The sequence below is a fragment of the Apium graveolens genome, chromosome 10, assembly GCF_009905375.1.
Source record: "Apium graveolens cultivar Ventura chromosome 10, ASM990537v1, whole genome shotgun sequence".
In the NCBI taxonomy this organism is placed as follows: Eukaryota; Viridiplantae; Streptophyta; class Magnoliopsida; order Apiales; family Apiaceae; genus Apium; species Apium graveolens.
In genome coordinates, this window is record NC_133656.1 from 158,826,185 (window position 1) to 158,898,273 (window position 72,089).

A 72,089-nucleotide genomic window follows, 5' to 3' on the forward strand; every position below is an offset into this window, starting at 1 on the left:
TGCAACTCAAATAGATCAGAGGGTCGAGAAATATAACGACTCGTGTAATCTTTTTGAATTATTTAATTGTGCAATTATGGAAATTATTAAATAAATAAAATATATGTATTGGTTTTGACCGCTATGTGTTGTTTGATTATTATCCATATGTGATTTATAGTGTACCGGGTTGTCCGCGCGATTAATTATGGGATCATATTGAATTATTTTCACTTTCAAAAGTGGATTTAGTGCAAATTTATTTGCATAAATATTGAGAATATTTCTAAAATTGTTTTTATGATTTTACAATTACAATAATTATTTTTAGGATTTTATAAAATTGAGAAATCAATATTTCATTAATTATTTATCTTTAAATGATTTTCTGAGTATGTTTAATGGTAAAATCCATATTTAATTCTAAAATTCTTCAAAAATTATGAAACTCATATTTATTTAAGTTTGGAATATTCTGAAAATTTTAAAATTATTTTGAAAATTTTCGGGATTAATTTCACCCGTGCGTTGTTTCGCTTATTCGTTAAAAGCGGATATAAATTGTGTTCCAGAAATTATTTTAAAATCACAAAATTTATGTTTTTATAAATCTCGGGATATTTATAACATTTTAAAACTAGTTTCATGATTTTTTTGAATTTATTTTAAGTGCAGCTCAGTTCGTTAATTGAGAAATGCGGATACGAGTTGCATTTCAAAAATATTTTAAAAATTATGAAAGTTTTATTTTATTAGTTTCGGGATTTTTAGAAAATTTTAAGACTATTCTCGTAAAATTCTGAATTCGTTTTAAGGGCAATTTAATTCGTTATATTGCAAATTTCGAATTAAAAATTGGACTTCAGGGAAGAACAAGACACGTGTCTCATTTTTGTTCACCCTGTGATACGTGGCAATTATTGGATGCAGAATAATAAACAGCAAAACAGAATTTTTGTTCTAATCTCTTCTCATTCTCTCGGCACTTTCTCTGGCCGTCTCTCCCACTCCCTCTACGCGCATGGTTTTCTCCCTGTTCAACAGAGAGATCTTCCCTCTCTTATCTTTTCTTCTTTTCTGACCCTTTCCTGATTCTGCTTGGTTCCGCCGCTGTTCTTTTTCTTTTCGGTAAGCACCGCGGCTGTTCTGGTATCGCCGCCGCCTGGCTTGTTTTCGGCGAGGTTGGATATGGTGGCGCGTGTTATGTATATATATATATATTTATTTATGCAGTTGTGGGTGTTCTTTTTCTGCGTTTCAGTCCAAGTTATTTTATTTTCCGGCTTGTTGTTGTCCCGGCTTATTTTCCGATTTTCAGTGTTATGTTTTTGTGTGGTTGGTAGTTAAATGCGTGCTGCACACGCGCCTGTGCGTGTGTCTCATATATTTCGTTTCGATTTGAACATTTCTGACTTAGAATAATCTCTTATTTTCAGTGCAGGAAATTTCTGATTAATATCCCTGATATAATTAAATGCTTGTACGGGAGATTATTATTATATCGGTGGAGTTCGCGTTGGAAACCCGAATTAAACGGGTACCCGCGGATTTTACCGCCGTCCGCGATGAATTTCGACGAGCGGACGGTGGACGGTGATGAATTTATTCTGAGTCCTAATAGGAATAAAAATATAAAATGCGAATAAGAGTAATAGTTAAATAATATCAGTGATTGTGATTTGGGTTGTCATTGTAGTTGTTGTGGATTGATTTGACGTCGATATTGTATTCGACGGGTAGTCCGATAAACGAAGGAAACGCTATCCGGTTTTCGGAAAACTGAATTACGCAAATACAGAAACGTATCCGATGAATATAGGGACGTCGAGAGACTATATATATATGTGCGTGTTTTATACGAAACTTGATTGTATGACATGATGAAATATTTTTCTAAATCGATAACCTTGATTTCGTAAAATAAAGAGTATAGGTATTTTCCGAAAACGAACAATGAACCAATTTTCGAGAATGTGAACCCTAAGTGATACGTGTATTATTATATGAAGTTTGTTACGAGTCGGATTTTGTTAACGTTTGGGTAGATTGTTAGCGAGGATATGTCAAGCATAATCGAATGTCTAAGTTATGATGTTTCGACCTTGTAGGTTTTAGTCGGAATGCCCGAGAATTGGAATTGGACGAAAAATAGTTGGTGGTGAATCGAAAAGCTCAGTAAGGTCCCAATCAAGGGACTTAAGTATTGAGGTCGAATCCAGAGTGATATAGTGGTTGAACGTAAAAGCCTAAACGGCAGAGTTGGTCCAAAATTGATCAGTAATAGTTATAAAGCCTTGTAAGGCAAGTATTTCTGAACTTTTCTTCAAGATATATTACCAATGTTTTCGAACTGTTTCATAACATGTCGCTATTATTCAAAATAACTCCTGTTTTATATTGCAAGTGCTTTAAACTATTAAACCTTGAACCCTGATTTTCTTGATCTTGAGCCGTAAGCCTTATTCCTTGTAAACCATCCTTTGTTGATCCTCAGATGCCAAATCACACAACTATGATACTACTCCCCAAATGTATAACTACCAAACACCAAACACTGAAACAAAATTGTTTAAAAACAACATAAACTTTTATACTCCAACCGTTCTTTAAAACATCAAAGAACTATACCTTGAAAAACCATTATTTGTCTAATACCTGATCCTTTTATAGGCTGAAAACCGTTTCCCATACATACCTTGATATACCCTAATGATACTCATAAATCGCATTACGCTTTTGTACAAATGCTTTATCAATGTTAATTATGATCTTTCTTATCGGAATACATTGTTTATTATATTGAATTATTTTAGAATTGGATAGTTTTCTTTATGTGGACCAGATTCGTGGTCAGACCAGATTCATGATCGAATTAGGCCAATGTGTGCCTTGGATCCAGTAATTAGAGTAGTGTTGTGTGCTTTGCTCGGGGTTAGTGCGTGACTGATCAGCAGCCTAACCTTGGTTTTAAAACTTAAAAATGAATATCCAATTCTAATGATTAGTTAAAAAGAAACTTGATTCATCTGAATCATTTCACTTGATCATTGTTTAACCTCAGTTATCATTATTATGTCTTGCTGAGCTAGTTAGCTCACTCTTGCGAATCTTTTTATGTATTCTACAGTTAAAAGAGATACGGTTGATAGCGAGGTTTCTCAGTTCAATGTACGAGCTAGGATTCCAGATTGAGTTGGATTGAGTTAGCAGAAACTTGTGGCGGTAGTGAGATAGTAAGATTGTAAGAATAATTTTATTATCAGTTATAAGTTAAATTAGTTGGGATTTAGTACATTGTAATAAAAATTAAGGTTGTGGCTTGTTTTTATACTTAAACCTGTTGCGATCCATGGTTACATAGAGCAGGGTCATTGCAATTAATTTTTCATATACAGGTTGATATATTGTGTATGTGTTGTGGACCCCAAACTTCTGACCCGGGTTTGGAGGGCGCCGCAGGTTGGTATCTGAGCTACAGGTTATAAGTCACTGAAACAAGCCTAGATTGTCGGGATTGGGTAGAGGGTTATGATTAGGATTAGGAAATAGAAAGCTAAGACGTCGTAAGGATGAGTGCGACTACGTAGTAGGTCTCCGGCACGGTTCGTGTTGTAATTCGAGGTTCTTAGCTTGCGATGTGATTTCCAGACAACGGCAATGGCAGATCCTGATTTCCCTATATCATCTGATCGTTTGGAGCTTCTCGTTCAAGGATCGTCATCTTCTTTCAGATTGGACTTGCACCTTGTTCCTCCACCAGCATTAATGGTACTACCTTCTGTTATAACGGTTGCACTTCTTCAAGCTATTCTATGCTATTTTTTTCGTCTCTTGATATGAGACTACCTATTTAAAAAAAAAGACTTCCATTTGTTTATTCTTATTTTACTGGACATTCGGCTGTGAGCGTATCTCTTTAGTTTACCCTACATCCTGTTCTATACCCCCAGTTTAGAACTTGTCCTATGAAGCGATTGTACCTACGAGGATGGATTCGAGAGCTACAGTAAATGGTGAGCGCTTGAGTTATAAATAAAGGTGAGACGAAGTTTAGAGAGGAGATTTAAGTGTTTTAGAGGATAGCTGTTATCGGGTTAAAAGAAGCCCTTAGTGACTAAGCCACCCGTGAATAATTATGGGATAAATTTTGAAAGAGTAAGAGAGAAAAGTATAAACCTGGGATTTTTGTGAAATTAAATGATGATGATATGATAAATGCGATATATAAAGTAGTAATGTGATGTGATACGAGCAAACTTTGTTCTATGAAATAGATTTATTGACTATTGGATAGCCTGATTTACTTAACTACTGCAACGGTAATGTCGGGAGTATTACCAGTATGGAAGCTTTGATGTGAAGCTACGAATGAGATAACATGCAACGACAATTGAAGTTTTTTGTCGATTAAGGAAGGCAAATGGACACGATAAAGGAGAAAAGGTAGATTGGAGTGGACGGACTTTTATGTAATTATTTCTTTAATATGGTACCTTGTTATAGTCGAAAGGATAACAACCAACTCATATAGTAAGGACAACCAGGTTTGTGATTTTCCAAAATTTTTAAACAAATCTTCGAAAAAGATTTTCCTTTACAAATTTCTAAAAGCCTTTTTGAATAAAATGATTTTTAAACATTGGTTGTCAAGTTACTACCTGAGTTTCTTGTTTGTTAGAAAGCCCGGATTACCTGGAATGATGCTGTTTCAGACTTAGTATTGCTAATTCCGAGAACGAAGTAACCTATGATTATGAAGAAGTTGATTATTCCTAACAGTAAAGTGCAAGTATTGTTTGATAAAATTTACAATATAATCAGCGTACGGAGTAACTATACATTCAATTACTAGGACTATCAGAGTTCGAAGAATTTATTGATTCAACAGAAGCCAGAGCGTGATCGAAGAAGATTGGAAAAATTTCCAGACCTCTCTAAAAGCAGAGTATTATTAACAAAAGGATCGTTATGTCGAATGGTACGTGGTTATTCTAAATTAAAAGAGGAATCTCGAAGTTATTAGGTAGGAACGCCATTATAATCGAATTGTTAAAGTATTATACGTGTAAGTGCGATGTTAAAGACGCAAAACTTAGCAAGTAAGAATTCATTATAATGCTTGGTTGCGAAGACATTTCAGCGGACTTTCTAAAGTTGTTATATGACGCAATTGGGATATGATCGAACGAGCTCGAAAGATGAATACAAATGAAATGTGAATGGTAACCAGTGGTATCGTTCTTGTCTTCAATATTACCGCGTATATTCCTTTTTAATTCCTAAAAATATATGAACTTCTTTTCTTAATTCTTTATGATGATATCAAAAGGAAGATATTCCATTCCTTTCAAATTTATTTGCTTCCCTCAAGTTTTGCTTTCTGATTGGGACAAACAGTGTTATGGTTAGACACTTTGTCAGAATGACGAAGAGTCGGGTGGGACGCCACCTAATCATGTGCTGTATGCCATATGGTACGAAAGACTGGCCATCTTAAGTACCAATGTGGTTGTCTCATTCATATTCAAATCCTTACTTCTTCTTTCTTTTCAACCCTAATTTCTGTGAATTTTGAATCCTTCTAGTCGTTTCATTGTACTGTTGTTCTTTGCAAGAGGTTTTCAAGTAGAAATCAACGTATCCTGAGTCAAGCGGACGAAGTTCCATCTACCTCTTATGCATGGAAAGGAAACACGGGCACATGACGAGGATTGCAAATCACTAGCTCCAGTGAAGGATCCACTAAGAGTCAAGGGAATCTACTCCAATAAGGAATACGTCTCCAAGAACGATAGTTTATGAATTGTCTGTGAAATATGTTATTCAGAATACGTATGCGGTGACGTGAATGATTATGGTGAATACCTTAAGCGTTAGAGTATTAAAAGATGTGAGAGAAACTTAATTATTTATCTCTCAAAGTTTTGTTGATAAGATGAATTACCCTGTTGAATTGATAAGATTGTGATTAAAGGACTAGCAAGTCAAGAACGTGTAGTTGTTAAATAAGTGAGTACCAATGGTGAAATTGAGATTCCTGGCAATAAATTGTGTAGAATTGATATCCTGGAAGATAAGAGGATTTGATATTATTCTAAGAAATGGATTGACTACTAAAGCATGATGTCCAGACAGACCATCGTGACGAAAAGATAATTCTGAGGATGCCAAATGAGAAGGTGAGGAGGTTCAGAAGATGAAAGAAGGTAACGAATTTGTTAATGATGATTACGGTGATCAAGATATGAGCATTATGGTGATTATGGAATATATAAAAGTCGGAAGTAAACAAAGTTTGAAGATTTTATAGTAATTAAGGAGTTTCAAGATATGTTTTTGGATGAGTTATCAACATTTTCTTCGGATATAGAAATTGAGTTCGTGACTGACTTAGCACCTGAAATGAAGCCAGTGTCCAAGGCCCCGCACAGAATGACGCCAGTTAAAGTGAAGGAGTTAGCAAAGTAAATGCAAGAAATGCTAGAAGAAGAAGCGATTAGACCTAGTGTACCCCATAAGGTGCACCGGTATTAAATGTTAATAAGAAAGATGGAAGTATGTGATTATGCGTCGACTAGCGAGAGCTCAACAAGTTTACTATCAAAAGCAAGTATCTGTTACCTCGACCCAATGATTTGTTTGATCAAAACGAAAGAAGCAAAGTACTTTTATGAGATTGATTTAAGACTTGGTATCTCACCAATTAAAGATTAAACCTATGGATATATCAAAGATAATTTTTAGAACTAAGTACTGTTCTCGTATCGTCAATTGGATTAACCAATATACTAGTAATATTTGAACTGGATGGACAGCACCTTTAAGGAATATCCGAATAAGCTATAGTTGTGATGCTTAAAGTTAACGGAGGACCATACAAAACATTTAATGATGACTGGGAAGTTGGAGAAGAAAGAAGTTGTATGACATATAGTTCTTAGCATAAATAGTCAATGTAGAGAAGATCAAAAGAGATTCAACAGAAGTTAAAATTACTATGAATGAAAAGAGACCAGAAACACCAACAAAAGTACGAAGTTTTATCATGGGTCGGTTACTATTGGAAATTTGTGCAAGATTTCTTGAAAGTTGCAATATCTTGGACGAAGCTAACCAGGAAAAACAAGAAGTTTTGTGAAATGGAGAAGGGTGAAGGGAAAGTTTTGCGGAGTTAAGTGAAAGAATGGTTTCAACACCTGTTTTATCAATTTAAAAGTATCAAGGAGGTTTGGTAGTTATAGTGATGCTTCTCATTAGGAAATAAGATGTGTGTTGATGCAGCACAATAGAGTTATTGTATATGCGTCCAGACAACCGAAACCTTATGAGCAGAAGTATCCTACCCATAATTTGGGATTAACAGTAATAATATTCTTTTGAAAGATTTGGGAAACATGATATGTATGGAGAAAGGTGTAAGATCTATACGGGCCATAAGAGGTTGAAGTATGTATTCACGAGGAAAAACAAAGATAGAGGAAAGCAATAACGAACATAGAAACTATACCGGAAGAATTTTCTATGGAATTTTAGAAGTTGGAATTGGGAGTCAGAGTTTATAATCCAAACAGGAGCAAGGATGGATAGTATGACCTTTCAGTCGAAGTTGTTAAGAGAAATATAAGGAGATGTGAAAAGAAGATAATGGATCACGATCTTAGCAGTAGTGAGAGGAAATTTATGCGCCCAGGAGAACGATCATGATATCCCCAGGTTCTCTTCCAGTACTTGGAAGTTACAAGTAGAAGAATTAAGAAATGAGATGCCGCAGGGAATTCATAGTATAAAGTATATACTCTATTGAAGAGATGCCAAAATATATGGAAATAAAAGAAAAACAACGATAACCAGGTATAAGAAGGATATTTCAAAATGGATTACAAAGTGTTGGACACGTCAAAGAATTAAGGTGAACTATTGGAGGCCTAATGGATAAGGCAGACCCAGGGAATGGTTTTACAAGAAGTGAATCGTGAAAGGTACCAGTGATGTTCATGGAGAAAAGGAATGAAATTATAAGAGTATGTACTGATTATCAGGAGTTTAACAAAACAATGAATAAGAAGAAGTGAGACCCTATAAAGAATTGATTACTTATGAGACCTAATTTAAGAAGTGTGTTATGTATTGAGAATTAACTTAAGATCTGACCTGAGAAAATATCAGAGATTACGATTAAAGTGAGTTCAGAGCATTGCAAGCTCTGATGATATTATATGAAATGACAAGTGTATCAAGTGGCTATAAGGAATTAAGGAATGTGGTGTATAAGGGGTATTTGGATAAGTAAACTGTATTTATTGATAACATCCTCAGCTACTCAAGGAATAAGAGAGTCTGCGTGGGATGCCCAAGGATTTTTCTCTAAAGATCAGAAGGAAAACAACTATACGTTGAGTCTTCAAGAATGAAAGTTTGACTAGGGTTAACAAAAGATTCTGAATTAATCCATTAACAACTACCTAAGCAAAGCTGTATGGTAACAGATGCATTATGCCGACAGAGAAGATTGGATGTAATTAAGACCACCGAGGAATTAATAGACGAATGGGAAAGAGTGGAATCTGAAGTTTAAATACTTAAAGGTGATAATATGTGAATATATACGACTACTTTTCAGCCTTAACTGATGAAAAAGATAAGAGATGCTTAAACATTTAGAAACCAAGTGGAAAATGAGCACCGTCTAACATCCTTATGCGGAGAGTCAAAGTACGGAAATGATTTAGGAAATATAAGATACGTTGAGAGGTGAAGTTTTAAGAAAACACTGAAATGATCATTTATCAGCGATGTCAGCTTTGGAATACCACTTTACCAAGCTTTATGTGAACGCAAGTGTAGGTCCCCATTTTTATCGAGATAAAGTGGGAGAAAGAAAATGATTAAATTCTAAGTTAATCTAGCACACCAAGAGCGTAACGATATTGATTGAAGTAGCTCAGAGTAAACAAAGAAAGAAGCGGAATTGTATCGAGGGAGAATATGAATATAGAAATAGGACCAGTAGTATTAGTAAAAATGTCGTCTTGAAAAAAAAAAGATTGGATAAGTGGAGTAAAAGGGACAAGTTAAGTCCTAAATTTAGTAAACCACTCGAGGTATTGATAAATATAGATAAAGTTGTTCAAGTTGATATTACCGTTATAGCAGTATGTACATATAATGTGTTCTGTGTGTCAATGTTTAGACGATAAGTATCTGATTCGAATTAAGTGATTGATCAGGAGCCAATGGGCTCTTGTCCAAGTTTGTTTTGCATATAGCGATCGATCCAAATTCTTGATCATTAAAGACTAGTCATTGGAAATGAGTGTATATCTATAGTAAGTACGTTTGAGATCTTCGAGTAGAAGAGTTTACTTGGAAAATAGAGTCAGATATGCTTGACTAATATCCTCACTTATTTAGTTAAACCAGATTCTGAGGACAAAATCTTTTTAAGGGGGAAGGATATAACGACTCGTGTAATCTTTTTGAATTATGTAATTGTGTAATTATGGAAATTATTAAATAAATAAAATATATGTGTTGGTTTTGACCGCTATGTGTTATTTGATTATTATCCATATGCGATTTATAGTGTACCGGGTTGTCCGCGCGATTAATTATGGGATCATATTGAATTGTTTTCACTTTCAAAAGTGGATTTAGTGCAAATTTATTTGCATAAATATTGGGAATATTTCTAAAATTGTTTTTATGATTTTATAATTACAACAATTATTTTTAGGATTTTATAAAATTGAGAAATCAATATTTCATTAATTATTTATCTTTAAATGATTTTCTGAGTATGTTTAATGGTAAAATCCATATTTAATTCTAAAATTCTTCAAAAATTATGAAACTCATATTTATTAAAGTTCGGAATATTTTGAGAATTTTAAAATTATTTTGGAAATTTTCGGGATTAATTTCACCCGTGCGTTGTTTCGCTTATTCGTTAAAAGCGGATATAAATTGCGTTCCAGAAATTATTTTAAAATCACAAAATTTATGTTTTTATAAACCTCGGGATATTTATAACATTTTAAGACTAGTTTCGCGATTTTCTGAATTTATTTTAAGTGCAGCTCGGTTCGTTAATTGAGAAATGCGGATACGAGTTGCATTTCAAAAATATTTTAAAAATTATGAAAGTTTTATTTTATTAGTTTCAGGATTTTTAGAAAATTTTAAGACTATTCTCGTAAAATTCTGAATTCGTTTCAAGGGCAATTTAATTCGTTATATTGCAAATTTTGAATTAAAAATTGGACTTCAGGGAAGAACATGACACGTGTCTCATTTTTGTTCACCCTGTGATACGTGGAAATTGTTGGATGCAGAATAATAAACAGCAAAACAGAATTTTTGTTCTAATCTCTTCTCATTCTCTCGGCACTTTCTCTGGCCGTCTCTCCCACTCCCTCTACGCGCATGGTTTTCTCCCTGTTCAACAGAGAGATCTTCCCTCTCTTATCTTTTCTTCTTTTCTGACCCTTTCCTGATTCTGCTTGGTTCCGCCGCTGTTCCTTTTCTTTTCGGTAAGCACCGCGGCTGTTCTGGTATCGCCGCCGCCTGCCTTGTTTTCGGCGAGGTTGGATATGGTGGCGCGTGTTATGTATATATATATATATATATATATATATTTATTTATGCAGTTGTGGGTGTTCTTTTTCTGCGTTTCAGTCCAAGTTATTTTATTTTCCGGCTTGTTGTTGTCCCGGCTTATTTTCCGATTTTCAGTGTTATGTTTTTGTCTGGTTGGTAGTTAAATGCGTGCTGCACACGCGCCTGTGCGTGTGTCTCATATATTTCGTTTCGATTTGAACATTTCTGACGTAGATTAATCTCTTATTTTCAGTGCAGGAAATTTCTGATTAATATCCCTGATATAATTAAATGCTTGTACGGGAGATTATTATTATATCGGTGGAGTTCGCGTTGGAAACCCGAATTAAACGGGTACCCGCGGATTTTACCGCCGTCCGCGATGAATTTCGACGAGCGGACGGTGGACGGTGATGAATTTATTCTGAGTCCTAATAGGAATAAAAATATAAAATGCGAATAAGAGTAATAGTTAAATAATATTGGTGATTGTGATTTGGGTTGTCATTGTAGTTGTTGTGGATTGATTTGACGTCGATATTGTGTTCGACGGGTAGTCCGATAAACGAAGGAAACGCTATCCGGTTTTCGGAAAACTGAATTACGCAAATACAGAAACGTATCCGATGAATATGGGGACGTCGAGAGACTATATATATATGTGCGTGTTTTATACGAAACTTGATTGTATGACGTGATGAAATATTTTTCTAAATCGATAACCTTGATTTCGTAAAATAAAGAGTATAGGTATTTTCCGAAAACGAACACTGAACCGATTTTCGAGAATGTGAACCCTAAGTGATACGTGTATTATTATATGAAGTATGTTACGAGTCGGATTTTGTTAACGTTTGGGTAGATTGTTAGCGAGGATATGTCAAGCATAATCGAATGTCTAAGTTAGGATGTTTCGACCTTGTAGGTTTTAGTCGGAATGCCCGAGAATTGGAATTGGACGAAAGATAGTTGGTGGTGAATCGAAAAGCTCAGTAAGGTCCCAATCAAGGGACTTAAGTATTGAGGTCGAATCCAGAGTGATATAGTGGTTGAACGTAAAAGCCTAAACAGCAGAGTTGGTCCAGAATTGATCAGTAATAGTTATAAAGCCTTGTAAGGCAAGTATTTCTGAACTTTTCTTCAAGATATATTACCAATGTTTTCGAACTGTTTCATAACATGTCGCTATTATTCAAAATAACTCCTATTTTATATTGCAAGTGCTTTAAACTATTAAACCTTGAACCCTGATTTTCTTGATCTTGAGCCGTAAGCCTTATTCCTTGTAAACCATCCTTTGTTGATCCTCAGATACCAAATCACACAACTATGATACTACTCCCCAAACATATAACTACCAAACACCAAACACTGAAACAAAATTGTTTAAAAATAACATAAACTTTTATACTCCAAGCGTTTTTTAAAACATCAAAGAACTATACCTTGAAAAATCATTATTTGTCTAATACCTGATCCTTTTACAGGCTGAAAACCGTTTCCCATACATACCTTGATATACCCTGATGATACTCATAAATCACATTACGCTTTTGTACAAATGCTTTATCAATGTTAATTATGATCTTGCTTATTGAAATACATTGTTTATTATATTGAATTATTTTAGAATTGGATAGTTTTCTTTATGTGGACCAGATTCGTGGTCTGACCAGATTCATGATCGAATTAGGCCAATGTGTGCCTTGGATCCAGTAATTAGAGTAGTGCTGTGTGCTTTGCTCGGGGTTAGTGCGTGACTGATCAGCAGCCTAACCTTGGTTTTAAAACTTAAAAATGAATATCCAATTCTAATGATTAGTTAAAAAGAAACTTGATTCATCTGAATCATTTTCACTTGATCATTGTTTAACCTCAGTTATCATTATTATGACTTGCTGAGCTAGTTAGCTCACTCTTGCGAATCTTTTTATGTATTCTACAGTTAAAAGAGATACGGTTGATAGCGAGGTTTCTCTGTTCAATGTACGAGCTAGGATTCCAGATTGAGTTGGATCGAGCTAGCAGAAACTTGTGGCGGTAGTGAGATAGTAAGATTGTAAGAATAATTTTATTATCAGTTGTAAGTTAAATTAGTTGGGATTTAGTACGTTGTAATAAAAATTAAGGTTGTGGCTTGTTTTTATACTTAAACCTGTTGCGATCCATGGTTACATAGAGCAGGGTCATTGCAATTAATTTTTCATATACAGGTTGATATATTGTGTATGTGTTGTGGACCCCAAACTTCTGACCCGGGTTTGGAGGGCGCCACAAGAAAGAGTCCCATCGACAAAGCTAAGCTTACCTTTGGCTTTTAATGCCATGGAAATACCTCTTTGTCGGGAAGTATAATTTTCTCCTTGAAGCAACGGTTGATAAAAAATAGTGGCTAGGCTATTTGATGGATGTATGAGGTACATATCAATTTTCTTAAAATTGCTCTGGACTGAGTTGCTCTGCATTGACATGTCCGCAACAGTGTCATTGGGATTTCGAGGAGAAGTAGGTTGAGAATTGGCCATGATGATGATAGAGACTAGCACAGGAGCTCTGATACCATGTAGCAAATAGACAATTTTATGAATGTAGGTGTAAAACTTAAGTATTGTATTGATACAAGTTGAATATATTGATGTGAATTGTACAAATTACAGCTGGGAATTTATAGGAGTAAAATGATAATAAAATAAGTGATAAAGATAAGGTTTAACTAAGTGATAAACTAAATGATACGTTTATACAAATAACTAATATCTAGCTACAGGAATTTGGTGATAAGGTTCTTGGAATGTAGGACATGAACTCTTTCAATCTGTTCTGTTGTTATTGACTGGGTCGTGTCCTGAGTTGTTGCTGTATACTTGGATAATACATGTAATAGTAGGGATTGTAATTATATTTACAGATTTGGTATTAAAATTTTACATCGCAAAATGTCATATAACAAGATTATTTGCCTATGACACCCTCAGTTTATACCCATCGATTTATATAGGTGGTATTAGTAACTTACAACAATATTGTCATGTTCTCATATGAATCGCAATTTTGCAGCTTATTTAAAAATTTACATAAAAAGCCATTTGTCTAATTTTCTTATAACTTAAAAGTTAAAACCAACAAATACACAGAGTAAAACCAAAATAAATTGTTAAAATAAAGAACAAAAGAGTTTTACATATAATTTTATTGAGGTATAATTGGTTGGTGAATTAAAATTAATTCTAAATCTTTTATGGCACGAACAAAACAATGTCTTAAAAATTAATTTTCGAGATTTGCCATCAAGCTCCCGATAAGCACTTGTCAATGCAATCATCTGCAACACATTGTCCCATGGTTCTTGCATCTGCACCAAACAGATCTCAACTCAATTTACGTATATATTAATACCAAAATATTTAATATATAACAATTGATCAATTAATTACCGCCAATATATTTCGAACAGGTAGATTGGGCACAAGTAGAGGCACAGTTTTTAACAAGAGGCGAATCTGCGTTTGGAGAGCCACTGCAATTTAGTAGACATGCAACCATACAAAGAGGCATAAACTCTTCACTCGGTGCACATGTTAGAGCACATGTAGCTATGCATCCTAATGAAATCTTCTTACCATAATTATTATTGTTCTGGATTGTTGTTGCTCCGATAGTAATCTGAATCACCATGATAGTTGCAATGATATTGATTTTTGTCATTTTTATTCTCTCTGGTAAATATGTTTATAAATAATATTATGAGTTTGGGTTATTTGTAAGATGCCTATTAATTGGATTATTCGAAAAGACAATCCATCCATCTCAATAAATTCTGTATATAATTAAGAAGATATCCACTACCATGATTACAAATCTAAACAAATATTATTCACATTTAAATCAATATTTGATTCTTACTAATATACCAGACCAGTCCAAATGTTAGATGGTTAAGAGTTATGTCCTCTACACAAGTACTAAAAGCATGCCTAAAATTAGAGGAAACTTGTCTTTATATTTAAAAACAAAAATATTCAATATCATATATAAAAATAATTGTTTGAGAGATTTTTTATTATTAAAAATGATATATTATTTAAAACTTCAAAATTTATATATTAATATAAGTATAATGATATAATACTTTCCAGAGATCAATGTAAATTATAATTATAGTTGTGATAAAATTTTTATGCAAGAAATGTTAGAAAGTTTAGATATTTTACATGGATTTTGTTTTGTTTTATGTATTTAAGGCTATTAATTGAGATTTTCGTAAACCTTTTAAATTATTAAGATTTACCAAATTATAATTTTAGAAAGTCAAATAATATTAGTGATAATCTTGAGAATCTAAAATTATCTATAAAAATTTAAAACTACCGGATTTTGATTTTATCAAATCCATTAAAGTTCCAAGTTAATTAACATTTTTTGGATTTTGTATAGGATGGAGATTTTTTAATATTTCTATATGATTTTAAATATCTCATTAAATTTATGTGAATTTCTTAAATTTGTAAAAAGCCAACATTTATGAGGTTTGGCCAACGAGATTTTTTCATCAAATCCAGAAGGCGTAAATATTTTTTTAGTAAAATTATTATGTAGCCCATAATTTATAATATTAAATGTTTGAAGTATATTTTTGTGTAAATAATATATTACAATTTTGAAATAACTATAATAAGTAGTAATATTACTTATGAAACAACGATAGATTTTATTAATACAAACTTGAATCATACATCAGTGTCTCCAACACTAAGGATGAATGAGACGAAAAAACCTTGGACCTATTCACCATACAAGTCACCCTAATTTATATATTGGCTACTTTATTGGCATGCTTCCTAACAAAAGAAATTGAAAATCTGGCTTAGAGCATAGAGTGTCTAGGCATTCTTGCAGCACAAATTCAACCTCCAGATAATAAACAACCTCATGTTTTAAGGCATTCACAACTAATAACGAATCATTTTTTATCACCATATTGGAGAAGCTCAATGACTGCAACCATGATAAAGCCTCACAAATTCCCCCTACCTCTGCTTCGAAGGCATTAACCTCCCCTGCACTTCTAATAATTTTTTCCGTAATGAATTTAACTTCATGATCGCGTAATACCATAACCACAACAAATAATATTGACCCCGATAACACTGACACATCAACATTAAGCATGAATTGCCCCTCTACCGGAGCTTTCCACTTCACCTCAGTAGTACAATCAACCTGCAAAGTGCCATGGTGTGGTCCCAATGATTTCTTCCTCATTAAACTCCATTCTTCCACCTGATTTGCACTACCCTTCACAGTAACAACTAGAGTTAGACTTTTATGTTCCCACACTTTATGGTTCCTTGCATACCAAATGCCCCAAATGAAAATTGTTATTTTAACAATAGTTTCCTTCTACTCTTGTGTGAGTTTCTGCATAAGCCAATCAGTGGCTAACTCCACAACAGATATTTCATGAACCAACCTAGTATGTTCCCAACATTTTTGTGCAAAATTGCAGTTGGAGAAAATTTGTAGCATATGCTCCACATCAGAGTTACACACGTGCAAATAATAGTAGTCTGAACCCTTTACCTCTTAACAAATTCTTGATGGGTAAATGATTCCTGTAAAAGTGCCGTGAAAAGTTTTTCACCTTATGGGGAATGTTAGCTTTCCAGAATCTACTCCAACCTGGAAGCTGAGTACTAATGGACCTGCTGTACTCATGGCCGACCCTGAGTTTTGAGATGTCCTATGCCATCTCATAAAATTTGCCCCACCATTTTCTTGAAACACACTACTACATAATTGGTATTCAGCAATATCCAAAAAAAATTTACAAAATGCTGAAAAATGTAGCCATAAAGTATAAGGCAACAATTTAGTCAATTTTGAGGGTGTTCAAAATTTTCATGTGGCCTTTGATGTTATGCCAACACATTTTAGAAAATTATGCCAACATCCATATTATGTTGCCTTAAGATCCTATGACGACATTTTTTACTCAATAGCAGCACCAACACTGGTGTTGATTTTAACTTTATGGCAACACCCTCTAGTGAATAGCAACACAATATTGATGTTGCCATAATTTTTATTACAACATCTTTCTCCCTCATAGTAATACCAATTGAATAACATTTTCATTTTTTCCAACACCTTGTTATGTTATAGCAACACCAGTTAATTTATTTTTTTCAACACCTTATCAGACTAATGCAACATTTCTAGTGGAAATATTTGAGCAGCTTGTTATCTAATAAAACATCCCAATACTAATAAAATTAATCCAAATAATACATAAATTGATGCAACTCAATTAACTTAAAGAATTTTAATATCAATAATTGAATAAAGAACTTCCAAGTCATACCTCTATAAACTTTCAAGTTATACTAATTTCAACTACTCCGACCTAAACTTTCTACTTAAATAAAATTACATGCTTTAGAAACTAACTTTTACAATTGATCTTCAGCTCTAAAAAGGGGAGTAAAGTTCTGGAGGAAGATCACCAACCGAACGAGTAGACGACATTCCTTCAACCTCTTTCTCAAAAACAGCCATGTCTAAATCCCAAACCAAAATATTAATTCACACAAAAATTTTAAAGTTAGAGGAGTAATTAGACAAGATTAATAAAAGCAATGATAATAATCATCTTCATTATTATAAAATGAGAATGCTAATAATCATATCTCCAATTTTACATATTTAGTGTTTACCATCAACCCCCTAATAATGGAACTCCCTATGCTACTTAATAATTCTAGATGGCTCAACGATTAGTATTTGAAAAACAGGTTTAGAATTCTGACCACCAAAATCATCTTTTTTGGGACCATTATCTGTATCATATACTTTGATGCAAAGTATTGCCAGTTCTGGATAAGACATTGGGAAATCAAATTCTTCATTCAACACGGCGTCCAGCTGTCATACTTAACTATTTTTTGTACTTTCTTATATCAGCAGACACTCCAACTATACTCACCTGTTATGTGAATAATAAAATCAGCATCAATATATATCACTGAGTTTAATTTCCCGTCATTATTGATTAGCATTTCATGATAATATTTCATAGGCCAATTCCTCGAACAAGAATTGAAACTTTTCTTGGGGTTATATTTAGTCTGATGCCATAAGTGGACGCCAATGTTATTTCCTAATAATTTGAAAAAGAATTTTTTATGTAATGGTGGTAGTAATACAACTAGTAGTAGTCGTATATTTCATTTATTCTTGTAATCTCTTCCAGATAGTTGAGGCATCGGGTGTATACATAAATTTATGAGTTTATAGATGAACTATCGAAAAATACCATATGCAGATTTAAATTTTGTAGATAGAAAATTGCTTTGACTAGAAATCTATGATACTCAAAGAAAAGAACCTTTTAACCGAAGGGTATGAGTATCCCACATGCCCACTTTACCACAATGTTCTTAGGACTCTCTACAGCCACGCCAAAAAAGTAAAAGAATTACCTTAGTGTAAAAATCTAGTGGTGAATATGAATAAAAATCAGTTTTCTTGAAATCCAAATGCCAACTGTCACCAATATATACTTTCACCTACCATGTTTCACTGAAAAATGTCTATTGGTTGTTCAAATGATATCACAACCGATGTTTAATAATTTGTGTGCTTACCTTCATAGTTTTCTTTACTGGAATATTTTCTTTGGGACCAAGTACATGATCACCTGGACTAGACTTTTGTAAGAATTTAGGCTTTTTAACATAGCCCCACCCTCCGTTGGCTCTGAACATTTCATGCATCAACCAGAGATATTTACCATATCCCTGCATTTTTTTTTAATTTAATGAAACAACACAATATATTATTATGAAAAAGCACTAAAAATAAATAAAAAGCAATATAGAAGTACCAAAACAAATTTGTATATTTAATTATGCATTTTTGGGATGATACATCAATTTCTCAAAGCAAATACATGAATTAATGTACACAACGTATGAATTCTGAGAGAAACATACATCTATTACTCACGTAATGAACTACATTTAAAAAAGAACAAAAAACAAACATGCATATTAAATGCAACCATCTGAGCTCCATGCATCCAGCCTCTTCACGAATTGTAATTTGACGAGTTGGACCAAATACTATTATGGTATATTCTCAATATGTTCTTTTGAGTGAACCTAGTTATCAAATAAGAACAAACCATCAATAAAATGCTGTAAAATCTAAACCAGAAGCAAATGCTATATTATTATCACTGTAGATTAAATGAAAACTTGAATTATGATCCTAGAAGTACCTCACAACATCCACTCAAACTAGGGCGTCTAACTTTGTTAGCTTCAATTTTTAAAGCTTTGTGTTAGGTAATGAATACAACACCGGGGGTGAATGTGTTTTTGGATTTTTTTAAGCTTTTTAAACTATTTTTGATATGGTAAACAAAGCAATTTAACTTGTAGAGATATAGCATTTAAAACAGAATTAATAAACATACACATAAACACAGTATCTTCAAAACTCACTTAATTTTATATTAAAATCAAGTATGTCCTGCTACAAATTTCTGGGTTCTTTATTGATAAAGAACTCAGCTTCTTTCTTGAGAGAGTTACTAGAAATAACTATTCTAGAATTGTTTTATTACAACTTAAAACAAAGCATCCAGTATTTACTTTATATATAAGTAAATACGGGTTTTACACAGCACGCAATAGCATATACTAAACCCTACTTTAAGTTAACTAAAGCTTTCCAATTTTGGCTTAGTGTATCTTTGCAAATCGTGCATGTCTATGATTTTCCTTTATCAGTTAATCTTGGCCTTTGATCTTGTACTCTTCAAGATGCTTTTGTAGACTTTTCAAATCAGTGATTGATTTGTTTGTTGATTAATAATCTTGGATCTTTAACTAGTTTGCATTCTGTACTTGAGGTTTATATCGAGATCTCCAGTTTGAACTATAGAGAACTTGACATCTCGATAAGTATAATGGCTTATCGAGATCTCTTATTTCTTTATAATTGTTTTAACTTATCGATGTCTCTGAGTTCTCTATAAGAGAACTTGGCTTGTTGAGAAATCTGAATTTCTGCATGTTGAAAAGACTTGTCGATATCTCTAAAATCTCTATAGGTATATTGACTTATCGATATCTCTGAAATCTCTAATGAGAGTTTGACTTGTAGATATCTCCAATCTTCACATCTTCAATTTGACTTGTCGATATCTCTGAATTCTTTATTACAGAAATGGCTTGTCGATATCTTCAATCTTCATATCTTCATTTGACTTTTCGATATCTATGAGACTTCTCTATAAGCTATCTGTGACTTGTAGATTTCTTGATTTAGAATGTTTTTCTCAAAACAGATTTATTCAACTCTAAGATTCTTCACACTTTCTCTGACGCATGATCTTCATGATCTTTTTCTAGAGTTTATTCTTAGGCTTAATACTGTTTACATAAAAATACTCCAGTCTAATCTATTGACACTTTTACAGACTCAAGTAATACAATACAAAATGCAAACTTAGATTATCATACAACTTACTTAGGGCTGTCAATTTGACTTAGTCTTGTTATAGTACATGCATGTCTTGCACAATACTTTGTTTAGACCTCCTTTTGATTTTACAACATATATGGCAATAAGACTCTTGTAATCAGGTTACACATTGATCTTTTGGTCAGGCGGCTCATCAAAATTTATAGCACTCTGACTGTGGATGTCGATGTCAAAGCTATTTTAGGCAGAAAATCATGTATGTCATTAGGAAAGTTAGAATTAATTTATGAGATTATATGAAGAATTAGGAAGACTTTATGCCTGTCACATACACCTTATCATTATCTTCCTGATCATCTGTATCGTATATTGGCTCATCATTTCATGGACGGTCTTCATAGTCTTTTTTACTCGACATGTTATTTTGGATGTTCTCAGTTTTATCTTTAAGGTACTCCTTTGGAGGTTTGGTCGATATAATTACACGATATTTCAATTAATATGGCGATGACAACTATTTTATATCATCTAAATCAGAGCAATATAGCACGTCTCCAGATGTCTCGGTGAAAATTGAAAAACAAAGATAAAATTACTGACCTTTTAGATTAAAAATATCACAAAATCTTGTGAAAAAGATGAAACGAATAGAAAATTCATTACACGTACACAAATCTTCACTGTTAAACTTCATACTCAAAAAATAGAGCCTAGCTAGCTATATAATCAATTACAATTAAGACGAAAAATTAAAAACCTTAAATCCAAAAATCTATTAAATAATATGCATTTTGAATGAGTTCAAAATGTTTGTAAACAAATTAAACCCCCAAGTCAGGGTTTGTAAATAAGTTCTAAAAACCCCCACAAAAATTAGAGTTCGAAAACAAATTCAAAAATTTCCCAAATATCAAGACTTGTAAACAAATATTAAAGAACCCCCGAAAATTAGGGTTTTTGACCCCCATATTAACAAATTATAAACAACTTTGAAAAGAGAGAAATGACTTTGGAGCTTTAAAACAAACCGAGATAATGAATCGGAGCAGAGCTTTTGTGAATAAGCCACGAGCGATTGAGTTTTGAAAAGAGATGAGCAGCGGCAGTGGCGAGAGAATGAAGAAGTGAAGCATTTTTGTTGGTGTAGAGAGGAGGGTGGTTATATTTTAATTTGTGTTTTTAACTAAAAGAGCTATTTAATTGAACTACTTGAGCCGGTTTTTTAATTTACTTGAGCGGGATTTTCCCCCGGCTTTATTTTTATTTTTTTTCACCTGCTTAAAGCAACAACAATATCGGTGTTGGCATAGTAGATCTAAAGCAACATTTATAGTAATATTTCGTTATGATATTATTATACATCATCTTTTTCAATTTTATGCCACATAAGGCAACATTTTTCATGGTAACACCATTTTTAAATGTTGGTAAAGACCACTTGTGTCGTAGTGAACAATTTTGAAATAACTATTTTAGGTTTTTGAACACGAGGCATTTTACGATTAAGCCAATTCATTTGGGATCGTGCAAGGGGCGAAGGTCACAAGTTGAGATCATAGTATTTTGATCTGTTTGAACTTCCGACTCTCGTGAGTCTCTTTGTAGGATACTTGACCAAACCCGTTAGCTTATAAGTAAGTATCTCGAAATTCGAAACTCCCTTTAATCCCGTAAGTATAGGAATTTAGGATAAGTCATTAGGATCAGCCGTTAAGAATATTGTTCCAATAGATAACTATTTCTTCCGAAATATTTTTTTGAACAAAAGTGAGTAATAATTAAATCACACACAACAAAAGGGCATAACTTTTGGTTTTTTCATGTTAGCGAGTTCAAATATGATTTTTTTGACTAGAGAAGTATGTTATTATTTATGGCAGAATAGAAAAACAAAACAATATGATCAAATAAGCCCTCATTACATAATAATCATAATAAACAGATGTTAACTCACAACTTAAAATTTACTTTCCTTACATTTTTATAGCAAATTCTTTAATTAAGCCTTTAAAATAAGAATTTGTTAACATTTCTTTCTCGATAATTACATAATCAGCATATTTAATATTTAATTTGATAATACTAGAACAAAGATATGACATAATTAATTTCAACTTCAAAAGCTCCGTTAACGTTATTTTTTCATTTCTAAGTTATTACTTAGTGTTTTATTATATATATATATATATATTTTTTTTTTTTTTTCTTGAACGATGGATGCCCCGTACGATGATTTTTATTGCTTGCCCTCAGGGCTCGTGATTGTGCCATTGTTGATAACCGGACTTGACAATATATTTTCCATCAATAGAGTGTACCCAAGCAATAAGATCATTGACTTGATTTGATGGGATAGGTTTTGCTAAGATTGCCTTAGCATTATCATTCTGAAACAAGTTATTCACTTTTTGTATATCTCATAATTTGTCACCAGGAATTAAAAGATTGTTTGCCTTTACAATGACAGCTCTCTCGATATAGTTACGCTCTACTTTGTAATCAGCTTTACCCTTGAGCCAAGCGTCCTCAAACACTTCTATATTTTCACCATTGCCTAACACCCAGCGATAACCATCTCCCAGGCTTTTCTTAGCTGCTATATACTAGACCAAACAAAGGCGTAGCCACCTCCAAGTGCAACTTCAGAGAATGTGGTATTTGGGAAATATCTGGCCTAAAAAACACTCTTACCAATAGTGAAGTAAGATTATTAACGAAGCTCCTCCCAATCCTCCTTTACTTTTCGTCATACTCGTGTTTTCCCACGACAATCATCGAATACCCTTTTTTGTATGCGTCTCTGAACCCCATCAAAAGTTGTTCATCATTCTTTCCATTTCCTAACAAAGCATTTTAGGCAAAAGGAAGCACGACATACTAAACGAAGGAATTGCATATGCAACATTTTTTAATAGGACTACTTTACCCGCCCGGGATAGACTTTTAGCACTCCATCCTTTTATTCTTTTTCAGATAAGTTCCACTAGGAAATCAAAGAATGATAAATCGATCTACCAATCAGCGACGGAAACCCCAAGTAGTGCCCAATACCTGGATCATTTTGGACCCTTGGCAAATCTTTAATTTCTTGTTGTTTATCCCTTCGGACGTTAGCACTAAAGAAGATGCCAGATTTTTAAAGACTATTAGCTTGCCCAGATGATGCCTCATAGTTCTGCATAATGTTTTTAATTTCCTCTATTGATGCTTTATAGAAAAAAACTATCATCGGTAAATAGCAAATTATTGTTGAGTGATAATATTACTTAACAAATAATAATTATATATTTTATTAAATAGAGAATCAAGTAATATCAAAAGCCAAATGATTTGGCGCTTTTAGGTCATAAATCTCCTCGACAATTTTTCTCGAGCCTAATTTTGTACATATACCTGATCTGTATGATGTTAGACAAAATAAGATTCTATAAGTACTAGTACAACTTTTAATATATGTAAACGACAAAGCAATACAATTCTAACCAAACAAACACGTATGAGTTTGAAATGAACAAGTCACCGATACCCTCGTCTTTTGATGGGTTATTAGCAAAAAATTACACATTATACGTGTTACACAATAACATTTCACAAATTTTTTGACTTAAGTTTTGTTTGAGACTGTTGTTAAAAATTATTGTGATGTTAAAAAAAGTACTGGTGAAAAAAGTACTGTTGGAAAAATCAAATGACTGTTTGATAATATTTTTCATATGTATATGTTTTGATGTAAAAAATAATAAAAAATAATGTCTTTGATGAGATTTGATGGTGAAATCAGCATATGCTTCCTGCAAAAAACATGCGGGCGGAGTTTTAGTTTCTCTAACAGCAGTTTTTACACCAAAAATACTTTTCAGAAAGGTTGTTTTTTTTTAATTTTACCAAACAGTTTTTAGCTATTTTTTAGCAAAAAAGTGTTGTGTCTGTCTATAAACAGCAAAACTAAACACACCCTTATTTGGAGTACTAACAAATAATAAACACCCATAGTCACAGTTTCCCAAAAAATTATAATTATTTCCTTAATTGCTAGCTAATTATACAGCACTTATTGATTTCGTGGAGAAGCTGGCCTCTTCTATTTCTATTTAATTTTTATTTTATCGTGCATTAATCATTTAAACTTTTAGAGTCATGACACTAAAGCAAATTGTCAACTATTAAAATTTTAAAGTGATATTTAGGCAATGGGATATTGGAGCTCTCTTAAAAATATTGAAAGTCAGAGTGTATGACCGAGGACCATGAATTAAAATGAAAATATAATATAATTCAGAGTAAATTGCACTATGATGGCCATAAAAATAATTTTTTTGCACTTTGTTGACGATTGTTACAAATTCTACACTTTGGTGGCTGCAACTTATAATATTTAAACAGATAAATAATTTCTGTCACTGATTGATCACATGGAGATGAGAGGTTGGAGATGAGCCGAGAACCAAGAATAAACCACCGGAAATGGGCAACCCAGATTTTGGAAGGCGAGCTCAAGAACTCCGGCCAACACCTACCGCCTAATAATGCATTAAATCATCCTGGTTTTCAACATTTTCAAGCCGAACGTGACCAAATCGACCTCATAACTACGATGGTAACAACAAAAACAATAACAACCTTCACCATCTCCAAACTCCATTAATTCCGTGAATCACCGACGATAATATTTTTTGATGGTCGCCACTCCCCACACCTTCCCCATCTCCTTCTTTCCATCTCATCTCTTCTCTCCCGTCTCTCTCTCTCCTTAAATCTCCCTCTATTGCGTCTTTTTTCCCCACAATCGTCATCTTCTCCCTCATGATCTCCCTCTCTCTCACTCCCTTCTATCTCTTTTTATCACCAAAACGATCGTCTCTTCAAACTCAATCATTTCCCTTTCTCCTCTTCTCACCCCTTCCCCCGTTTCGTTCCTCCACCTTCAACCTATCGGCCAAACTGTAGAAAACCAGCAGCTGTTTATGTTTATGTGTCTATATATATAAGTATATCAGTGACACAGCTATCTGCGACAAAAACTAATGGTGTATATATTAAATAATGTATACCACTAATGATAAAATGAATGATTACAAGTAAATATAAAGCAGCTAGTGTGCAACGTGCATAAACAACTAAACCTATAAAATAGCAACTACTCTTGGTTTTTCTCCGGTACTTCTGTTTATTAGTGAGACCACGACTTATTCTCTACTGAATGCATGACCTAGTCATACATGTACAAGCTGATCTAAAACAAATAAAATAAAACTTTAACACAATAAAACAAGTTTAGATTAATTTTCCAACAATCTCCCCCTTAATCTAAACTTGTCTCAGGCAATCCTCCCAGCCCATATGGCTTTTAAACTGAGCCCGTATGGCTAATAAACTGAGCCCGTATGGCTAATAAATTGTTGAGCCCGTATGGCTAATAAACTGAGCCCGTATGGCTAATAAACTGAGCCCATATGGCTAATATTTTCCCGTCTAACACTCTTCCTGCTCGTCTGCCCTTCAACTTATTTGCCCTTCTGGCACGTTCACCTCCAAGAAGTGTTCCATCTCGTTCTGCATGACATCCTGCCAATGTATCTCATTTTCTGCTTTCTGCAGGCTTCTCCGGCACCGTCTCATCTTTCTCGGCAGCCACATACTACACATGCATCCCATACTACACATGCAACTTTGCCACCATCCTTGTGCAACGCCTACCTCAAGCAAAACAGAAACTGCATTCTCTTTCTCTTTCAGACTCCGACAAGGCATCATATCGGGTATGGCTGTTTTTTTTCCACATTTAACACCAGCTGGTCACCATTAAGAACCTTAAGCTCGGATACCAAATGTAGAAAACCAGCAGTTGTTTATGTTTATGTGTCTATATATATAAGTATATCAGTGACACAGCTTCATGTGACAAAAACTCATTGTGTATATATTAATTAATGTATACCACTAATAATAAAAGGAATGATTACAAGTAAATATAAAGCAGTTAGTGTGCAACGTGCATAAACAACTAAACCTATAAAATAGCAATTACTTCGGGTTTTTCTCTGGTACTTCTGTTTATTAGTGAGACCACGACTTATTCTCTACTGAATGCATGACCTCTGATCTAAAACAAATAAAATAAAACTTTAACACAATAAAACAAGTTTAGATTAATTTTCCAACACAAACTACCTAAATGGTCGTCCAATTTCCAGTCGATTTCCACCCACCAAACCACATTCGCTTCAACTTATAAGCCTGTAATAATTTATTGAGAAATATTTACCGACCTAATTTATAAATCGAATGTAAGGCTCATAAGCTGATAAGTTGAATGTTAGCAGCGACTGGCGTATTTTTTCTCAACTTATTTTATTTTTTATGTTTTTATTAATTTTAGTTTTAAAAAATATGTTTTTAAATGTTAATATAATTGAAAATTGACGAATTAATATAATTATATTAAAAAATTATAAATTTTAGTTCATTTAAGTAAAACAAGTTCCGACTTATAAGTAAATTTTCCAAATACTTATATAATTTATAAAAATTAATTTACTTATAAGTTAACTATTCATTTTAAGTGAAATTACTTATTTAAAGATTTTTGAGACGGACAATATATTCGCACAATGTCTACACATTTTTTTTCCTAAAAGAGAACTTTTGTTTCCTTTCGAATACTATATTACTCTGAAATTCAACGTCAACTGTTTTTTTTTGCCGTCGTTAAACATTTAAATATTTGCTTCGGAGGACCGGTATCCTACAGATTGGGAAAGACTTGTGAGTCGGTCTGAGCTTTGAAGTCGTCGTTGCCTGCGTCAAAACTTTTTAACAGAAAAAAACAAGAAGATAATTAATTAGAAAGAAACCAGCAAAAACTTTCTTATTTAGACTTTGAATAGTCTGATATATAGTATGCGGCCAATCAGACCCGAATAATACAAGAAAAATGCACTGCATGTGATTTACGTAGTTCATATTGGCAGTTCAAGTTCTTTGGCTATAAAAACCAACACTTCACATAATTACTAAACACCACACAAACAAGCCAGTACACTTGAGTTACCGGTAAAGAGCTTCAATTTTTAAACATCATCTTATTTCTTTCCAACAATTGATTAACGAAAGATGATAACTTCATTGGCCTTTTCAATTCTGTTTCTTATCCTAGGAGTTGCGTTTTGGTGGATACTCGATACCAGGCAGCGTAGATTGCTGCCACCAGGGCCAAGAGGATTACCGATTGTTGGTAGCCTCTTGAATTTGGGTAGCCTTCCGCACCGTACCTTCCATGAGTTATCCAACAAGTATGGTCCTATAATGTCTTTAAGGATGGGTTCGGTGCCAGCTATTGTTGTCTCGTCTCCTGAGGCTGCTCAACTTTTCCTTAAAACTCACGACAGTGTTTTTGCAGTACGGCCACAAATGGAGGCTGTTACACATATGTCGTATGGTAACAATGGCATTAGCTTCACCAATGGCACGTATTGGAGGCTTGTGAGAAAGTTCGTTGTACAAGAGCTTTTAGCTCCAGCTAAAGTTAATTCTTTCCGAGGGATGAGACGAGAGGAGGTTGGCTTAGTTGTTGAGGAGATTAAGAAAGCTGCTGCTGCTGGTGAAGTGGTGAATGTTAGTGCTAACCTGGGGGATTTGATTGAGAACATGACATTTAGGTTCCTTTTGGGACGAAGCAAAGATGATCGATTTGATCTCAAGGGTATCATGACCGAAGCCTTCACTTTGGCCGGACAATTTAATCTTGCAGACTTTGTCCCTTCCCTAAAGCCACTTGATATTCAGGTAAATCCTAGTAATGATTTTCATATATCAATGAACTTATTTCTCACTTAGTTTATATATTTCCTATGATCTCTGTCATCTTTTTTTAGTGTCTTTATTCTTTCTAGTGTTAACACTATATAAACATTGCCTGCTATATACAGGGATTGACGCGAAGGTACAAGGAAACAAGCAAGAAACTTGATGCAATGTTGGAGCTAATTATTGACGAGCATGAGCAAAATTTGAATAATGGGAATAATCGAGACATTGTCGATGAAATGATATCACTATCTAGAAACAACTCTTCTGTCAACCATCAAGAGCTAGCTAAACTGATTGACAAGGCCAGTATTAAGTCCATCATGGTCGATATCATTACAGCATCAATCGACACCTCATTTACATCAATTGAATGGATATTAACAGAACTAATGAGACATCCAAGCGCAATGAAAAAGTGTCAGGAAGAGCTAACTTCCGTTGTTGGACTTGACAGAATGGTGGAGGAGACGGATCTACCCAAACTAGAATATCTTTACATGGTTGTCAAAGAAGGGTTAAGGCTACACCCTATTGTACCATTACTCGGTCCCCATGAATCCAAGGAGGATATCGTGATTAAAGGATATCATATCCCTAAGAAATCACGAATAATCGTGAATGCATGGGCTATAGGACGAGATTCTAAGGTGTGGGGGGATAAGGCCCTAGAATTCATCCCCGAGAGGTTTGCTGAGAGTAAAATAGACCTTCGCGGACGTGATTTTGAGCTCTTACCATTTGGTTCGGGTAGAAGAGGGTGTCCTGGTATGCAATTAGGATTGCTCAGTGTTGAACTAGTGTTGGCTCACTTGCTACATTGTTTTGACTGGGAGTTGCCTGCTGGAAAATCAGCCAAGGACTTGGATATGACTGAGCAATTTGGACTTACAATTCCAAGAATTGAACAATTGCTCTTGGTGCCTAAGATTCGTACATGAGTAAGTTGTTTTCCAAGTTGTTTTCCTTTACTAGTTAAACACGTTCACACTTATTTCACAAGTTTGGAACCATCCACGTCCGGAATATAGGGATAGAAAAGTGTATGCGTTAACTTTATGAGCAAAGTTAAATTATGAATATTAATTTAAAAGCAAAAGTATCATCATTTTTATGTAATAAAAATTAATCTCTGTATCTATTCGATCTGGTTAAAAAGAGTCTCTTCGTGATCAATTGTAATATTCTTAAATTCTTTGTTTTCTTAATGAGAATGATTGGCATCCAAAACTAGGGCTGTCAAATAGATAATTCGGATATGGATAATCCGAAAATCCATATCCGTATTCGTATTCGAATCCGAAAATATTTAATAAATTATATCCGGATCCGACGGATACTATCCGGATACGGATAATATCCGGATCCGAATCCGATTTTTAATCAGATTTTTTATTTTTTATTAAAAATTAAAAAAATGAAAAAAATTAGAAAAAATATAGTAAAAATTAAAAATTCATTTTAAAAAGTTAAAATAAGAGATAAAGTGATTTAATCATATTTTAATTTTTCAAAAAAATAATTTTTTATTTATCTTTTCAATATAATCGTTATCTTTAAATTGTTGAACTCAAATGATTTTTTTTCTCCATGTCTATAAAATTTTATAAACATAATATATCTGTATATATGTGTATATATATACACATAAATATACTATAAATTTAATAAAATATATTTTTAAATTATTTAAATATTTATATATAAAATATATTTATTCGGATACGAATATGCCTATATCCGTATCCGTATCCACAATCGTCGGATTCGAATACGGATAATATCCGTTTTATTTCGGATACGAATGCGGATTTTTCGGACAAATATCGGATTTTTCGAATTTTTTTGACAACCCTATCCAAAATAATAGCGTCATTGATGTTACTAATTCTTAATTAATGTATAATTGCACAATACGCACACATGAAAGAAGATAATACAGTTAAATCTCGATAGAGTAATAATCGATAATATAATAATGTTATTAAAATAATAAAAAAAATTCAGGTGCCAACATCAGGCCGGTCCCTGATACCAAGCAACAAAATCCAACGCACGAGATTCATTATTCGAGGACAATTTTTTTTAAAACACTATAGAATAACATAGAAATGAAAAAAAAGAGCTTTTAAAGTTGGAGTTGATTAGGCAATATCTATGTTCTAGAATATCACACAAATAATTGAATGGACTGATTATGTAATTTATCGAGAAAAATGTTAACAAACTCTTGTTTAAAGGCTTGATTAAAATTTTTGCCAACAAATTGTGAATACAATCTGCGATTAATACATATAAATCAAATAAGTGTGTGCGTAAGTAAACGAAATCAAACAGAGAAAGGAAGAATATAATCAAATGGAAATCCTCGAGTCCAGTTGAAACTGTCTCCTTAAAGCTATTTCGCATCTCACCGTATGTGCGAGTCGATAGCCTCCCAGGATAAAACGAGATATCAGTATAATCGATAGATCGAATATACTCTCAGCGAACTTGAACTAAGCCCGAGAACTATCACCGGAGTATTGGAAAATTTAAGACTAAAGACCGAGAATGAAAGAGAGGACTCTTATTCCCTTGACTTAATAAAACTGATGCCCTAAGACTCTATTTATAAAGAGAGGCTTGAAAGGACTTGTTTTTCTTTTCGATGTGGTACATGATATTTATAAGAAAAACTAAGGAATAAGTTTGTGCTACTCTCGATGTGGTACAAAACCACTTTTCATATTAAAAGGTAAAACTTTGGAACATCAGTTCTCATTCACCTTTTACTCATTTTGAGCGTGTAAATATGCGTTGGAATCCCCTCGAAGAGGAGAATACGTTCCAATAAATACACACCACTAACACATAATGTGTCTCACTCATATGGAGTCTCAAAATGATTCACAACTTAGTCTAAAATACTAAGTTTGCCCAACAATCCCCCACAAATGAGATTGATGGTCCAGTAGCACGCACCACATAGACAAACAGACGCGGAGCTTGACTTGGTGATAGTTCCGGCGGTCAGATATAGCATACGATAGGTAGAGAATGCTCCTTGAACCTTCGCTCGAATAAGTATATCGACTTTACTGGTAGATAGTATGACGCGATGTCCTTGAACTGTTCGACCGTTTGTGTAAACGATGACATACTCATCATTATATCTTTCCTGACTCATTCAGTTCTCATGATTATGTCCATTTTGGCCATGGAACATCGTCCTGGTTCTGCAGGAGTTTTTTAAAGAATTGTGCCTCGCAATTCTCCTTTGAAGCGGCCCCACTTCTCTCCCACATAGGTGATCTTTATCTTATAGAGTAACCCGCGTTTACTCAATTGAATTCCATGCGTTCACTCCTGAACTCCATGTATTCATCAAAGATCATTAAAAGCTCAAAGCTTAACCTCGTACCTTACGGGTCTCACTGTTTCCTAATCATAGGAACAGGCCAGGGGTTACCCCCACAGTGATTTGGTCATCATGATTTAGTTGTCCCATTGAACCAAGTTCTTGGGATCTCCAGTCAGCAATGGTTGGGTGTCCACCATGATGTCGTTAAGCAATAGGCTTAAGGCCCATCCCTCTCGATGATTTCTCAACCACTTCTTTTGATAACCCTTTGGTTAGTGGATCCGTGATATTAATCTTTTGACGGTATATAGTCAATAGTGATAATTCCGGTTGAGATAAATTGTCTAATGGAACTGTGTCGTCGTCGTATATGACGAGACTTTCCATTATACATCGTGCTCTGCGCTCTGCCAATAGCGGATTGACTATCACAATGAATCCCTATTGCAGTTACAGGCTTTGGCCATCTTGGAATATCCTCCAGAAACTGACGTAGATATTCAGCCTCTTCGGCGCATTTATCTAGTGCCACAAACTCAGCTTCCATCGTGAAATGAGTTATCACCGTTTGTTTTGAGGATTTCCATGATATCCTTCTAATACTGCTGGGTATCTGCCATAGTGCAGTCCATAGTCTCGAGTTCCCCTCAAGTACCTTAGTACCCTTATGATCGCTTTCCAGTGATCAGCTCCCGGATTACTCGTAAACCTACTCAACTTGCTAATTGAGTATGCAATGTCTGGTCTTGTACAGCTCATGAGGTACATCAGACTACCAATTATCCTCGAGTATTCCAATTGGGAAACAGCTACACCTTTGTTCTTGGATAGGTGCAAAGTCATATCCACAGGTGTCCTAGCTTTCTCAAAGTCATCCTTAAGAAACTTCTCAAGGATCTTGTCAATATAATGTGGTTGACTTAATGCGAGACCCTCTGATGTTCTAGAAATTTGAATTCCCAGAATTACATTTGCTAGTCCCATGTCTTTCATGTCGAATCTTGATTTCAACATGTCCTTGGTAGATTTGATCACTTTATCATTGCTTCCGGAAATAAGTAGATCATCTACATATAGCGTCATCATGACATAGCCACTCTCGTTATCCTTGTAATAGGCACAGCTATCACATTCATTGATTTTGAAGCCATTAGCCAGCACGACCTCGTCAAATTTTTCATGCCATTTCATAGGCGCTTGCTTCAAACCATACAATGATTTCACCAATCTACAAACTTTCCTTTCTTGTCCTGGGACAACAAACCCTTCGGGTTGTTCCATATAGATTTCCTCATCTATGTCCCCATTTAGGAAGGTTGTTTTCACATCCATTTGATGTACAGTTAGATTACACATTGCAGCAATAGTAAACATCATCCTTATGGACGTTATTCTCGTTACAGGAGAATATGTATCAAAATAATCAAGGCCTTTTTGTTGCTTGTATCCTTTAATCACAAGTCTGGCCTTATACTTATCAATAGTGCCATCAGTTTTCAACTTCTTCTTGAAAACCCACTTGCTACCTAATGGTTTGCAACCAGTTGGCAAGTCCACTAGTTCCCAAGTATGATTCTGCATAATTAAATCTACTTCATTCTTGATGGCCTCTTTCCACATAGGTCCATCAGGTGAGGTAACCGCCTCCTTATAGGTTTTTGGGTCACCTTCTTCGAGCAAATAGGTCATAAAATCAGACCCAAAAGATTTCTCCGTTCGTTGTCTTTTGCTCCTTCTCACTACCCCCATATTTTCGTCTTCACTTTCGTCACTCTCATTATCGTCATCTACAGACTCATGAGATCGTTTAGACGTCGTAGGTTGTTGGTTTCCTGGATTACAGGGAAACATCGTCTCAAAGAATGAGGCATTCTTTGATTCCATAATGGTATTCTTTTGAATATCAGGAATCTTGGATTCATGAACAAGAAACCGATATGCAGTACTATGTGGAGGATATCCGATGAAAATACAATCCACAGTCTTAGGACCTATCTTCACCTTCTTCGGTGTAGGGATCAGTACATTTGCAAGGCACCCCCACACTTTCAGGTGTTGGTAACTTGGTTTCTTTTTCTTCCACATTTCATAAGGACTTACATCCTTATTCTTGCGCATCGTAATATTTAAAATATTATTTGCGCTTAAGATGGCTTCTCCCCACATCGATTGTGGAAGCCCAGAGCTTAATAACATCGCATTCATCATTTCTTTCAGAGTGCGATTCTTCCTTTCAGCCACACCATTTGACTGAGTGGAGTATGGTGCAGTGACCTCATGGATTATACCATGTTGTGAACAGAATTCTCCAAATGGTTCAACATATTCACCTCCACGATCACTTCGTATCGTTTTGATTTTCTCAGTCTGTTGCGTCTCAACTTCTTCTTTATAGATTTTAAATTTATCTCTAACTTCGTCTTTGCTTTTCAACAAATATACATAGCAGTATTTTGTACAATCATCAATGAATGTAATAAAATACTTGTTTCCTCCTCTTGTTGGAGCGAATTTTAAATCACATATGTCGCTATGTATTAGGTCTAGCACTTTGGTGTTCCTTTCCACACATTTAAATGATGATCTCGTTAATTTTGCCTCAACACAAGTCTCACACTTATGTTTTGAATCGATAGTAAGTTTAGGTATGTATTCTTTTGCACTTAAACGTCGTAAAGTGTCATAATTACATGTCCTAATCTAGCATGCCATAAATTAGGAGACTCAAGCAAGTAAGCAGAAGAATTCTTCATTTCATTATCGTCCTTAACGGATATTACATTGAGCTTAAAAAGCCCATCGGTTAAATAACCCTTGCCTACAAACATACCACTCTTAGACAAAATTACTTTATCTGACTCTATTACAATACGAAAGCCATGCTTACTCAACAGAGAACCAGACACAAGGTTCTTGCGAATATCAGGCACATAAAGTACATTCTTCAAAGTCAGATTCTTCCCAGAGGTCATCTTCAGGATCACCGTGCCTTCACCCTCAATGGTAGAAGTTGCTGAATTCCCCATGTAGAGCTTCTCACCAGCATCGGAAGCTTTGAGGCTGGAGAAAATCGCCTTGTCTGAGCAAACATGCCTAGTAGCACCAGTATCAATCCACCATTCACATGGATTAGAACCGACCAGGTTCACTTCAGAGACCGTAGCACAGAGGTCTATATCACCCATATCATTGGAGATATTCTTTACCATGTTTGCTTCTTTCTTCTTGGGCTTCTTGCAGTCAGAAGACCTATGACCAACTTTATCACAGTTGTAGCACTTCCCCTGAAATTTCGACTTCGAAATCCCTCCTTTGGGTGTCAGCTTTGCCCCTTTACTAGAATTAGTCTTCTTGGGCTTGGAGCTTTGAGCGTGCTCCACCATGTTTGCCTTCTCAGTGGCAACATTAACTTTCTTCTCGGACCCTCTGTTGTCTTCTTCAATACGAAGTCTAACAATAAGATCCTCCATAGACATCTTCTTTCGCTTGTGCTTAAGGTAGTTCTTGAAATCTTTCCATCCAGGTGGAAGCTTTTCAATAACAGCAGCAACTTGGAAAGACTCACTTATGACCATTCCCTCAGCATGAATGTCATGAATGATCACCTGCAGTTCCTGCACCTGACTGACCACAGTCTTAGAGTCTGCCATCTTATAATCAAGAAAGCGGCCAACAATCCACTTCTTTGCCCCAGCGTCCTCGGTTTTATACTTATGGTCAAGTGACTCCCATAAGACCTTAGTTGTTGGCTTCACGCTGTATACGTTATACAACGAGTCAGACAAACAATTTAACACATAGTTCCGACAGATGTAGTCGGAGTGCTTCCAAGCATCAGCGGCATACACAGTCTGCTTGTTACTCTCAGTAGTGAACAACAGTGGTTCTTCCTTAAGGAAGCGATCCATATGCAACGTAGTCAGATAAAAGTGCATCTTTTGTTGCCAACATTTGAAGTTCGTTCCGTTGAACTTCTCAGGTTTTTCAGCATGTGCAGCAGGCACAGTTGGCATAACAGGTGCAGCAAGCACCACAGGTGGAACAGATGGTACGTGCGTCTGTACTACAGGTGTATGCACACCAGTAGACACCGCAGGTATGATCGGAGGAGTGAATCCTGCCGATATCTGTCCAAGAGGAACACTAAACTGTCCAATGACAGTGTGTCCCACAGGCACATGTCCAACAGGCGTTTGACCCCCATCAGATCGTACGATCCGTGCGTTAGGGTTAATCGGCTGCTGGTGAACCCCATCAGATCCAGTGATCTGTGCATTGGGATCAGCCGTCATGTTCATCGGATCGTTCACAGTTTGGTTCTCCATCGATCTGTTACTCAACAAAACAAGCAGATACAGATGTATCAGTCACAGATGTATATAAAAATAAATAGCTTTAAGATTGTGAATACAATCTGTGATTAATACATATAAATCAAATAAGTGTGTGCGTGAGTAAACGAAATCAAACAGAGAAAGGAAGAATATAACCAAATGGAAATCCTCGAGTCCAGTTGAAACTGTCTCCTTAAAGCTATTTCGCCTCTCACCGTATGTGCGAGTCGATAGCCTCCCAGGATAAAACGAGATATCAGTATAATCAATAGATCGAATATACTCTCAGCGAACTTGAACTAAGCCCGAGAACTATCACCGGAGTATTGGAAAATTTAAGACTAAAGACCGAGAATGAAAGAGAGGACTCTTATTCCCTTGACTTAATAAAACTGATGCCCTAAGACTCTATTTATAAAGAGCGGCTTGAAAGGACTTGTTTTTCTTTTCGATGTGGTACATGGTATTTATAAGAAAAACTAAGGAATAGGTTTGTGCTACTCTCGATGTGGTACAAAACCACTTTTCATATTAAAAGGTAAAACTTTGGAACATCAGTTCTCATTCACCTTTTACTCATTTTGAGCGTGTAAATATGCGTTGAAATCCCCTCGAAGAGGAGAATACGTTCCAATAAATACACACCACTAACACATAATGTGTCTCACTCATATGGAGTCTCAAAATGATTCACAATTTAGTCTAAAATACTAAGTTTTTCCAACAATCCCCCACAAATGAGATTGATGGTCCAGTAGCACGCACCACATAGACAGACAGACGCGGAGCTTGACTTGGTGATAGTTCCGGCGGTCAGATATAGCATACGATAGGTAGAGAATGCTCCTTGAACCTTCGCTCGAATAAGTATATCGACTTTACTGGTAGACAGTATGACGCGATGTCCTTGAACTGTTCGACCGTTTGTGTAAACGATGACATACTCATCACTATATCTTTCCTGACTCATTCAGTTCTCATGATTATGTCCATTTTGGCCATGGAACATCGTCTTGGTTCTGCAGGAGTTTTTTAAAGAATTGTGCCTCACAATTCTCCTTTGAAGCGGCCCCACTTCTCTCTCACATAGGTGATCTTTATCTTATAGAGTAACCCGCGTTTACTCAATTGAATTCCATGCGTTCACTCCTGAACTCCATGTATTCATCAAAGATCATTAAAAGCTCAAAGATTAACCTCGTACCTTACGGGTCTCACTGTTTCCTCATCATAGGAACAGGCCAGGGGTTACCCCCACAGTGATTTGGTCATCATGATTTAGTTGTCCCATTGAACCAAGTTCTTGGGATCTCCAGTCAGCAATGGTTTGATGTCCACCATGATGTCATTAAGCAATAGGCTTAAGGCCCATCCCTCTCGATGATTTCTCAACCACTTCTTTTGATAACCCTTTGGTTAGTGGATCCACGATATTATCTTTTGATAACATTTATTTGTTATGAAGCTTCATTATTAAATTCTTCCATATAGTATAGACGATCATTATGTACGTAATTTTATCCATACATTTTCTCAGGGTTGTATCAACTTGACAGGTCAAACTATAATCCATTAAGGAGAACTTAGTAATGCAAGAGGTACAAAAAAAATTACAAAAAATTATCATAAAATGACATCGCATGATATAGGTGATATAGGTGATGTGACACAATAAAAAAATCAATTGATTCTATTAATTTAACTATAAGGTCTATTTATATTTAGGCAACTAATATATAACATGTGTCATTTGTAAATATTTTAGTAACTCATTTTGTACCTCTAACATTTTCCTTTTTTAAATTCATTTTTACAACACTTGATCCTATTGCTCTATTTGTATGCTGTTATAAACAAAAATTTACTTTTCTTATTAAAAACATCATTGTTCAACTCTCAGATAACATAAAAAGATCAAAAACTATATATACTTGTTGTTTTGTCTGATTTAATAATATCTCATTTTTGGTACTACTACACTTTTACGTGATTTCAATCTCCGTTTTATGAGTTTCAATTATATCTAATCTTTCTCGCAGTCACTTTTATATATGAAAAATGTTTGGGCAGGAAGAGTTGTATATTATAAGAATACTCAATCAACTAATCCTAGTAGTTTCTACCAAATTCCTATATTTACATGATAACACACACAATTTCAAATATCGACTAATGAGTCACATTTTGACCAATTATCTTACAAAGAAACTTCCGAGAATCAGAATCGCAAATAAATCAAAAGACAATAATTTTAGCGTGTGCCTTCGACTCTAAATGAATTGGTTTATTTGAAAAAAATCTCATATTCAATGGTATAAAATTATTATTTTGAAATTATTTCAATTAAAAAAGGGACAAATTTTTTTGAGATGAGATAGAACGTTCTGTGACAACTATTTTCAATCATACAACTGTTTTTTACCGTTATGTGACAAGTATGTTTTCCGTTGTCTATCCAACACTCGTGTGATTGAACTTCAGACAATGGTTGTTTTTACCATTGTAGAAAGAGAGGTTAAACAACATGTTAGAGTACTTGTTTTAACATAGAAGACACAACAGTTATTCTAAACAAACCATTGTTGAAACTTTTTTAAACAACTGTTTCTTTATTCAACTATTGTCTAACTAACTTAACAACAATGGTTTTTCTTCAAAACCATTGTTGTTAATTTATTCGATATTTTCATAAACAACAGTTTATAAACTTCTTTTAACTCGTTAAAACCGTTGTCATGAATGTATTTTATTTAAAAGACAATGGTGTAAATGATTTAAACCATTGCAAAGAATATCAAAAGACAACAGTTTTTTCTATAAAAAAAATGAGCAATGAGAAATACAACAGTTTTCATCATTTTTTAAGTGGGTTTCACACAACTGTTTACAAAATTAATCTCATTATTTAAAATAAATCAATTTTAAAATAAAATAATATTATATTAATTCAATTGTTATTTCAAAATTAAAATTAAATTTATAATACAAAGGTTCTCTACAAGAATTACAACTATAAGCCCTTAAGTGAAGAATTATAACTATAAGCCTTGATAACTAATAGTAAAGCCATGAGCTGTAATGTATTTGCATCTCTGGACAAATTTCAATATATTATTTCACTTCAAAAGTATACCTTATTGAGTATTTACAGGCATACATATGAAGCAGAAATTTACAGTATGTTAATCAGTAGTTGGCTTTGGCAAAGCTCCGCGGGAAAGGCACAACATCTCTAACATCATTGAGACCCGTGGCATATAAAACTAGGAGGTCAAAGACAAAACTGAAGCCGGAGTTCTTGACAGTACCATGCCTGCGAAGATCCAAGTACCACTCATACTGATGCTTTGGCAAGTTTAACTCGTTAATCCTGAAATATAACGCTAAATCAGTAATAGCATTCAATTGCTAGCTACTTACCTTAAACATTATGTAAAATCATCAGACTAATCAATATTCAAACATGGAACCACCATCAAAGTTACATAGAACGATGAGTATGGAAAGGTAAATGACTAACGATACATATTGTATTTACCTTGATTCTAGCATATCTAAACGCTCCTCATTTTAACTGCCTCTGATCAGAGTTCCAGCCTGCAAATAATTGATTTTTTAATTTTAAGATACAACGAAGTTGTATGCACTAAATCTTGTCAGAGTACTATCTACTTCAAGCTTACCTTTGGTACAATCAAATCGAAAGCTACAACTGTTTTCCCATCATCATTCAGTCGCACATAAAATGGCTTAAGTTCTTTCGGGTAATTGTAGATAATCACTGGTCATTAACCAGTTGAGATTCTTAGACTCTGACCTTATTGTGTACATGTATTGCATAAATGTTCGTTTTGAGTTACCATTGAAGCTCTTCACTTAAGGGAATGCCATGGTCAATGTTTACATCTACACATGACAATAATAGGTACCTGAATGAGTGTCAAAGTTACAGAAACCGCCATAAGCCCCACCACTGACACGTACACGGTCCCGTAAGCATGTATTACAATTATGTTTAGAAATGACATATCCACTCCCCTTAAATTCATATCATATTTCATAGAGGTTTGCTGCTTTTCCAACACAATTTACCTGTATAGAGAGTATAATTTTAGAAAAAAAAGATTGACAAAAAAATGGTTTTCATGTAAAGTTCTCTCTATCGTACCTGGGTAGGAATCACAATAGCTTCACTAGTTAGAGGAAGTCAAGCATTCCAGCTTTCTGATTTTGCAAGGGAAGATCGTGGAAGAGAATCAAGAAAATTGGCAACATAGTTCTCCAACTTTGTCAAGTTCTCTCCATCAGCAGTAAGATTTATCAGGCAGCCTTCCTTTGAAAATAGGCATTTACTGATCTCCTCCAATGATGATGAGATTTAATTCCAATCAAGATCAATTTTCTCTTCAAGAGATTGCAGATACTCTAGATAACTGAAAGTACACACAATATACAAATTACATTAAGCGCACCAATAATCATACAATACTGAACAATATCAAGAACATAAATAGAGTGAATTGGTAAGGAGATTCGACTTACTTTCAAAAAAAAATAAAACAAAGAACAGAGAGGACTTATAACAGTTTATCATTTTAACATACCTGTTGAAGAGGCCATGCCCGAGAGGCTACTGCAAGCAAGGCTTACCATTTCAGTAGAATCGTTTGGCCTAATACACAAAATTCATAAGTTTAGAAATAAAATCACTTGTCACAAAGGTCATACATGATTTAATCACTCCGAAAAATTCACCTTTTAGTATGGCAGTATGATCTCAGCATCTCATACATGATTTTATCCAGATGGATAATACCTTATACAGAGATGTTACGGAAACTATCATATAGCATTCAAGCAAGTCATAACAAACATACCACAAAACTGCTACTGGGAGAAGAAAAAATCACTTACATCTTAAATCACACAGAAACAAACCTACACAAATCATCAAAACACTCAATTTTCTTCTTGAGCTCCAATTTTCCCCTCCACATCCCCTTTACTTACTTGTACGCACAAAATAAGAACTAAAATCAGCACAAAATATGAACTAAAATGAGAGAGAGTGTTAGACAGAGAGAGAGACAGTGATACCTCAAAATTAAAGACAAGCACCTTCCATTGAATCCACAAATAAGCCCTAAAGCCTTAGTTTTGAACACAAACTAAAACCCCAAATTGAAGTCGAATTGAAACCCTAAACGGAACCATACTCCATTAAAGAAACATACAAATCAATCAAAGGAGGCTCAAATAAAAGCAAATATTTATGTATGTATAGATTTTTCATAACAAGGAGAGTAGAGGGGGAGAAAGAGAGGGAGAGAGGGAAGGGGAGCTTTCCTCCATAAAAAACAAGTGCCTTCTTAACACCAACCTTCTGAGATCCTCTGGTGCTACTGGTTGTGAGCACTGGCTTATCAATTCTAGTGGCCTTCAAATACCCTGAAGTTGCTTCACGATTTGGTCAGGCGCCATTAGGGTACTTCCGATCCCCTGGACTGAAAAAGTATCATTCCTGCTACCTGAATGAAGCCTTTGCTGTATTTTTCAAACCAGAACACATTATCACCAATCTCCAATATAATAACATAACACATCATCCTCATAATTAAATGATTATCACTTTGTACACAAATAATCACATATTTATAAATCACCTGGCAATTCCAATGGATCGAACTTGTAAAGATCGACTTCAGCGATGATAGAAACAGGAAGAGGAGCAGAGGCAATCTTTTTCTTCTACTTGACCCACATCCTTGACTACTGAAAAGTAATTAAAAAATCAAAGCCTCAACTAATTAAAAAATCAGCCTGTAAGCAACCCAAGATTTATCTAAAAAGCATTAAACAGAAAAACAAACAAAACCCATCTCAAAATATAACATAAAATTGTAAAGGACTCAATTAACTTACTAATTCCAGCGAATTAAAGATTGGGCTCCTCTTAAACCCAATTTCTAATTTGTTAAACTTGGTTTGAAATTGGGTTATTGGGTTTTCATTTTGACCCATAATCCCCTTTGTCATCTTCACCAATCTTTGCTTAGTTTCTCCCATCCACCTTGTAATTTTTCACCAATTCTTCAACTCCTCTCTCTGCGTCTCTGTTTTGCCCCTTGCCGACCTCCTTGCGGGACTGCAGCTGTTTACACGCCCCTTCACTTGTGTTGTGACTTTGGCGGAGAGTGATGTTGAATAATTAGGAAAGGAGATGAAGAGCGGCAGAGAAACAACCACAGAGAGGAGAGGAGCACACAAAAAATTAATTGAAGGAAGTAGTCTGATTGGGAAAAGGGGGGGAGATAAGGGGGAAATGAAGGGGGAGATAAGGGGGGGAAATGAAATTTGGAAGAAGGGGGAAAAAATTTAATGAGAGGGAAATGGAAAATTGGGTGAAAATGTGAAAATTTGTTAATAAATTTTTTAATTTATAAATATTATTATATTATTATATTTATCATATTATACATTTATCGTATCGTATTATAAATATTGGCCGATGGAGGGAACCTAATCTTAGTCATGATTTAGTAAAAAAATATCAAATTTACAAGTAGCTGCATTTAAAAATTAATCTTGTAAATCGGGAACGAGTCTCGTTGTCGGGAGGGGTACTTTTACCGGATTTTTCTAATCCTGACATGCAAGATGAAGTTCATATTTTTTAATAATTTTTTCATATGACTAAAATTGATATATCTTAACATCCGTACGGTCGGATCGTCGAAAAAATTATTTTAAAAATTAATCTTGTAAATCGGGAACGAGTCTCCTTGTCGGGAGGGGTACTTTTACCGGATTTTTCTAATCCTGACATGCAAGATGAAGTTCATATTTTTTAATAATTTTTTCGTATGACTAAAATTGATATATCTTAACATACGTACGGTTGGATCGTCGAAAAAATCATTTTAAAAATTAATCTTGTAAATCGGGAACGAGTCTCGTTGTCGGGAGGGGTACTTTTACCGGATTTTTCTAATCCTGACATGCAAGATGAAGTTCATATTTTTTAATAATTTTTTCGTATGACTAAAATTGATATATCTTAACATCCGTACGGTCGGATCGTCGAAAAAATCATTTTAAAAATTAATCTTGTAAACGGGAACGAGTCTCGTTGTCGGGAGAGGTACTTTTACCGGATTTTTCTAATCCTGACATGCAAGATTAAGTTCATATTTTTTAATAATTTTTTTGTATGACTAAAATTGATATATCTTAACATCCGTACGGTTGGATCGTCGAAAAAATCATTTTAAAAATTAATCTTGTAAATCGGGAACGAGTCTCGTTGTCGGGAGGGGTACTTTTACCGGATTTTTCTAATCCTGACATGCAAGATGAAGTTCATATTTTTTAATAATTTTTTCGTATGACTAAAATTGATATATCTTAACATCCGTACGGTCGGATCGTCGAAAAAATCATTTTAAAAATTAATCTTGTAAATCGGGAACGAGTCTCGTTGTCGGGAGGGGTACTTTTACCGGATTTTTCTAATCCTGACATGCAAGATGAAGTTCATATTTTTTAATAATTTTTTCGTATGACTAAAATTGATATATCTTAACATCCGTACGGTTGGATCGTCGAAAAAATCATTTTAAAAATTAATCTTGTAAACGGGAACGAGTCTCGTTGTCGGGAGGGGTACTTTTACCGGATTTTTCTAATCCTGACATGCAAGATGAAGTTCATATTTTTTAATAATTTTTTCGTATGACTAAAATTGATATATCTTAACATCCGTACGGTCGGATCGTCGAAAAAATCATTTTAAAAATTAATCTTGTAAATCGGGAACGAGTCTCGTTGTCGGGAGGGGTACTTTTACCGGATTTTTCTAATCCTGACATGCAAGATGAAGTTCATATTTTTTAATAATTTTTTCGTATGACTAAAATTGATATATCTTAACATCCGTACGGTCGGATCGTCGAAAAAATCATTTTAAAAATTAATCTTGTAAACGGGAACGAGTCTCGTTGTCGGGAGGGGTACTTTTACCGGATTTTTCTAATCCTGACATGCAAGATGAAGTTCATATTTTTTAATAATTTTTTCGTATGACTAAAATTGATATATCTTAACATCCGTACGGTCGGATCGTCGAAAAAATCATTTTAAAAATTAATCTTGTAAATCGGGAACGAGTCTCGTTGTCGGGAGGGGTACTTTTACCGGATTTTTCTAATCCTGACATGCAAGATGAAGTTCATATTTTTTAATAATTTTTTCGTATGACTAAAATTGATATATCTTAACATCCGTACGGTCGGATCGTCGAAAAAATCATTTTAAAAATTAATCTTGTAAACGGGAACGAGTCTCGTTGTCGGGAGGGGTACTTTTACCGGATTTTTCTAATCCTGACATGCAAGATGAAGTTCATATTTTTTAATAATTTTTTCGTATGACTAAAATTGATATATCTTAACATCCGTACGGTCGGATCGTCGAAAAAATCATTTTAAAAATTAATCTTGTAAATCGGGAACGAGTCTCGTTGTTGGGAGGGGTACTTTTACCGGATTTTTCTAATCCTGACATGCAAGATGAAGTTCATAATTTTTAATAATTTTTTTAGATCGTCGAAAAAATCATTTTAAAAATTAATCTTTTAAATCGGGAACGAGTCTCGTTGTTGGGAGGGGTACTTTTACCGGATTTTTCTAATCCTGACATGCAAGATGAAGTTCATAATTTTTAATAATTTTTTTAAATGACTAAAATTGATATATCTTAACATCTTTACGGTTGGATCGTCGAAAAAATCATTTTATAAATTAATCTTGTAAATCGGGAACGAGTCTCGTTGTCGGGAGGGGTACTTTTACCGGATTTTTCTAATCCTGACATGCAAGATGAAGTTCATATTTTTTAATAATTTTTTCATATGACTAAAATTGATATATCTTAACATCCGTACGGTTGGATCGTCGAAAAAATCATTTTAGAAATTAATCTTGTAAACCGGAAATCTCATTTATAGAGTAATACTTTTACAATGGTTTCCTTGAAACACCATTGTGTAAAGATAAAATAAGACAACGCTTTTTTTATTATAATAACCGTTGTGTGAGCATATCAGCTTTTTTCAATCTAACGGCTAATATCTAATCTCATTTCAATCAAGGGCTATCATTCAGACACTTCAGCAATCCGAGTAAAATGTTTACAACCAATCATGGGGTGCCACCTCATCAGGTGGTGCCCATTAAAATTATAAAATAACTATTTCAGACAACTGTTTTATTCCGTTGTATGAAGTTTTCTAAGGCAACCCTTGTAAAAACTGTTGTGTGAATTACACAACGTAATATCTAAAAGCTTGTATGAGACCAACTAAGACAACACTTTTGTTTTAACATAAAACCGTTGTATAAGAATTCGGCTATTTTTCAATCTAACGGCCAATATCAAATCTCATATCAATGAAGGGCTCTCATTTCGCCACGTCAGCAATCCTTGTGAATGATTTACCACCTATCACGTACTGCCACCTCAATACGTGGTACCCATTGAAATTCCTCAGACAACGGTTTCATTCCATTGTTTGATGGTTTAGAGGACAACCTTTCTAAAAAACCGTTGTCTCAACTACACAATGTAATGTCAAAACCGTTGTCTTATATCCCTATACGTTAACATAGTAACAACGGTTTGTAATCGTTATGTTAAAGATCTACAACAACACTATATTTAAAAAACTGTTGTTTGACTCGATGAGAGGATACAACTTGTACAACTGTTTAAAAAAGATGAATATCCGTTGTTTGTTCTGGAGCTCACACAACTGTTTTTTCTGTAAAATCAATTCACCGTTGTATGATTTTTTAGGACGACGGTTTTTTTTTTAACCGTTGTTTGTCAAGTGTTGTCTGATTGCAAATTTCTTGTAGTGAACATCTCAGATTGGGCCAGACATAATGTATTTTTCTCGTAAAAAAATAATAAATTAACTAAGATTATAATATTTTAAATCGGCCCCGCCCTGTATCGATATTAGTACTCCATGTTGTCCAACACGGTACATAAAAAATTGATATCTTCGCCAAATGAGGATATGAATATATTACAAGTATATTATTGCATTCGTTCTATCTCTCATTTCAGGTGGCGTTGATAAATTTTGGGTATTGTCCCTCAGTTTAGGCGGGGTTGGTAATTATAATTTCTTGTATTCTCCTCTTTGCAAGAGGTTATATACACTTCAACATGTCTGTTTTTACTCATCACCTATAATAATTCTAATGGATCACAGTTTTTGCAGTTTGTTTAGAAACATGCATCGAAAGTCATTAATGTCTGCTCCAAAACTCCTCAAATAGCAGTTCTACAAACCTGTGTGTTTGATAAGTACATGCTTTCAAATCATTATATAACTGGAAGTTTTCGCTAGAGAAAATTATAGGTAACCAAAAAAATTGTACAATTTCCCAAGATAAATAATGGACCCAAACGACATAGCTCATGCAAAAAGTACCAACACAAACTAAACTACTAAAACAACGACCAAATACAATTAAAATGTATTTCTTCAAAGTACAAGTACTGGTAGATGAAATAATCTAAATTAACACAGATATTTTTCTTTAACAATTTTAATTGATATCAAGCTTCAGATAAGCACTTGTCGATGCATTCATCTGCAATACATTGTCCGTAGTCTTCTACATCTTTCAAATCTGCAACAAATCAAATCATAAATCACAAATTTCAGTTCTAATCTAGACATACATAAATACTAAAATATTAAAATCCAAGAAATTACCGGAACCAATGTATTTAGAACAGGTGGATTTGGCACAAGCAGTGGTGCAGCTTTTAACATCAGGTGAAGCTGAACGAGGATCGTCTTCACAAGTTAGTAGACATGCAGTCATGCAAAGAGGCAAAAGCTCTTCGCAAGCTATACATGCCAGAGCACACGCCGCTATACAGCGTACTGAAATCTTATTACCAAAATAGTCATTGAAATGAGTTGCATTACAATGTGATGAATTTTTACTACCAAAATTACCATTGACATGAGTTGCTCCAACATCAGCCATTACTAGCTCAATCACCATAATTGCTGCAACAAGTTTTAATATGTAATTATTTTTCGCCATGACTATAGGCTACTACTTTTATCTATTTTCTTAGGTCATCTTGGTTGAGTGGAAGATGTGAGATATAAACTTGTACTCAATCTATAAGTTTTTTTATGGATAGTTCTTTTTTAATTGCTTAGAAAAAAATTTGACTTTCAATTTGGATATCTGTGTTCATGCATGTTACATTAATTTTTTAGCATAACTCCAATCCACAACAGTTATTATTCACACTTATTAATGTTTCGTTTTGGCTATAGATGACTATAGATAATATAGTTAGTTCGAAGTTAGTTTTTAAATCAATACAAGCATTAATGTCTTTACATAAAAAATATTGTACATTTAATTTTAAATAATTTTATATTATTAAACTGAAATTATTTTTAATTTTCAATACACTACAACAAAACGGGTTACTTACTACGGAAAAAAGTGTGCGCCTTTCTTACGGTGGAAATTTAGATTCCGTCGTAAATCTTTACGATGAAAATACTAATCCGTCGTAAGTATATTATTTTATTATTAAACTTACGGCGGTCAAATGTGCAATCAGTCAACTATGAGATATACTTTACGACGGAATTTATATTTCGTCGTAAGTTGAAATATTTCATTATTATTCTATTATTAAATTTATTTACAAAAAAAGATAATAAAAATTTAATCATAATAACGACGTCGTTTAATTATAAATTATGACGGAAATCCTGTCGTAGTAAGTAGTATATACATACATTTAATTGTAATTATAAACTTGAATTTATATTTATATCCATCTACATAATTAATAATACTTATTATTAATTTATTGTTCGTTCACACTATATTCATTCATTGTAAAAAATAGATCGGTAAAAATAAAAATTAATAAATATACAATTAGGTTATATAGTATCACTATTCATCTATTTTTAATACATAATTATATATAAATCCTTCATATTAGTATGAATATTTTTTTTTTGGAATAGTTTTAATTTATGTTAATTGACTTTTTCTTTCCAATTCTCACATTTCATGCTAGGAGCCAGCAAGAGCAAGATTTGAATAACGGGGATAATCGAGATATCGTCGATGACATGATACATAAATAACCTATCATGAGTCATGACAAAGTTAACATATATAGCATTTGCCTTAATTTGTGATAGACATAATCAATCGAAAATGCCAACTATCGAAAATTCTTATTCAATCTTGTATTCTTATTAGGTTTGTTAGTCCCTTAACAATATAGCAAGAATTACAGAAGGGGGTTGAATGAAATTCTTGAACCTTTTTCTTGAAATAAAAATGTTCAACTCGATTATGGATATATTTGTTTTGATTAGCACAATGCGGAATGTAAACTTGAATGAATCAAAACATAAGTAATTAAAAACGAGAGTCTTTAAAAACTTTCTGGTGGATTTAAACAATTCCACCAGAGATATATTTAATATATCGAGAGGACTCTGTGTGCAGAAATGCACACAGCTGCTTACACAAATAGAACTGCAAAGAACACAGGAAATGCTAAAGATAGTGCTTACAAAGATTTCTCTGTTGTTGTTTCTTAGCTATCTCAGTTATTTTTCTATTTGCTACTCTCTTGGTTTATATATTACCAAGATTACAAAGTCAAAAGAACTGAATAAATATAAAATTTAACAGTCTTGATCTTTGCTGCTTTTCGTCCTTTATTACCCAGTTAATAGGCTTCCACAGTGTACTTGTTTTCAACTCAACGGCTGTGTGTCAGCTTTCACTGTTCAACTGATGTTTGAATCTTGATATGATCATCTGTCGACTTTCAGATCATCCGTCGATGACTTAATTGATCATCCGTCGACTGCTATGTTAAACATCCGTTGATAGTCATTTGATCATCCGTCGAAGCTTTGTTAAGCATCCGTTGGTAGCTATTTTGACACTTGACTTCATTTCACTTATACAGAATTACAAGATATTGCTTATGTACAGTTAATCAACTTATTCTACATATCTAGTTAAAGTCAACATGACTTATATGCTACTTCAGATTCTATGTAAAGGTGCATACAACATTGTGCTACAAACTTATTATTATATAAGCTACTCACTCGATGGATAATAAGTTAATCATCCGTCGGGACTATAATGAGTTATCCGTCGGGACTATAATTCTTATCTGTCGAGTGCTACATTATTTCACTAAGTAAAATCTACTTAGATGTTTTGTTTAGGTAATCATCAAGTACACAACATATTCACAACAATCTCCCCCAATTTATGTCTACTGGAATTGTAGCCATAAATTAAGAGATACTTGATGATAACAAAACATCCTAAACATATATCTTTAAAGATAAGTAGATAAAACTGAAAGTGCTTCAATTTAAACAAAAATGTACAAGGTTTGGCTCACAGTCAGTTCAAGATGCTCCTCTAGTCTGAGCAGATTTTTTTAGATTCTTGAAGGTCTGGATCTTCTTCCAAGCTTTCTGTTGTTTTCTTCAATTTGATTCTGGAGCTGTCTGTGGAATTCTAATTCATCAGATTCTGAGAGATCTAACATTTCTTGCATTTCCAAGAGAGTCTCATTGCTAGAGATACTCAATTGGTCTTCTAATCAGAAGAATCTTCTCACACCCTTATCATCCATGAATTCCATCAGCCAGTAGGGCCTTAGATGCACTCTTCTCCCTGTGTATGGGATGATAAGAGTTTTGGGTAGTGCATCTTTGGCTCTAACACTCCTTAGCTCTTCAATCTTCTTCAATACTAATCTTCTTGCAGTTACATTGAACCCAAAGTTTTTCTTGAAGGATGAATAGACTTTGATCAACATAACTTGGCTTTCTTGAAGTATCCTGTGAAGAGGCCACTGAATCTCCCTTCCCCCTTTGTACTTGAACACCAACCTTTCAGGTAGGTTTCTGTATGCATCAATTGCCCTTACCTCATCCAGCTCCTCCAGATAAAGGTTTAGATCTGAGAATTCTTTGATGTCACACAAGTACAAGTAGTCTCCCCTGTTGACCTTGGGTTGAGCTTTGACTACTGACTTGGATTTGAGAGGTGACAGCTTCACTTTCTTGACTGCCCTTGATTTTGTCCTTCTTGGCTTAGTAAGAATTGGCAAGTTGAAGTCAGGAATTGGTAATTTATCCCACTCTATTGACTCATCCTTTGGCACAATAGGCTCTCCATGTATGTTCCTGTAGGGGTCCACCACCCTTATGTCTTCAAACACCACAGAGGGCTTTGATGCTTGAGTTTCAGCTTGAGTGGATTCCCTTGGAAATTGATCTTCCAATTCCTTGTCAACAACATCCAACTTTCTTTTTGTTTTTTTAGCCAGTTCTTTCTTTCTTGGGGATTTCTTCTGTTCTTCAATCGTCTTCTCTGATTCAGTAGCTTGAGATGGTTGAGAGGGAATTTGTTGAGAAGAATTCACAGCCTGTAGCTTGGCCAAGATAGCAAACTGTTCTTTCTTTTGTTTAGACTTCTTTGCATCTAGAGCAACTTGCCTCTTTTCCTTCTTCAATCTGGCTTTTTCTTCTTTCTTTGCATGAGCAAATTGTGAATGTCCAGCTACCACACAATTTTTTTTCCCATTTCTGAATATCTTTGCAATTCTCTTTCTTGAGGCTGAATCAGCTGGATCTTTGTAGAGGAGAATAGATCTTGACAGAAGCTTCTTTTCATCATGCTTGGGTGTCTCATACACGGAATCCATAGGGTTCTTCAAAGATAACTTTGGATAGTTTGCCCTTGGTTTAAGAATTATCTCAGCCTTTGTAGTCTTGATGCAGGAAGATTGTCCTTTCTCCAGATAGTTCATGCTCATCTCATTCACATTGATTGGCTTGACATGAGAGTGATGGATGGCTGACTGATCTGGTTCCTTGACTAATTGAAACTTTTTCTGTATTTCCTCATCAATCTTTTTCCAGTTGATCAGAGTCAACTCTCCTTTATCAGCATCTTTCAAATTTGCTGCTGCTGCATTTATAAGATCTATACCATCTGCAACTGGTGGCTTGGAGATAGTAATTGAAGGTACAATTACTTTGCTGATTTGAACTAGAAGTTTCTCCCCCTCAGTTGGTCCTTTCTCCCCCTTACTTGATTCTCTCTCCCCCTTTTTGTTATCATCAAGTGGAGGAGTTAGGCCTTGTGCTTTAGCCAGTTGCATAAGAAGATTTGTCTGAGTCTGTTGATTTTGAAGAAGTAGAGCCACTGAATTCTCAATAACCTGAACTCTGTTCTCCAGCTTGGCTATCTTCTTGTCAGAATCTTGTCAGAATCTGATTCTCTCCTTAATCTTAGTAATAGATCATGCATGGTACCATATGGCATTATTGAATCCAGCTTCTCAGAGTTATATGTCTTTAAGTCAGCTATATCCTTTTTCAATTCATCCACACTGAGATTCTGTCTTGAGTGTTGGATCTTCATTAAATGTAAAGAGTCTAGGTGAGCTTGAAGAACAGCCTTGGTACCAGCATCTGAAGCTTCCTGAAGGGCCTGCTGAATAGCTATTACTTCTTTTACCAAAGACACCTCAAATTGCCCTGGTGAAAATTCCTTTGCCCATTCCCATTTAGGTAAACTGAAAGCAGAACTTGGGCCTTCAGCTCCCCCTAAGTTCATGCTTCCAGCCAAAGAACCAGAGTCATCATCATCAGAATTTACTCCAAATTCTTTAGATGGCTCTCCAGCTTGAGAAGGCATTTCGTTCACAGCAGCTTTATCTCTTTGAAGAGATTCTGTGGTGTGCACTAAATTCAAAGTCTATTCTGCCTCCACATTGCCCTGAGCAGCCAACAGTTGATAGGCTGAAACAGGGTGAGTAAAAGTGTCAGCATCCAAGGAAATGTTATCAATTACAGCTTTGTAATGTTGCTGAAATTGTCTTTCCTTTTCAGCATCCACAATCATTGACTCACTAGCAATGGCTGGTTCCATCCTTATTTCTCCAGTACCTGCCTTTCTCTCATATTCTCTCTTTTGTTGCATCAGGGTCTCACCCTGTCTCCCCACCCTCACACCCTCACCTTCACCTACTAAGGTGGGACTCCTCTCACTCACTTTTGCCAATCCTGAATGAATGGATTGCTGAGATTCACTCTTTTCCTCTCCTTTTGCCTGGGAGCAACCCAGCCTCTCACTCAATGCACTCTCCTCTCTCAGTCCTAAGAGTGATTGTATTACCACCAAATCTTCTGCACTTGAAATTATTGAAGTTTGAAGTTGTGCAGAGACACTCGACGGATAAGTGATATCCGTCGGGTGAGTGGTAAAGCTATCCGACGGATAACTGCTGTTAAGCTTATCCGTCGGGATACAATCACTACTCGACGGATGAGCAATATCCATCGAGAGAGTAGAAATTAATGAGGTGGGAAGAGAAACTATTGTTGACTCTGTGTTGATTGAAGTTATTTGAGGCACAGATGTCACAATAGAATCAGAAAGAATTGGCAAGTGAGCCAACAAATCATCTAAAAGATGATGCTCACTTGCACTAGATTTTGGCTTCCCCAACAGAGTTAAAGAAGGGGAATCATGAATTGAAGTGTTTATCATATCCACTTCCAGTGAGTTAGTTGGTGAGTATTGTGTTTCTGTGGCTTCTATTATGAGAGATTTTGGCTGTGACTCCACATTTATTGGAGCCACATCAATCTGAATTTGAGAAGGTGCAAGGACTGTGTCTTTAGCACCAGTTTGTACTAAGTGTGTGCCCTGTGCATCCCCAGTTGTTTTGGATTTCTTCTTTCTACTGTAAGTTTGGTGTGAGCTTGTGTCCCTAACCCTCTTGGCCTGTGCTCTTGGATGAGAGCTTTGTTCAATAGCCACATCCTTTTGGGAGGATGCAGCTAGAAGTGAGCTTTTGTCCTTTTTAAGCACTGCAGTTTGTTGGGAAACTGCAGTGTGGCTAGGCTGGGATTCACTCAACTCTCCAACCTTATCCTTGGGGTTTCTTTGATGTTCACCCCTTCCCTCACCTATCTTTCCCTCCTTCACACTCCCCTCTTTGGCTTTGGTAGATTTTTCAACTGGTACCTTTTGAGAGATACCAGAGGGGGTTTTCTTTGATTTGGATTTAGAAATTGCAGTTGTTTTGACAGCTTTGGTAGGCAACTGTTTGGTCATTGTCACAGTTGCCATAGCTAAGCCTGAAGTCAAAGAAATAGAAGAGATTGGAATAGTTGAGGGTCTGGATGAACTTACCTCACTTACCTGAGGTGTCAGCATTACAGGAAAATAGAATATTGGCACATCCTTGTGATGGTTGGCTCTGTTCAAGTCTGCAATGATTCTTCTCTCTTGAACCCAACAAGCTAATTTGTTGTTTAGGTTCTCAAGTTCAATCTCTTGACAAAGATGGTTAGCCAAGAGCATAAAAAATCTAGCATAGTAAATATTCTTTCCTCTTTTGGCTAAGTCACCTAGTTTAAAACCTAACTCATACACAACAAGGTCACTGAAATTGTAATATTTGTCTGTAACTAGCATGTATAGCATGTTAAGCATGAAAATGTTCACAGAATCAAAATTACTGATTTTTCCAGAAAAGACTTTAGTTACTACATCACACAAGTAACTCCATTCCTTCGTAAGACCTAGTCTTCTAATTTCACTTAGTTTTGCAGTAGGAAGTGCATAATGAATGGAATTGAGCATATTGACAATATCAATGTCAGTGTGTGGTGCCGTTACATTATCATCAGGAATCTTGAAACATGCTTTTATGACATCACTATTGATACAGAAATCATTACCTTTGATGGTCAGAGTGATGGTTTTGTCAGTAGAGTTATAGATTGTTGTTGTCCACATCTCCTCAACAACTTCACAATAAATTGTGGGTGATTCCAGCATGGCAAAACTTAACTTGCAGTTATTCACGAAGTCCATCATCTTATGATAGTCTTCAGATTGATGAATCCCCTTATTGACCAAGGCAGTGAAGTTGTTCTTCTCATAGATGAACCCAGTATGTGACATGATCTTAACTACGGGTGCCATTGTTAGAGAAGAAAAGCTTGAAGAGAAAGAGGATTTTTACTTGAGAGAGAATGAATTAACACAGTTGAATTTGAGAATGATAAAAGAAAATGATTAGAATGAAATAAGCTTTTATACTTTACTCAAAATCAACTGATAAAAATAATTAAGAGAAGTAAATTACCCAATAGAAATTGTCTAAAATAGCCGTTTTAAAATAAACTGTAAAAATTCTACTCATTATCCGTCGTGTAATGCTTACAAACTGTAAGTATACTCGATGGATAATGTTCAGGGAATTAACGGTTAAGATTTAGACACTTCGACGGATGAGGATAAGTTGATATCCGTCGAGCTTTAAAATACTCCAGAAAAGTAATTGATTTTTATTTACAATTTGTATATCGACGGATGACTCAACTCGATGGATAATGGTCATCCGTCGAGATGCAAATTTTGACTTAGCCAAAATTTTCATCCAAGACTAAAAATCAGTTAAATTTTTTGGCTACTTTTCAACTTGCAAAATAATTCAGATAAATTCAAGAGTAATTAAGCATACCTAACTCACTTACCAACCTACAAAAGGTGGATTCATCCAGTGGTTTGGTAAAAATATCTACAAGTTGCTTCTCACTTGGAACAAAATGTAACTCTACAGTACCATTCATTACATGTTCCCTTATGAAATGGTACTTGATGTCTATATGCTTTGTCCTTGAATGTTGCACTGGATTTTCAGTGATGGCAATTGCACTTGTGTTGTCACAGAAAATAGGAATCCTTTCAACTTGCAAACCATAGTCTAGCAATTGATTTTTCATCCATAAAATCTGTGCACAGCAACTGCCAGCAGCAATATATTCAGCTTCAGCTGTAGAAGTAGAAACTGAATTTTACTTTTTACTGAACCAGGACACAAGCTTGTCTCCTAAAAATTGACAGGTTTCTGTTGTGCTTTTTCTATCAATTCTGCAACCTGCATAATCTGCATCTGAATAACCAGTTAGATCAAAGCTAGAATCTCTAGGATACCAAATGCCAAGGTTTGGTGTTCCTTTGAGATATCTGAAGATTCTCTTAATTGCTATCAAATGAGACTCTCTAGGATCAGCCTGAAATCTAGCACACAAACATGTAGCAAACATTATATCTGGCCTACTAGCTGTTAAGTACAGAAGTGAGCCAACCATGCCTCTGTAACTTGAAATATCCACAGACTTTTCAGTAGTGTTTAGTTCAAGCTTAGTTGCAATGGCCATGGGAGTTTTTGCAGATGTGCAATCCATTAGATCAAACTTCTTTAAAAGATCAAAAATATATTTAGTTTGACTAATGAATATTCCATCACTAACTTGCTTAACTTGTAAACCAAGAAAGTAAGTTAGTTCTCCCATCATACTCATTTCATACTTGCTTTGCATCAGTTTGGCAAACTTTTTACAAAGTTTCTCATCTGTAGAGCCAAAAATAATATCATCTACATAAATTTGAACAAGTATACTAGAGCCATTCATATTTCTAAAAAATAAAGTTTTATCTACAGTACCTCTTGTGAAGTGATTTTCCAAAAGGAACTTTGATAAAGTGTCATACCAGGCTCTAGGTGCTTGCTTTAGTCCATAAAGTGCTTTCAGTTATTAATATACATACTCTGGGAAATTTGGATCTTCAAAGCCAGGAGGTTGATTTACATATACTTCTTCCTCCAAATCTCCATTCAGAAAGGCACTTTTGACATCCATTTGATAGACCTTGAAATTGGCATGGGCTGCATAAGCTAAGAAGATTCTGATGGCTTCAAGTCTTGCAACAGGAGCAAATGTTTCATCAAAATCTATCTCTTCTTGCTGATAATAACCTTTAGCAACCAATCTTGCTTTGTTCCTTACTACTATGCCATTTTCATCCATCTTGTTTCTGAATACCCATTTGGTGTCTATTGGATTCTTTCCTGTAGGCTTGGGTACCAGCTTCTATACTTTATTCCTTTCAAATTGGTTTAGCTCCTCCTGCATAGCTAAAATCCAATCAGGATCTAACAAGGCTTCTTCTACCTTCTTTGGTTCTTCCTTAGACAGGAAGCTGCTGTATAGACATTCTTCTTGAGTTGCTCTCCTAGTTTGAACTCTGGAAGAAACATCACCAATAATCAGTTCAAAGGGGTGATCTTTTGTCCATTTTCTTGGTTGAGGTAGATTAGCCCTAGATGAAGAGACCTCAATGTTGTCTTGATGTGTGATTGAGTTTTGATTGCTAGAAACTCTCCCTGAGTTTGTGGATCTTTGATTTGAGATTGGGGTGCTTTCTATGGGTGATCTGCCTTGACTTCCTGCTCCTTTTGATAACCCGACGGATGGTGAATTTTGATTACCGACGGATGAGGCAGGTTGTCTTCCGACGGATAATACAGATTGCCTTCCGACGGATGAAGCATTATATAACTCGATGGATGTTGAGTTTTGTGCTTCATTTGTCGTAGATTTATCTGCATTATCCTTAGACACTGTTTCATGATCACTTTCATCATCACTTTCATCACTGACCATCTCAACATTGTCGAATTTGAGGCTCTCATGGTAATCTCCATCTTTTAGTCCTTCAATCTTTTTATCATCAAACACAACATGTATAGATTCAACAACAATGTTGGTTCTTAGATTGTAGACTCTATATGCTTTACCAACAGTATATCCAACAAAAATTCCTTCATCTGCTTTAGCATCAAACTTCCCATTTTGACCAGTTTGATTTCTCAGAATATAGCATTTACAGCCAAAGACATGAAGAAAGTTCAGAGTTGGCTTCTTGTTCTTGAACAATTGATAAGGTGTCATGCATCTTGCTTGATTAATCAGAGAGATGTTCTGAGTGTAGCATGCAGTATTTACAGCTTCAGCCCAGAAGTATGTTGGTAGTTTTGATTCTTCAAGCATTGTCCTTGCAGCTTCAATAAGAGATCTATTCTTTCTTTCAACTACTTCATTCTGTTGTGGAGTCCTTGCTGCTGAAAACTCATGCAAAATTCCATTTTCCTCACAAAATGCTCTCATGACATAGTTCTTAAACTCGGTTCCATTATCACTCCTGATTCTTCTAACTTTGAAATCAGGATGATTGTTAACTTGCCTTATGTGATTGATGATGATTTCACTAGCCTCATCTTTGGACTTTAGGAAATAGGTCCAAGAGAACTTTGAGAAATCATCTACAATTACTAGGCAAAATCTTTTCTTTGAGATTGACAATATATTGACTGGTCCAAACAAATCCATGTGAAGCAGTTGTAGAGGCTCTTCAATTGCTGAATCAAGTTTCTTCCTGAATGATGCTTTAATCTGCTTCCCTTTTTTGCAGGCATCACACAGTCCATCCTTTGTAAACTCCACCATAGGAATGCCTCTAACTAGCTCTTTCTTTACCAGCTCATTCATGGTCTTGAAGTTCAAATGAGATAGTTTCTTGTGCCATAGCCAACTTTCATCTTGACTTGCTTTACTGAGTAGACAAGTTACAGATTCTGCTTTAGTTGAGTTGAAGTCAGCTAGATACACATTTCCTCTTCTCACACCAGTGAGAACCACTTTGTTGTTTTGATTATTAATCACAACACAGGTTTCTTTGTTGAAGGTTACTGAGTTGCCTTTATCACAAAGCTGGCTGATACTCAACAGATTGTGTTTGAGACCATCCACTAAGGCAACCTCTTCAATGATGGCATTGTCCTTTGAAATCAAGCCATATCCCACAATATAACCTTTGCTGTCATCTCCAAAAGTGATACTTGGGCCAGCTCTCTCTTCAAACTCTGTGAGCAGGGTAGAATCACCAGTCATGTGTCTTGAACAACCACTATCCAAGTACCAAAGATTCCTTCTGTTTCCCTGCACACATCAAAATCAAATCAAGTTAATTTTGGTACCCAAGTTTCCTTGGGTCCTGCCTTGTTAGCTTTCTTCTTCTGTTTCTTAGGTCTTAACTCATTTGACTTAGGAATTTCAGATTCTTCCTTAGTCATTTGGGTTGGGCCTTTGAAACCACTAGATGCAACAGAATTATCATGCATGTTATGGCTAACAGGAAATGGCATGCTTGGTGCAAACATGTTATTCCAGTAAGGCATGCTAAATGGCATTTGAGGCATATTGTATGCAGCATAATATGGATTAGGTGCAAATGGCATATTAGCAAACTGTGCATTCATGTTCTGTGTAGGCATAGCATTAACAGGCATGGGAGGCATGGCATTCATGTTAGAGAATTGAGGCTGAACAGACATGGGAGTAGGCATGGCAGATTTGCATTTAACAGATAAATGATTTACACTACCACATTTGACACAGATTTTTCTAGGAGCATATTTGTCAGGTGTGTAGTTATTATATTTATTAATCCCTACTTTACCATTCCTATTGTTTTTCCTTTTAGTCTCTGTTTTTACCTCTATCTTCTCAAGTCTGTCACTTAACTGTTTGACAGTCATGTGACCAACATTAGCCTTCTTCCCTTTCTTGGCTTGACTTGACTCTCCTGAAACAAAGTTCTTGGAAACAGACCCATACTTTTCATTTAGCTTGGTTAATTTGGCTTTACTAATGGGTTTGCTCACAGCCGACGAATGGGGATTTTTATCATTCGACGGATAACACTTTTTGTTATCCGACGGATAGTTCTCATCATCCGTCGAGTCTACATCTGTCAGCAATCCATCTACCAAAATAGGTTCTAGTTTCTCCTTATTCTTTTTCCAGGCTTCATCACAAAAAGACTTAATTCCTTGAACCTTGGTGATTTGAGCATGAACATCTCTGGATGTTTTCCATGCTTTAATCACCTCCTGTTCACGATCGAGCTGCTTCTTTAAAATTTCTTCCTTTTTCAAGGACTCAGTTAATTCCTCCTTGGCAATTCTACACTCAATTTTTAGTTTCTCAAACTCAACAAACTGAGACTCAAGCACATTATTCCTCTCACTCAAAAACAAGTTATTTTCTTTGATTTTAGCATTTTCTTTAGTGAGGGACTTAAGTGTAACACGCAAATGATACAATTCTGTAGACATGTCATTTATTGCATCATTACACTCAGCTTTAGATAAATGTGCAAGGTTTGTAGTGATTACCTGATTGCTTGAGGAACTTGTCTCTGTTTCATCAGACTTGGCCATAAGGGCTAGATTGACATAGCTGACATCCTCATCTTCATCCAAACCATCAGCTGCCCAGTCATTCTCTTGTGTAATAAAAGCCCTTTCCTTCTGTTTGAGTAGATCAAAGTATTTTTGCTTATAATCCACAGACTCAAATCTTTTCTTACTGGAATCTGACTTTCTACACTCATTTGCAAAATGCCCTGCCAAGCCACATTTGAAACACTTGAATTTTGATTTATCCACCATGTTTCTATTTGGCTTGGCAGCTCCAAAGTTTTTCTTGAACTTGAGCTTGGAAAATCTTCTTGAAAGGAATGCTAGGTGCTCATCAATGTCCTCCATGTCATCTTGACTCAATAAATCTTCACTTTCTGCAGCTAGCCCTTTACCCTTGCTTTCACAGGCCTTTGAAGTTGATTCCACAGCTTCCATCATCACTTCCTTCTCCTTTTCCAGTTCAGCCACTAGTGCAATGGATCCTCCTTTCTTCTTTCCTCTCTCCATTCTTTCATCCTGCTCTATCTCAAGCTCATAGGTCTTCAGAATGCCATACAGTCTCTCCAAAGTAAACTCCTTATAATCTTGTGAGTTTCTCAATGAGACTGTCATTGGTTTCCATTCCTTTGGAAGAGATCTGAGAAATTTCAGATTGGAGTCTTTAGTCTGATAGACTCTTCCATGCAATTTAAGAGCATTTAGTAGCTTTTGGAATCTACTAAAAATGTCAGTGAGTGACTCACTTTCTTCATTGTGAAAATGCTCATATTGCTGAATCAGGAGCTGTATTTTATTTTCTCTTACTTGCTCAGTACCATCACAGATTATCTGTATTGTGTCCCAAACTTTCTTGGCAGTCTTGCAGTTGATGATGTTATCAAACATGTCTGCATCAACACCATTGAACAGAATGTTCATGACCTTTTTATCTTTCTTGACTTGTTCAATATCAGGATCAGACCATTCATGCCTTGGCTTTGGAACAGATGGTTCATTTCCTGTTGCAGCTCTCATTGGAACATGAGGGCCTCTTTCTATGCAGTCCACATAGGCCTCATCTTGAGAAAGCATATGAAGATGCATCTTTACCTTCCAATGATGGTAATTATCTTTATCAAGAAAAGGAATCTTGACTCCAACATCTTTCTTGTTCATCTTGCTGAATTTTTTTGATCTTTAAACTCTTTGTAGATTAAAAGCTTGCTCTGATACCAATTATTAGTCCCTTAACAATATAGCAAGAATTACAGAAGGGGGGTTGAATGGAATTCTTGAACCTTTTTCTTGAAATAAAAATGTTCAACTCGATTATGGATATATTTGTTTTGATTAGCACAATGCGGAATGTAAACTTGAATGAATCAAAACATAAGTAATTAAAAACAAGAGTATTTAAAAACTTTCTGGTGGATTTAAACAATTCCACCAGAGATATATTTAATATATCTAGAGGACTCTGTGTGCATAAATGCTCACAATTGCTTACACAAATAGAACTGCTAAGAACACAGGAAATGCTAAAGATAGTGCTTACAAAGATTTCTCCGTTGTTGTTTCTTAGCTATCTCAGTTATTTTTCTATTTTCTACTCTCTTGGTTTATATATTACCAAGATTACAAAGTCAAAAGAACTGAATAAATATAAAATCTAACAGTCTTGATCTTTGCTGCTTTTCGTCCTTTATTACCCAGTTAATAGGCTTCTACAGTGTACTTGTATCCAACTCAACGGCTGTGTGTCAGCTTTCACTGTTCAACTGATGTTTGAATCTTGATATGATCATCTGTCGACTTTCAGATCATCCGTCGATGACTTAATTGATCATCCGTCGACTGCTATGTTAAACATCCATTGATAGTCATTTGATCATCCGTCGAAGCTTTGTTAAGCATCCGTTGGTAGCTATTTTGGCACTTGACTTCATTTCACTTATACAGAATTACAAGACATTGCTTATGTACAGTTAATCAACCTATTCTGCATATCTAGTTAAAGTCAACATGACTTATATGCTATTTCAGATTCTATACAAAGGTGCATACAACACTGTGCTACAAACTTATTATTACATAAGCTACTCACTCGATGGATAATAAGTTAATCATCCGTCGGGACTATAATGAGTTATCCGTCGGGACTATAATTCTTATCCGTCGAGTGCTACATTATTTCACTAAGTAAAATCTACTTAGATGTTTTGTTTAGGTAATCATCAAGTACACAACATATTCACAACAAGGTTAAAAGTTATTAATGGATCGCTCTTTTTCAACAAAATAGTAAAAAAAAAGTAAAATTCTTGAATTTTGACGATAAAAATTACATGTCATATTTGTATCTCCGATACTTACGACAATTATGTCACAAGGTCACTTAATTTTTACAGAAGTGTGACAAGCAATTTTGCTTGACAAATTTTTGTCGGAAGATTTCATGAACTTTGGATATAAACTTTCACAAGGTTTGGTTTAGTTGCAATTGAAACATGTGAGAAAAACCTAAACCATGGTTCTACAACTTTCTTGATAGAGAATATAAAAATAACCCTAAATGTATAATTAATATTACATTAATTAGATCTGATTTAGTTTAAAGAGAAGCCCAATTAATGAGGATTAAAATCCTAAATATTTATTAATTTCATAATTAATAAACTGACTAAAAATTAGCTTGCAAACAGTATCCTATTAAGGATATAATATCAAGAGAAGTAGTCTCCAAGTTGTCCAAACCAGTAAAGAATAAATTTCCTGCATCTTAGGACTTCACTATCCAACACAATACAAAAACTTGTCCACCAAATCTCCCCACCCTAGATTGCCTACATTTATATAAGGGGTCTCACCCCTCATATCAGAACTACAATTTGGCTTGATTATCTAAACACGTTGGCATGGAAGATTTAAGCCATGAAATAAAAACGCAACCATTAAAGGTTTTAAACTCACGAACCTTAGTATAAATTATATCCTTATATATAATTAGAGTAAAGGAGATCATATAGTACGATATGGGATGGTATGTGATGGTTTGGTCGTCACAGTCCCACATTAACTAAATGAGTAGTTTTCAGGAACATCTAAGAAAGGCTCATCACGTGTATCTTTACTATATTAAGATTTTTATAAGTTTATTAACAACAATAAAACTAATTCCCTAATATGTTTAATGTATGCTATTAACTTATACGGAAAATTATAATATAACAACTTAGATAAAAGTTATAATTTGGTCAAGGGTATTTTTTAATATTTAGTTATAAAGGAAAAATAATAGGAATATATATTTTGTATAAATAAAAACAAAGAAAGAATTTTTTATTAAATTTAAAAAAATGAAAAAAAGGACACCACTTGAAAAACATAAAAGTAACAACAATATAAATTATATAACTTTATTTTTATATGTGTATGAAATCGGGATTATAATACAAGTTAAAGAAATAGCACATAATCAAATTTTTTGTAAATAGAAATATAACTAGAAATTTATATAAAAGTTGGCAAATAATTTTAAAAATTGAAATAATAATACTATCTATATTAAATATGGAATACATAAAAGTTACAACAATATAAATTATATGAATTTATTTTTATATGTATGAATTGGGATAATAATACAAGTAAAACAAATAGCACATAATTAAATTTCATGTAAATAGAAATGTAACTATAAATTTGTATAAAAGTTGACTACAATTTAAAAAACAAAAAGAAATAATAACACTATTTATATTAAATACAAGTGAAAACCGTATATTCAATAAAATAAATAGTAAATACAAGCGAAGATAATTTATATAAGTAATACATAACACCATTTATGACAAAAAAATATTTGTGTAACAAAAATTTATATAAAGTTTTAAATAAAAATTTAAAACAAAATATAATAATAAAATAAATATGTAACAAACACATTAAAAATATTATTAAAAATTTCCCGTGCATTGCACGGGTATAAATCTACTAAGTATAATAAATATAACCTAGTTTTTTATCCACAGTATTTTCTGTCGTCTGTGGGAAGAAGAGATCAACCATGGTAAGCACACGAAGAAACAACAGATCTGGTGAAGCCCCTGCTGAAACTACTCAAACAATCTTATCTATTATTAAGATTCCACCCCACTCGACCTACAATACTCGAGGAATGGCGAATCCTATTATCCCACCACCCGAATCTCAACCAATCCCGACGTTAGGGACGAATCCTCCAGACCTAACTCTTACGCTGTATTCCAGAAACTTTTTTTGGAGAGAAAAGAAAAGAAATGTAAAGAATACATTTCTTCAGCTTGTTCCCGAACAACTTTTATGAAAGAAAGGAAAAGAAAGCTGCAGATTTGGGAAGAAGTTTTCTTTATTTTTGTCTACAAAATCTTCTTCCCACTTTTGGAAAGATTAAGAGAGAAAGGAAAATTGGTTATTTTCTATTCTTTTCTTTTCTACCCTAGATTCGGGAACACATCGTTAACGTTCCTTTGGGAACACAATCTGGTGGTATTGAGATGTCAACCGTGATACACACTATGCCAGCAAATCCCATTTATGGAATGCCTATGTACCCTGAAGTTGTAGAAGATGGTGAAATATCATGAATAGCAGATTCAGATGAGTCAATGGCAGTAGCAGTGGGTAAGAATACATCAGTAAGAAAGGATGAACTGGATGATCCAGGGGAACTGGAATGATAAGGAAAATGGGATTAATAAAAATGAACATCCCTTGACACACTTACAGTATGATGAAGCAGATCATAAACCCTATATCCTTTCTGGTTATTAGAATATCTCAAAAATATAAAAGCAGTTGCTCGTGGATCAAATTTAGATCTGTTGTGCTTAAGAGCAGACATAAAGCATAAACAGCCAAAAGTCCTTAAATGGTCTAGTGGAGGTTCTGTTTTGTACAATCTAAAATAAGGTGTTTGAAAATTAACACTCCTAAGTGGCATTCTGTTGATGAGATAAGTGGCACAAAGAATAGCATCTCCCCATAATTTATAAGGAAGTTTAGCATGAAGGAATAAAGCTCTAGAAGTATCAAGCAAGTGCCTATACTTTCTCTCCACAACACCATTTTGTTGTGGAGTGTAAGCGCATGTTGTTTATGAATGATGCCCTTTCTAAGAAATAAATTTTTACAGAATCCTGTAGATAAATCTAAAGCATTTTCTGTCCTTATAGTTAAGACAGTAGTTTTGAATTGATTTTCAACAAACTGGAAGAAAGATTCTAGTATAGGACCAACATCAGATTTATATTTCAACAGATGTACCCAAGTGAACCTGGTAAAATCATCAACGATTGTGACAAATTGACTACATCCAGTCAAAGATCAGTCCTATATGGACCCCAGAGATCAACATGTAATAGTTCAAAAGCTTTAGAAGTCTTGATACTACTAACAGGAAAAGAAAATTTAGTCTGCTTAGCAGCATGACAAATATACATGAATCAATACATTTTTTGATAAGTACATCAGGAAACAAGAATTTGATCTGAGAGAATGGTAGATGACCTAGTCTGAGGTGCCAAGTTTTAACTGCTCCAACAGATTTAAGTCAAGCAAGGCCAACTGAAGTAGAAAGAGATAAATTTGAATTCTCCACACTGTAGAGGCCGTTTGTGATTTTACCAAGATGAATCTGAGGCCTTTTCTGAAAAGGGCCCTGAAGAAAGCAATTATCGGCAGTAAAGACAACTTGACAATGTAAGTCTATACTAAGCTTTCTGACAGAAACCAATCTAAAGTGAAATTCAGGGACATGCAGGACTTTGTGATAGTTGATGTATATCAACTCAGTAAGCTAATGTAAAGATATTAGTATGAATTAAACTAAGACAAACTTTCATTATTAATTATCAACATTTCAGTACTGTATTTTACATAGCTAATGGAAAAGAGAGATTAACATTGAGAGAGAATTGCAGGAGAGAGATGAAGGAAACTCAAGAACTAACTAACTAACTAATCAAGTGTAGAATATATACAGAATAAAATTTGTTATGCTGGTGCCAGCTAAGTATATGAGATGTCCATCAGGATGTGCTATAGTGTGCAAGTGTGCACACTATTAGCCTGTATCAATACTACTAATAGCCCCCCTCAAGTTGGAAGCTGACTGAGATGGAAGAGCAGACAAGCCCAACTTGCAGAGAAGTTCCTTAAAATGAGGGGAAGGAACAACCTTGGTGAGCACATCAGCCAGTTGGTGTTTCGTAGGTAGATAAGAAAGTTGTAGAAGACCCTCAAGAACCTTATCATGAGTGAAGTGACAATCAAGCTCAATATGTTTGGTTCGTTCGTGGAAAACCGGATTCTTGGCGATGTGGAGTGCAGATTGATTGTCACAATGTAAGGTTACATGAGCTAAATCTGTTACACCAAATTCTTCTAACAAACGAACTAGCCATGTAATTTCAGAAGCAGTAGCAGCCATGGCACGGTATTCGGCTTCAAAAGATGATCGGGATACAGTGCTTTGCTTCTTGGATTTCCAAGAAACAGGGGAGTTGCCAAATAAAATCAATGATGCCCAATCAGAATCAGAGAAAGCTTGCACCTTAAGAGTATTAGAAGCTTTGAGTAAAATCCCCTGTCCAATAGTATGAGCCACATACCGTAAAGTATGGTTAAGAGCATGAAGATGTGGGAGACGAGGGTTATGTAAGAACTGACTGAGAGTTTGAACAACATAGGAGAGATTTTGTCTCGTATTTGTGAGGTAATTTAGCTTGCCAACTAATGATCTATACAACTCAGGATCATCTAGTAAAGGACCATTAGTGAGATTTAGCTTGAGGTTTAAAGGTAAGGGGGTGGAAACAGATTTAAAAATGTCTAACGAACAATCCTTGAGAAGATATGTGGTGAATTTTTGCTAAGTCGGTAAAACACCCTTTGTCACATACCCAACCTCAATGCCTAAGAAGTAATGTAAAATACCTAGATCTTTGATGCTAAAAACTTTATCAAGATGGGACTTTAGACATTCAATTTCGACTTGATTGTCACCAGTAAGAATAATATCGTCGACGTACACAGCAACAATAGTAGTTAAGCCATTACAATTCTTCATAAACAGACTATAATCATTTTTTGATTGTGTGTAGCCTTGAAACAATAATTCCTGAAGTAACTTGAAGAACCACTCACGAGAGGCTTGCTTTAAGCCATACAAAGATTTCTTAAGACGACAAACCTGATTTACTTTGTGAGGAACACCTTCAGGAACTTTCATAAAAATTTCCTCCTTTAAATCGCCGTGTAAAAACGCATTGTTAACATCCAGTTGGTACAGTTTCCAGTTTCTACTAGCAGCCAAAACAATCAAACAACGAACCGTGGTCATTTTAACGACTAGAGAAAATGTTTCATCGTAATCTATACCATGTTTCTGGTTGAACCCTTTGGCAACTAGCCTGGCTTTGCCACGTTCAAGGAAACCATCAGCCTTAAGTTTTACTTTAAACACCCATTTGTTACCTATGGATTTCTTTCCAGGTGGTAACTCGACTAAATCCCAAGTGTTATTATCAGCAAGAGCCTTAAGCTCTTTATTGATTGCATCAATCCACAAGGGATGCTGACATGCCTCTTGATAACTTTTAGGCTCTTGAATGACAGAGGTTTGAGAAAGAAATGCTTTGTGGACAGAAGGTAATGCATCATATGTGACAAGATTACACCAATGTGGTGCACTCTGCAAATTGCTGAGATGACAGTGATATGAAGACAAATATGAAGGTGCTCTTTTGACCCTTGTAGATTGTCTTACTGGAACAACTGGTAAAATATCAGATTGAGAAGATGATGAAATTTGTGTTGATGCAGAAGAATTATCAGGAGAAGTATGGACAGATGTAGATGGTGTATTTGTAAAGGGAGAATGAACATTAATATCACTATTAGCCTGATCAATACCACTAGTATGATCAATACTATCAGTAGGATTATGAAAACAAGCATCAGAATCATCAACAAAAGAACCAGGAGTAATAGTAGGTAGAAAATTTGTGGAGGAATAAAATTATGGAATATCAGATTTAGACAAGACATGAAAAGGGAAGTGATGCTCGTGAAAAGATATGTCTCGGGAAATGATGATAGTGTTTGAAGTTAGATCTAAAACCTTGTAAGCTTTCTTATTTGGTGGATAACCAATAAAAACTCCAGGTAATGCTCGGGGATCAAATTTGGATCTGTGTGGAACAGTGGTGGAAACGTAACAAAGACAACCAAAAACTCGAAGGTTGTCTACCTGCAAAGGTTCATTATAAAGCTTCTGATATAGACTCAAATTAGAAATGCTTTTCAAAGGCATTCGATTGATCAAATAACAAGCACAGAGCACACACTCGCCCCAATAATAAGAAGGTAAATTAGATTGGAAGGAAAGAGAACTGGCAGTTTCCAATAGATGCTTGTGTTTTCGTTCGACAACTCCGTTCTGCTGAGGAGTGTAACTGCAGCTGGTTTGGTGAATAATTCCTTGTTGTTGATAGAAGCGTTATAATTTGCCTTCATTGATTTCTTTTGCATTGTCATACCTTATGCAATGAACTTTAGAATTAAACTGGACTTCAACAAACTTGACAAATTGTTCCAAAACAGAAACAACGTCTGACTTAAACTTGATTAAATGAATCCAGGTGTATCTAGTAAAATCATCTACAATAGTGACAAACTGATTACAACCATTGTGATTTTTAACCCGATAAGGGCCCCAAATGTTAACATGAAGTAGCTGAAATGTAGAAACAGTATGTATACTACTAATTGGAAATGAACATCGAGGTTGCTTGGCCTTTGGACAAATCTGGCAAAAGGAATCTTCAATTGCATCATGAACAGAACACGTTGGTTGAACCAGTTTGAGTTGATGAAATGGCAAATGCCCTAGTCTGAGATGCCATAACTTGGCTTCATCTGACACAGTAATGCAAGCGGTCTTCTTGTGACATAAAGTTGAATGTTGATTTAAACATGTAGTACTAGCAACAGTATATAAGCCATTCTGTAATTCACCAAGAAGAAGTGGAGGCTGATTCTGAGAAAGGGCCTGAAGGTAGCAGTGATTACCAGAAAAGTAAAGATTAGAATGCATGTCTTTGCATAATTTGTGTACAGAAATCAACTTATATTTGAAATCTGGAACAAACAACACATTATTGAGGGTAATCTGGTCTGTCAATTTAACTATCCCTGTATGAGTAACCTTAATCTTTCTGCCATCAGGAATGGTAATATGACTCTCAATATCATTCACAGGATTAAAACTGATGAAATCTGATAGATTATTACTGATATGATCCGTAGCACCACTATCCAGAAGCCATTGAGTAGAAAAATTGGATAGTAAACATATGTTACCTGCCAACATGGCATGGCCAGCTATATCAGGTTCCTTAAAATGTTGATCACAAGAAGACATCTTATGTTTGTTGAGTAATTCAAGTAGCTCGTTGTATTGTTGCATAAACACTGGAGCTGAGCTAGTATTGCTTGAATTGTCTTCATTTTGAGTTACTGCATCAGCAAATCTCCTTTCTCTAACTTTGAAACCAGTTGGATAACCATGTAGCTTGAAACACCTGTCATTGCTATGACCTGCAAGCTTACAGTGAGTACAATAATAAGAGTTTGTTGGTTTCTGATTGAATCTTTTGGTTGAGTTATTAAACCCCTGTCTTTGAGAATTCCCAGTGCTCTTAAGATTCTGAGAGAGAGTATCATTGAATCTTCTCTTATCAGCAACAAAAGCAAGAGTTTCATTCTGATTCTGATAAAATTCCTTATGAGTTTCTTCTTGGGCAACCATTCTGTAAACTTGAGTTAAATCTGGTAGAGGTACCATCATCAAAATATTAGCCCTAATCATTGAGAACTGATCATTTAGTTTCATAAGAAACTGCAAGACTCTGTGATTCTGCTGCATTTGTTTCATTCTTCTAGATAGAAGACAAGTACACTTGTCACAAGTGCAGTTTGGCAAGGGATCTGCATCATCCATTAAATCCCATACAGTTTTAATTTGTGTGTAAAACTCAGAGACTGACAATTGTCCTTGCTTCATTTCTGATAGCTTTTGTTCTAAAGAGAAAACCTGAGTAACAGAGGTATATCCAAACCTACTTTCAAGATCTAGCCAAATGGACCTTGCTGTCTTTAGAAACAACACGCTTCTAGCAATGCTATCATCTAGATTGAATAAAATCCAGGAAATGACTAAGTCGTTGCATCTCTCCCATAGTTTGTAGTCTGTAGATGTTATTTCAGGAGGCTCAATTGTTCCATTAACAAAGCCTATCTTGTTTTTAGCAGACAAAGTAAGAAGCATACTTCTTTTCCAATTACTAAAACCTTCTCCATTGAACTTAACCAAAACAAGTTGACTCGTACTTGAATCTAACGGATGCACGAAGTAGACACTAGATGGATCTTGACTAACTCTTGTAGACATCGCAACAATTCAACAAATATTCACTTAACAAACATCAAACAGATCATCTTCATCTCATTAAACATTTTTCTCAATTCTTCAGCTCCTCAGTAAATCAGTTATGATATGATTACAAATGATATATAAACTCGGTGTGAAGAGAGAAAACAAAATTATCGATCTTCATCACAAACACCTTGTATGCTATACATCAATCTTAAAACAAAAACGATCTTATAACAGAGAAGAGAAATATAGATGATAACACCTGAAAATAAAGCTTCACTTCTGTAATTTTAATGGCGGATCGAGAAATTTCAGCGATTTGGTGTAGATTAACCCAGTTTTGATGATGATTATGCGGAACTTTGCTCTGATACCGTGAAAGTTGATGTATATCAACTCAGTAAGCTAATGTAAAGATATTAGTATGAATTAAACTAAGACAAACTTTCATTATTAATGATCAACATTTCAGTACTGTATTTTACATAGCTAATGGAAAAGAGAGATTAACATTGAGAGAGAATTGCAGGAGAGAGATAAAGGAAACTCAAGAACTAACTAACTAACTAATCAAGTGCAGAATATATACAAAATAAAGTTTGTTATGCTGGTGTCAGCTAAGTATATGAGCTGTCCATTAGGATGTACTATAGTGTTTGCACACTATTAGCCTGTATCAATACTACTAATACTTTGTGCAAAGTTATTTCATCATTTAGCTTGACAGATCCTATATGTAAAACTTTGACTCTAGTTCCATCAGGTTTAGTTATATAACTATCAAGTTCTTGAATAGATTCATATTGATCAAAACTATTCAAATTAGGACATATATGATCAGTTTCCCACTATCTATTATCCATTGCTGATTAAGATTAGATAAAAGACGGTATGTACCTGCTAATAAGGCATGTTTAGGCTTAGTTAGGCTTAGTTGAAGTAGAAGCAACATTAGATTGTTTGTTGTATAGCTCCATCAATTGATTATACTGCTCCAAAGGAACAGTTGGACAATTATCAGAATTACAGACATTTTCTTCTGGATCATTTCCATTTGCCTCAAGAGTATGTTGAGATAGTGCTGCAAACTTCCTAGTATCATTCTTAGCCTGAAAACCTGGTGGATAGCCATGGAGCTTAAAGCACCTTTCCATACTGTGTCCAAGTATTTTGCAGTGGTTGCAGAAGTAATATGGCTTTGCTCCCTTTCTGTTGAATGAATTAGAGACAATATTGCCAACATAATTTCCAGCATTATTCATTTTGGGAAACTCGGTAGCATTTGGCTTAATATTGAAGTTCCTCTGAGTGTTGAACCTTTTTCTGTCAGCATAGAAAACCATGGTCTCTGTTTGGTTAGTCAGCTGAGATATTTCCTTGTGTCTCTCTTCTTGAATGAAAACTCTGAGCCTGAGAAAGATTTGGTAATGGATGCATCATCAAGATGTTGCTACGCACAGTTGTAAAATTGTCATTAAGTTTCATCATGAACTGAAGCAATCTTTGATCCTCATGTTGCTGCTTGATTCTTTTGGACAAATCACATGTACAATTAGCGCAAGTACAGTGTGGTAGAGGATTAGCATCACTGATTCCATCCCAGATGGTTTTAATCTTAGTAAAAAACTCAGAAACAGAGTCTGAACCCTGTTTAATGTCCAGCAGTTGTTGTTCAAGGCAGAAAATTTGTGCCATAGACGCATAACCATATCTTCCTTCTAAGTCATCCCATATTTCTTGGGCAGTCCTCATGAACAAAACACTTTTAGCAATTGTTTCATCTAGATTAAACAACAACCATGAAATAACCAGATCATTGCACCTAGCCCAGAGTTTATGATCAACACAACATTTGGTTCTGGTATAGCACCGTTAACAAAACCTACCTTATTCTTTGCTGATAAAGTAAGTATCATTGAACGTTTCCAGTTATGAAACCCTACGCCAGAGAATTTAGTAGAAACAAGCTGTGTTGTTGAAGCATCTGATGGATGTATGTAGTATATACTAGAAATGTTATGATTTTGGGGCATATTTTCACGATTATTTGATGATTCAGTAGCCATGAGAAATTGTGATTTTAGTTGATTGTTATGAAACAAGTATAACAATCAGATGCAACAAGGAAAAAACTATAAGTTTCACTGATGCAATGATCGAACAGGTGATGTGCAATAAGATGTACACAAGATTTGATCAATTATAGGCAATGATTGATGATCACAGCAAGAAAGAAAATCATATCAACTACAAATCAATCCGTAAAATAAAGAAATGATATGATGATCGTCAATCAACAACTAGTAATCGAATCTAAACGATATGATCAATCACAAGAAGTGTAAAATTCTAACTACGATGAAGATCATGATTCGAAAACACCTGATAAATCTCAGGCGAAGATAAACGTATGAAGTGAATCAAAGCTTCAGCATCAATGGAGATTTGTGTTCCATGACCTAATTTAGCTCTAATACCATGTTAATTTTGGTGGAGAAGAGAAGTAAAATCTCTGAAATTTATTCATTCATCAAAAATGTGTTACAAGCAGAGTGTAGCTTCTAATATATGCAACTATCCAAACTCTAATCTATCTACAATTAGGCGGGGAAAACGGTTATAACAGAATGAATAATGTGGCGATGAGTCATGAGCTTGCTGTACTACTTGGTTGCTGATGTGATGCTGGCTGTATAATTATATTTCCATTATAATATCTTTACTGTGAAAATCAGCTAAGGACTTGGATATGACTAAGCAATTGGGACTTACAATTCCAAGAATATAATAGAACATTATAGTCTTGTATTCGTTCTACCGCAAACTTCTAGCATTCATTTTAGTCACC

The 72,089-nt window shown here is 34.8% G+C and overlaps 3 protein-coding genes and 1 long non-coding RNA gene across 5 annotated transcripts; 1 reads left to right on the forward strand and 3 right to left on the reverse strand.

Moving 5' to 3' along the window:
• The first annotated feature begins 27,063 nt into the window (after nucleotides 1-27,063).
• On the forward strand, nucleotides 27,064-29,071 carry LOC141689261 (cytochrome P450 CYP736A12-like). 2 transcript variants are annotated; one of them, XM_074493508.1, is made up of 3 exons: nucleotides 27,096-27,117; nucleotides 27,221-27,849; nucleotides 27,993-29,070. In XM_074493508.1, exons 2-3 carry the CDS (start codon nucleotides 27,370-27,372, stop codon nucleotides 28,809-28,811), a joined length of 1,299 nt encoding a protein of 432 aa, XP_074349609.1. In that variant the 5' UTR covers nucleotides 27,096-27,117; nucleotides 27,221-27,369; the 3' UTR covers nucleotides 28,812-29,070. The 2 variants fall into 2 exon arrangements, with proteins under 2 accessions (XP_074349608.1, XP_074349609.1); XM_074493507.1 differs by having other exon boundaries at nucleotides 27,064-27,849; nucleotides 27,993-29,071.
• A 9,486-nt stretch (nucleotides 29,072-38,557) lies between these two features.
• Nucleotides 38,558-39,351, reverse strand: LOC141688942 (uncharacterized). The gene is made up of 3 exons (XR_012562196.1): nucleotides 39,231-39,351; nucleotides 39,086-39,144; nucleotides 38,558-38,917 (listed from the first exon to the last, which is right to left on the reverse strand). It is a non-coding gene; the product is annotated as an uncharacterized LOC141688942 (long non-coding RNA).
• Nucleotides 39,352-46,091: 6,740 nt separating this feature from the next.
• On the reverse strand, nucleotides 46,092-46,720 carry LOC141688794 (uncharacterized). Its single transcript, XM_074492907.1, has 2 exons — nucleotides 46,334-46,720; nucleotides 46,092-46,247 (listed from the first exon to the last, which is right to left on the reverse strand). Exons 1-2 carry the CDS (start codon nucleotides 46,671-46,673, stop codon nucleotides 46,174-46,176), a joined length of 414 nt encoding a protein of 137 aa, XP_074349008.1. The 5' UTR covers nucleotides 46,674-46,720; the 3' UTR covers nucleotides 46,092-46,173.
• Nucleotides 46,721-70,597: 23,877 nt separating this feature from the next.
• On the reverse strand, nucleotides 70,598-71,307 carry LOC141691206 (uncharacterized). Its single transcript, XM_074495944.1, has 2 exons — nucleotides 71,064-71,307; nucleotides 70,598-71,022 (listed from the first exon to the last, which is right to left on the reverse strand). The coding sequence occupies exons 1-2, from the start codon at nucleotides 71,305-71,307 to the stop codon at nucleotides 70,598-70,600; spliced, it is 669 nt and encodes a 222-aa protein (XP_074352045.1).
• Between the last annotated feature and the right edge of the window lie 782 nt (nucleotides 71,308-72,089).

Coding starts and splice junctions, on each gene's coding strand:
- LOC141689261 (XM_074493507.1), top strand. CDS start 27,178: ATGATAACTTCATTGGCCTTTTCAATTCTGTTTCTTATCCTAGGAGTT. Junction 27,850..27,992: donor TAAAGCCACTTGATATTCAG/GTAAATCCTAGT, acceptor TGCTATATACAG/GGATTGACGCGAAGGTACAA.
- LOC141688794 (XM_074492907.1), bottom strand. CDS start 46,673: ATGGCGAAAAATAATTACATATTAAAACTTGTTGCAGCAATTATGGTG. Junction 46,248..46,333: donor TTCTAAATACATTGGTTCCG/GTAATTTCTTGG, acceptor GATTTGTTGCAG/ATTTGAAAGATGTAGAAGAC.
- LOC141691206 (XM_074495944.1), bottom strand. CDS start 71,307: ATGGCTACTGAATCATCAAATAATCGTGAAAATATGCCCCAAAATCAT. Junction 71,023..71,063: donor GATCATAAACTCTGGGCTAG/GTGCAATGATCT, acceptor TGTTTAATCTAG/ATGAAACAATTGCTAAAAGT.